General features: G+C 37.2%; 3 protein-coding genes across 3 annotated transcripts; 1 reads left to right on the top strand and 2 right to left on the bottom strand.

The window, feature by feature from the left end:
• Positions 1-346: 346 nt before the first annotated feature.
• LOC126824011 (hornerin) lies at positions 347-23,918 on the bottom strand. The gene is made up of 5 exons (XM_050553107.2): positions 23,789-23,918; positions 7,279-7,593; positions 6,279-6,714; positions 5,630-5,740; positions 347-5,054 (listed from the first exon to the last, which is right to left on the bottom strand). The coding sequence occupies exons 1-5, from the start codon at positions 23,826-23,828 to the stop codon at positions 545-547; spliced, it is 5,412 nt and encodes a 1,803-aa protein (XP_050409064.1). The 5' UTR covers positions 23,829-23,918; the 3' UTR covers positions 347-544.
• A 9,902-nt stretch (positions 23,919-33,820) lies between these two features.
• On the bottom strand, positions 33,821-37,533 carry LOC126824209 (general transcription and DNA repair factor IIH helicase subunit XPB). Its single transcript, XM_050553397.2, has 2 exons — positions 35,124-37,533; positions 33,821-34,815 (listed from the first exon to the last, which is right to left on the bottom strand). Exons 1-2 carry the CDS (start codon positions 37,281-37,283, stop codon positions 34,600-34,602), a joined length of 2,376 nt encoding a protein of 791 aa, XP_050409354.1. The 5' UTR covers positions 37,284-37,533; the 3' UTR covers positions 33,821-34,599.
• A 238-nt stretch (positions 37,534-37,771) lies between these two features.
• Positions 37,772-59,151, top strand: LOC126824637 (F-box only protein 9). The gene is made up of 14 exons (XM_050553915.2): positions 37,772-37,886; positions 40,974-41,159; positions 42,128-42,185; positions 43,380-43,463; positions 44,283-44,313; positions 45,345-45,435; positions 46,173-46,274; positions 46,681-46,742; positions 47,676-47,761; positions 48,323-48,436; positions 49,213-49,331; positions 49,931-50,035; positions 51,167-51,243; positions 52,536-59,151. The coding sequence occupies exons 1-14, from the start codon at positions 37,884-37,886 to the stop codon at positions 52,648-52,650; spliced, it is 1,233 nt and encodes a 410-aa protein (XP_050409872.1). The 5' UTR covers positions 37,772-37,883; the 3' UTR covers positions 52,651-59,151.
• The last annotated feature ends 1,797 nt before the right edge of the window (positions 59,152-60,948 follow it).

The raw sequence follows: 60,948 nt of genomic DNA on the forward strand, positions 1-60,948 counted from the left end.
CCAGTTTGGAAGCTCCTGTTTTTGTTATAATCAAACTAAGACCTAACGGGAATTGTCCTATTGTCAGGGAACCGTGGTGGCAGTGAAGTAGATGAATCTTCATTTTCTCTCCCCCTGCGAACGACCAGACGCTTTCCAGGATTCTGCCCTTGTTGCAAATTAACCTCCACATAATGGGAATTGTCCTGCTGTCTAGGGATCGTTATCATGATGACAGTGATGTATATAGATCTTCGGCCAATACTAGACGCTTTCCAGACAGCGAAGTCCAGGGGGGGGGGTGTTCAGTCAATACCCACTGAGTCACCGATTACAAATCAAACTAAGACATAATGGATATTTGAACATACGTATAATTACAAAACCGTCTCCATTTTAACAAATAGAAGTATATATTAATAATAATAATTATATAAAAATAAAAATTGTCAGGGAAAGAATGATACCCTTCACATAATCATGGGCTTTCATACAAACATACATGTACATGACAACAGTTAAATTAATGGTAAAAAGCTAGTAGAATTAATAACGTCTTTGTCTATCAACCACAACACGATCTGGACCTGGATCCTTGACTGGATCTCGAACAGCAGTTTCCACCGAAGCCAGAACTGGAACAACAGGACATTGTCATAGAAGCCGATGGCGAACAACAGTTGGGTCTGGTGGTCATACCGCCATTGGACGTGGAACAGCAACTCGCAGATAGACCCATCATCCTCGTCGATCCACAACAACTGTCACGCACCCGAGATGATGAAGCACAACAATTTGAATACGAAGAAGACGCGACCGAAGACTGTTGTCCTCCATTTCCATACTGCTGACTTGGATAAGTTTGGGAAGCACCCCCATTTCCATTTCGCGAACTTTGATATCCTCCATTAGAATACCGAGAGCTTTGTTGGCTGCTAGAATACCGAGATTGTTGCGCCCCATTTCTATAGGATGAACTGGAGGACTGGGAACTTTGGTATCCCCCGTTCTGTCCACCGGAATATGGCGAGCTTCGACTTGGATATTGTGAATTTAGGGATGGGTATCCGCCATTCTGTCCTCCGTTCTGATATTGTGAACTGGGGCTTGGATATCCAGCCTTTTCTCCTCCGTTTCGACTGGGACTTGGATATCCAGCCTTTTGACTGGGACTTGGGTATCCAGCCTTTTGTTCCCCGTTTTGATATTCGGAACTTGGACTTGGATATCCAGCTTTTTGTCCCCCGTTTTGACTGGGGCTTGGATACCCAGCTTTTTGTCCTCCGTTTTGATATTCGGAACTTGGACTTGGATATCCAGCTTTTTGTCCCCCGTTTTGACTGGGGCTTGGATACCCAGCTTTTTGTCCTCCGTTTTGATATGGGGAGCTCGGACTTGGATATCCCGCGTTTTGTCCCCCGTTTTGATACTGTGAACTGGGACTTGGGTATCCAGCCCTTTGTCCTCCATTTTGACTGGGGCTTGGGTATCCAGCCTTTTGTCCACCACTTTGACTGGGGCTTGGATATCCAGCCTTTTGTCCTCCATTTTGTCCTCCGTTTGCATATTGTGAACTAGGACTCGGATATCTATTTCCATAAATTGAACTTGAACTTCGCTCTCCATTTGCACCTAAGGAACTGGGTCCCCTGTTTCCATTATCAGATGAGGAACTCGGGTATCCAGCCTGTTGCCCGCCATTGGCATATGGAGAACTGGCACTTGGATATCCAGCCTTTTGTCCCCCGTTTTGATATTGGGAGCTGGGACTTGGATATCCAGCCTTTTGGGCTCCGTTTTGATATTGAGAACCGGAACTTGGATATCCAGTCCTTTGACCTCCATTTGCATACTGTGAACTGACACTAGGATAACCATTTCCATATGAGCTAGAACTTGGATACCCAGACCTTTCTCTCCCGCTTTGTGAACTAGGATAACCATTTCCATACTGGGAACTTGGGTAACCATTTCCAGACTGGGAACTTGGGTAACCATTTCCATACTGGGAACTTGGGTAACCATTACCATACTGAGAACTTGGGTAACCATTGGAACTCGGGTAACCATTTCCAGACTGGGATCTTGGGTAGCCATTTCCTGACTGGGATCTTGGGTAACCATTTCCATACTGGGAACTTGGGTAACCATTTCCATATGAAGAACTAGCACTTGGATATCCAGCCTTTTCTGATGCAGGCTGTGGACTCGGATATCCTGCTTTCTGTTGACTTGGAGCAGGTTGTGGACTTGGATATCCAGCCTTTTCTTCCCTTGGTTGGGGACTTGGATATCCCGCCTTTTCTTGTCTTGGATAAGGTTGGGAGCTTGGATAACCAGCCTTTACTTCCCGTGGAGCAGGTTGTGGACTTGGATAGCCAGCTTTTTCTTGTCTTGGATAAGGTTGGGGACTTGGATATCCAGCCTTTTCTTGTCTTGGATAAGGTTGGGGACTTGGATATCCAGCCTTTTCTTCTTTTTCGTAGGGTTGGGGACTTGGATAACCAGCTTTTTCTTCTCTAGGGTAAGGCTGTGGACTGGGATATCCCGCCTTTTCCTCTCTTGGGTAGGGTTGGGGACTTGGATAACCAACTTTTTCTTCTCTAGGGTAAGGCTGTGGACTGGGATATCCCGCCTTTTCTTCTCTTGGGTAGGGTTGGGGACTTGGATATCCGGCCTTTTCTTGCCTTGGTTGGGGACTTGGGTAGCCAGCCTTTTCTTCTCTTGGAGCAGGCCGTGGGCTTGGATAACCAGCCTTTTCTTCTCTTGGGTAGGGTTGGGGACTTGGATATCCGGCCTTTTCTTGCCTTGGTTGGGGACTTGGGTAGCCAGCCTTTTCTTCTCTTGGAGCAGGCCGTGGGCTTGGATAACCAGCCTTTTCTTCTCTTGGGTAAGGTTGGGGACTTGGATATCCGGCCTTCTCTTCCCTTGGTTGGGGACTTGGGTATCCAGCCTTTTCTTCTCGTGGAGCCGGTTGTGGGCTTGGATAACTAGCCTTTTCTCCTCTTGGGTAAGGTTGGGGACTTGGATAACCCGCCTTTTCTTCTCTTGGTTGGGAGCTTGGATAACCAGCCTTTTCCTGTCTAGGTGACGGTTGGGGACTTGGATATCCCGCTTTCTCTTGTCTTGGGGCGGGTCGAGGGCTTGGATATCCCGCTTTTTCTTGCCTTGGTGCAGGTCGGGGGCTTGGATATCCCGCCTTTTCTTGTCTAGGGGCAGGTCGAGGGCTTGGATATCCTGCCTTTTCTGGTCGGGGGCTTGGGTATCCAGCCTTTTGTTGGCTAGGTGCAGGTTGGGGACTTGGATATCCCGCTTTCTCTTGTCTCGGAGCAGGTCGAGGGCTTGGATAGCCCGCCTTTTCTTGCCTTGGTGCAGGTCGGGGGCTTGGATATCCCGCCTTTTCTTGCCTTGGAGCAGGTCGGGGGCTTGGGTATCCCGCCTTTTCTAGTCTTGGTGCGGGCGTTGGATATCCTGCTTTTTCACCCTTGGAACTTGACTGGGGAATTCCATATCCAGCCTTTTCCTCCTCGGGTGCGTATTGACTTGGATATCCTGCCCTTTGACCATATTGCTCTCTCGGATTTTCTGGATGAGACCTCTCTTTACGTGATCGACTTGGATTATATGCCATGGTGTTTGGGGATCTCCTTCCATTTTGCTGGTAACTTGGTGGCTGATTTATTGAGGGCTCGCCATTTTGTGAAGAACAACAACTTGGTCTAAAGTTAACGGAGAACGAAACGCAACATCCTGATCTACTGGGTGTAGCAGAAGTGCAACATTGTGGGGTTCCACGCTGCGAAGCTTGTCCTGTTGGGTAACGATTTCCATTTGTAGAACCAGATGCAGCGCCGTTCTGACCGTATCCATTTCGTCCACCAGATTCAGCGCTCGGTTGATAACTTGATCTATCGCCGTTTTGACCGTATCCATTTCGTCTATCAGATTCAAAGCCGGGTTGGTAACTGGATCTACCGCCGTTTTGACCGTATCCATTTCGTCTATCAATCTCAGCGCTGGGCTGGTAACTGGATCTATCGCCGTTTTGACCGTATCCATTTCGTCGCCCATAATCTACAGGAGCCCTTTGGTTTGTAACAGTCTCTCTCCCACTTTGTTGTACATTTGAACTGGAACTAGAGCTAGATTTGGTATTGGAGGAGTAGGCGTATTGTGATTCGCGTTTACTTGACTCCCCTGCATCAGCTGTAGGCCGAGAAGCGCCACTGGGTTGTGCCCCGTTTTGTCCAGACAGACTTGATCCGACTTGTTGTCCACCTCTATTATTTTGACTCGCCTGTTTTTCTCGTTCCGATCGCATTTGTCTTAGTCTTTCAAATTCTGCCTCCTCTTGTGCACGTCGCCTCTCATTTTCTTGTTGTTGTCGAATTCTGTCCTGTTCTTCTTGACGTCGTTGTTGGTAGTCCCTTTGACTGTCCATATTGCCTTCTAGCCGTTGCCGCTCCGCCGCTTGTTGTCGTCGCTGTTCTTCTTGACGTCGTCTCTCCATCACCTCATTTTCTCGGCTCTGTCTTTCCAATTCTGCTTGTCGTTCCGATTCTTGCTGCCTGTTTCTTTCAGATTCCTGTCTGTATCTCTCCATTTCAGCCTCAAGTTGCTGTTTTTCTAACCGTTCGCGCTCTTCCCTTTGTCTGCGACTATCTTCCTCTTGCCGGCGTTGGTCAACTTCAGGTTGACGTCTGGAATCCTCCGGTTGGCGCCCGTAGCTTGTCGCATCAGGGCGTCTAGTATCTTCCGGTTGCCGCCCGTAGCCTGTCGAATCAGGGCGTCGAGAATCATCTGGTTGACCTCCATACTGTGTTTGACCAGGTCGTCTATCATCTTCAGGTTGTCGGTCGGTGGCACCAGGTTGTCGGTCGGAGGCACCAGGTTGCCGGTCGGAGGCACCAGCTGGCCTGTCTTCAGGTCGCGGATAGCCATTGGGAGATGGTCGAGAAGATGGCTGGGCTGGTGAACAAGTAAATGAAAAAGAAACTTGTGGGCAGCAGGAAGCACATTGTCGAGATGTCAAAGTAGAGGAACACGTACCGCGTTCAGTGCCGCTTTGTTGTTGCCTGAAAAACATAACAAAGACACAAATGATAACTAAAACGGAGAGAATAATCTTCAGAAACAGATGCATATCTTAATCTATATTTAATTTCTATTACATATAATCATAAACCCAGCAGAGACGACAGACCCGCGGACAAGGCGCGCCACACACGGACACTGCAAGTAATAAACAATAAATGTATTATTAAACCAAGTAAATGGAGGGTCCACTGTGTTGTATAATCCCGAGCCATGTAATACAGTCGTTACTCAAACTGTAAAAATGAACCCGAGAACAAGGGAGGCAATCCACAAACGACCAATAGGAACCATTAGCAAACACTGCATTATTCTTGCGTGTGTCATGATTATCGCAAAATAATTCTACCACAACATACCCAGAACAAGGGAGACAATTTTACCAAACCTAGTATTATGCCAGCGAGTTGTGTATGCCATCGTAATATAAGTTTGGTATCTCAAAAATCTCTGAACAAGGAAGACAACTCACAAATGAAAATGAAAGCATTTACCAAACATTGTATTATTATAGTGTATATCATGATTATCGTAAAATAAGTGTGATATATCTAACCGTTGCTCAGTGCCTGTTTGTAGACAGCGACCATTCTGTGTTCTTAGACAAACAGTTACATCAACCATTACATATCTGGGTTTATCACATGATGTTGATGTTTCTTGTTGGCTGAAATGTAAAAACATGGTATATATTTATCAAATACTGATGAGACACTGTTTCACTAAACAGGACGTTTTCCATCACCGCTCCCGCTATTGACTGATGCAGAACAACGTGTAGTCTTCAGATGGTACAAAATGTCCGTGCATTTGAAGACGACAGGCGGCCACTTCGCTATCCGGGTAACATTACCTACATAGCACACTGCATGGTGCATTCCTGATTTCATTAGCCTTTTCGGTGCAGAAAAGTGAACGTGAACCTACAGCATGATTTTAACCAGATCTTGAGAAAACCCACGAGGTTGGACAGGCGATCCTACTCCTTGTCACGTTCAAACGAGGGATCGAAACTGCGTCCTTTGACTCAATGAAAGACTTTGTGATTTCACGGGCACCTGCGCAAAAGTGTAGATATAATAAAGTGATAACTTAAAAAGACACGAAGTATCAATAATAGCCACACGGATTGTATACAAATTCATATATCCGATTTCAATTACTGGAGGATTGGAGGTCGCCCTTAATTTGAATCGAGAAATTACCTTGATGACCATCGACAGCAACGACACTGTGAGCTGGAGGAGCAAGGTCGTGATGCTGCTACCGGCGAGGGGGTTGCGGCTTGAGGAATTGGAGCATCTCGCCTTGATGGAGAATTGTCGGATTCTGCACTCGGGTACTGGGGCCGTCCGGCTTGACCATTGGCGAGTCTTTGTTGATTATTTGCTGATCCTGCAGATTGGCCGTAGGGACTACTGCCCTGTGCCCCCTTTCCATTAGACTGTTGACTGGTTGACGCTACATCCGGGTACTGAGGTCTTTGTTGAGCATCTTGCTCTAATGGTGACCGTTGGCCTCCATTTCCTTTAGTGGTACCTTGTCTAGGCACTGCCTGTGGTGGTCTTTGATAGCCTGGACGGGGTACCATGCTAGCGGAAGAATCATAACCATTACGTCCATTTCCATTGTCACCTGGCACTGAAAAGTGATTGCATATTTATAAAATGTAGATCATATCCAACAATAGTAAATATTGTAGATCTAATTGTTGTCCATCACTAGTAACTCTTAAAGGGTCTGATGTTTTTACATGTATATTGTTATTTTTAGGACAGTAAATTATATTATATATATATTTGAAGAGTCCAAGGGAAGAACGATCTAAAAGGCAGAACAGACTTTTGGACGAGAATGTTTAACGCGAACAGAACAACAAGTAGGTTTAATTACAACTTCAAAATGATGTTTAATACGAACCATAATTACCAGTACAACTGACTTTAACTTTAAAGGCAAATTATGGTTAGTAAAGGGCACGATGGACTTGTATTTGTCCGGGAGGCCATTTCAGAAGGGCCTTGGTTCGATGTGACTCCGATCATTTTTATCTGAAATAGATTGTACCACAGAAATTTGCTACAATTTGCTACCAGGTGGCGTCATTAACTGGGGTTCATTGAAAAGGTGACTTAGATCGTTCTTCCCCGGAGCTCTTCAATTGCATATGCCAGTTACGCATAATGAAAACATTGACCGACCTACCTTGTGGCTGTCCTGCCGATGCCTTCGATGATGCCGAAGCCGAACTACCGGATGCCGATGCGGAAGCGGAAGCTTCTGCCGAAGCCCTTGCACCATTACTGGAATAAGACGATCGCGCAGAGGCAGTAGCTAATGAGCTATACCTCTGACTAGTTCTGTAATTTGACATGCCTCCATTTTGACTCCCAAAGCTTCCAAAACCACCAAAGCCTGGTTGTCGTCCTTTAGAATTATATCCATACCCAGGGCTCCCTCTTGATGACCAGGAACTGAAGCTGTACTGAGAACGGTAGCCAAAGGATAGTTCAGCTAAACCTGGAAATAAAATAGAAACATTAATGTGAATGCAATGCGTAACTTTAGACTGACATGTAAACACACATTGTATATGAACCACGATGGTTCAGTGGTTAAGGAGCTTGCTCGACAACTGGGGTTCAAGCAGGGTGTTAGTTTTAACGCAGACAAATCATGAGGCATTTATTTAAAAGTAAATACCTCATGATTTTTCTGCGTGGTGTCCATTTGTCAGTGATGTTGGACAGAGGGCCTGCTAAGGAACGGCATCTAATCGTGTGAAAAACGGCGGTTCCGTGTACACGTCCGTGTGCACGTAAAGGAGGGTTTGGCAGTTGGAATTAGTTGAAGTTTTGGGCAAAAGTCCCCTAATGATCGTTCAAAAAAGTAGGATATTAAACCCTATTTCATCTCATTTTCGTTTTAACTTATTTTTGAGTGTGAAAGAAAATGGAGTCTAAAAGCTTATTTTTTTTAATTCTAAGACTTGTGTCTAAAGTTTAAATCCTGTGAACTTTATGGCACCGCGTATTGTAACCTAAATTTACCATATTTACAGACAATGTGAATGATCTAACTCTGCGTCAAATGGTCATCGCGTGCACAAAATTAAAACGATGTCCATATGTCGACCATACTTCAGGCTTCTCCTGGAAGTGAAGGAACTATAAAATAGCACATGATAATGATATTACGTTTATGCAAGTCGTTATGAAATAATCGATGATACAAGCAGTTATATTGAGAGGAAGGGAGAGAGAGAGAGGTAACGTCCACTTGACACAAACTAGTTCATTTCGAGACTAATATATGGTTCGACTTTATTTCAATTATTCGCTTTTGCGTAGGGGTCTTAGCAGTTGGATGAAACCGAAAGACCCGGAGAAAAGCAAAAAGGTTCGGCAGGCGATGCTACTCCTTGCCCCGTACAAGCGGGGAATCGGGGTCTTTAGCAGTTGGATGAAACCGAAAGACATGGAGAAAAGCAAAAAGGTTCGTCAGGCGATGCTACTCCTTGCCCCGTACAAGCGGGGAATCGAAACCACGCCACTTGACTCAATCACAGTCATGTTAAGAAGATCGAATTATTAGTCCAGGATTGGCGCTGGGAAGGGGGTTAACAAAGATGTTCTCCCTCACTTAAAGTAAAAATAAACAGAAAGCTTCTTCTATTTTGGTGGTTGTTATTAAAATATAAAGTAATTATACAATAAGAATGGACCCGGGTTTCGGAAATTAGATTTGAGAAGAACTTTTCATAAATGAATTGAAATGGGGCAACTTTTCTGCACCGAATAACTTTCAGGATTATCCAATGCAGTCGTTCAATACTAATGTCAGCATTGGTTATTTTTGGGATGATATGTATCAATGTACATTAACGATTGAAATTCATGTAAGTGTCTACCCGGGCAAATTCTCTCCCCGCCCTCTTATTGGACACAGAAATTGCATACTATGCGTAAGGGCGACGAATATCTATGGTTTTCAAAAGTGCCAAGAGAAAGAGAAGGGGGGGGGGGGGGTAACGTCCACTCGACACAAACTAGGTCATTTCGGGACTAACATATGGTTCTATTATATTTCCATAATTCGCTTGTGTGCGTAGGAGTCTTTAACAGTGGGAGGAAAGATCCACGAGGTTGGACAGGCGACCCTACTCCTTGTCACGTACAGCTGGGGAATCGAAACCACGCCAGTTGACTCAATGACATATCTTACGATGCAACGCGCACGCGCTAACCATTCGGCCATCCAACCCCACCACAAAATATATAACTTAGATTTTATCACAGATAGCGCAAGCTCTGTCAGTGAATATGATACAAAACGAACACGTGCACATATTGTTGTCATAAAAACCGTTTAAAGCAGGCGTCATTTACTCATTTTGTATATTAGTGAAAAAGGTGGAACACTTAGACACATTACCGCTAACTGTTTCTTGTGCCTGATATCTAACAAATGTTAATAATAAAAAACACATAACAGATGTGACAATGGCTGTCTTTAAAGCTTTTACGGCGTTAAAGCTATCGTATATGTTATTTTATTAAAAATTACCCCAGGCCTACTTACTTTTTATTTTCTAATGACAACACTATATCGCAAATTTTTTTTAATTTTCTACTTTGAAGGTTTTCAGGAATTTGAACATGCTTCCTATTTCATGTTATTTTTGATTAAAATGTGTGTTTCTTTTTTCTAATGACAACATTATATTAAAATTTTATCTATATGTATTCCAGGGTTTTCTGGAACACAAGCATTAATTTTCAAGTTTTTCATAAATTTGAGAATACGTTCTACGTTCTGTTATTTTATTAAACATTGAGCCTACGTTTTACTTATTTAATGAGAACGCTATACCTCAGATATTTTTAAATACATGTTTTTTAAGGTTTTCATGAATATGAAATGAAATGAAATGAAATGGTGTAAAACGTCCTACTTTTCTTCACTTACTGGGATAATGAAGGTGGGCATAGGCCATATAAGGGAAATTTTCCCCGGATAGCCGCGCTATGGTCCTACTCTTTTTTCGAATTCCAACTGTCAAGGGTTCCTTTGCGTGCACGCCAATAAGCACACAGGACCTCGGTTTTCGCCCAACCTAAACGACTAGACACTGTCCTAGCCAGATCCTTTGTCCTACACCAATGTCAAGGAGAAACCCGCCCCGAAAAACCCCGAGGTACTTTCTCGGCCAACAACGGGACCGAGCCCGAGAACTACAGGTCAGTGAGCCGGAGCTTTACTCGCTCAGCCACTGCGGTCTGTTAGCACGCCCTTTCCTCAATATTAGATAATCGTGTCGCTAATCATTCTACCTTCTGGATATTAACTCACGCTATCTGATTAAATCACAGATCCTATTTTGTTTCGTTTTTTATAGTTCAAAATTTCGTTTTACTTTTCTTTACTACGCGAGGATCTGGAAGAGATGTTATGTAACCCGCGTTTTGGTTAAAGTGAGGGATAAGCCAATGAAACGGTCTGTTACGGTGAACCACCAGAAACGCCAACGCTGATTGATTAATCAATGTCTGATGTCATAGGGTCAAAAGATGCTCGTACTAACCCTGGCACGACTTTTGAGTACAACTTGTCAGATCTTTATGTAGTGTAGGCAATCGAAACGAAACGAAACGAAATATAGATCTGTATTTTAATCAGATTGTAATTGGCATGTACCTATCTAAAACAGTGGACACATTAGCCGAATCGTTCGGCCGAATCATTCGGACGAATCAATCGGCGCCGAATTTTATTCGGCCGAATGGGTGGACACACTAGCCGAATGCTTCGCCCGATTCAACCTGCCGATTGCCTCACCTTTCACGTCACATGATTAAACATGGCGGCGTCTATGTCTTCACTGTATCACGTGACTTCTCGATATGAGTGGTGATTGGCTAATGAATTCTATATTCGGCCGAATGCTTCGGCGAAGCGGACACACCAGGCGAATATAATTCGCCCGAATAAATATTCGGCCGAATATATCAAACAGTGGACACACTAGGCGAATTTCGACGCCGATTGATTCGGCCGAATCATTCGGCTAGTGTGTCCACCGCTTAAATTACGATATATCTGGGAGAAGGGTTATTTGTTTAATAAACCTTATATATTTTATAATTAAACAATGTATTTATATTTTTGTTAATTTATGCCCTAGCTTATTTTCAGATCCCATCATTATATGTTATATAAATATTTATTGCATAAATAGTGTTAAATAATCATTAACTACATAAAGATATAAAGAATGACCAGGTTATCAATATCTATAGTGTGTATTATATCTGAAATGAATTGGAGTTCATCTTCCTACTATTCTTACCAAATGGGCTGATGAAGACGGGCATATATATTCAATAATTAGTATCATTAAGGATACATTATGTAAGAGCTCAATATGCCTATTGCAGGTCTTTCTTTAGGCCTTAAATGTTATATAAATTATTAATTAGACATTTATTAACATGACAAGACCCTAATCAACTCTCGATGCCATCGGATGCTCGAGATTTTAACTAGATTAGGAAGGTTCGGCCATTTAATGATTTAGTTTAAAACCAAAGAAGCGAGGCTAAGACTCGAATATACCAGTAACGTGAAGTTACAATAATAAATACGCAATGCACACATCTTATCAAAACTACAAACAGTGATAACTTGGCTAACAAAAAAGTAATTTAAATGAAATTTTCAATATATTCATGTTGCCTTATCTTTTTTGGAACTATTATATCAAGAATGGGCAGCTCTTTATCGAAATCGTACATAATGTATTTTTAAAGGCACATTAATAACTCCTGATTATACTGGTTTTCATAGACATACTGCCGCTTTAAACGGTCATCATTAGCACATACTAAACTTACGCTGTATGTCTGCAAATAGCTCCGCTTGAGAATAGACACTAAGCTAGTTGACCGACATTTTACGTCCTACATAAACGATTTTAGTCGAAACACCAAGTATACCTTTGAGAAGTATTTATTCTGCTTACATTTCAAAAAACAATATACAAACTTTTGAATATGGCGGCCATTCAGAGCAGAGATCTATTCTCTAAGTAAAGTAGATAGTTCTGTATGTGAAGAATGCTTTCATACTTGTGCTGTTTAGTGTGAATCATTCTTGATGACCTCACGGAAGTACGTATGGGTGGCGAAGAATTAAAACAAATATAATTTCATGTTAATTTCTGAGTGCATTGTATGTATAAATAAATTATATTTCTAACATGTCAAATATTTCAAGTGTTTCCCACATTTACGATTAAAAAAACTTAAAAGATATTGCCATGTTCGCCAAAAGATTTAAACAAGAACAGAAGCCGCTGACGGTCATTTAAGGGTTTTGCAAGCTCCGTGCAATATTTTGAAAGTATCAATTCAAAAATGGTTCAGTTCCATGACAATGTTAAAATTTCCCAACATCCGGTATCTCCGACAAATGATATAAACAAGCCAGTACCACCTATAAAGCGTGGGGTTTTTTTTAATAAATTTATAAACAGAGAGAGAGAGAGAGAGAGAGAGAGAGAGAGGCATAGCACACCGAATGACGTATGTCCGTTGTCATTAGCCTAGTCGGAGCAGAACAGTAGGACGTTAAACCCCATTTCATTTCATTTTATTTCATTTATTAGCAACATAAACGAGATATGGGATGGATGAGATCCCTGATCAACACCAACGACAACTTTAAAAAAAATTATTATCCTTATGTTTTAATTTTCGATATTAGCGTTAAAGATGTAATTCGGATGAAATTTGAAATTTTCCTCTGGGATCTAGCATATAATACCCGCTAATTAAATATCCCCCACACCCCCAACAGAACCTAGATTTTCTTTTCAGATTAAAATTTATTCTCAAATATAAGTGATAATATTAAATTTATGCTTATTTATTCGGTACAACTATTAAATATTTCGTTTTATTTTGTTGGGTTTGTTTTCTTCCTGTATCAATCTTAGCCGAGAAAGACTTGTCTTAAAATCAATGTAGCCTCGATTGTCATTCTTACCGCTGTCACGATAATTAACAAAGTCTCGATTTTTAAGTTATTATTAAAATTGTTTGACGTTCTGGCTCATAACGTCAACTGGCAGACTATTGCCATTGAGACGGTCGCATTAGTTCGTTTTGGAAATCATTATTATTTTTTTTTTTTTTTTTTTTTTTTTTCATTTTGAGTGACAATGGACGCTTACGACTGGCCCTGATCCATTCACTTGATTTGATAATTTGTTTATTTGGTGCAATGTCTATTTTCTGTCTTGTCCGCGGGTTTATCTTGTAAATTTGTGTTTTGTGTGTAGTGCGGTCCTCCTGCACTTACTAATAGAATGTCACGCCAACCTTAAAATATGGCATAATTTGTGCGTTATCGTTGATATTTGTCTAAACTCTTGTTAGGGGTATTTACAATTTTCTCTTAATTTCAATAATATCGTATTACAGTTTATATTTAAAGTGTTTTCATTCTATGATAAAAACACCTGTTTATCTTATTTTGTTAAACTGCTGTCGACGTTTGCCAGTTACAAATTGTTAGGATGAAATGGGATTTAACCATACTAAACCATACTAGAATTAGCGCTGTTTGAGAACAGACACTAAGCTAGTTGACCGACATTTTAAGTACTAAATCCATGATTTTAGTCGAAAACACTAAGTATACTTAGAGAATTTTGAGAAAAATTTATCTCTCTTTCATTTAATAAAATTTTTGAGTTTGTGACAGTTGTGAAAAGGAGAGAGAGAGGGAGAAATGGGGTTTAACGTCCACTCGACACAAACTAGGTCATTTCGGGACTAACATATGGTTTAATTTTATTTCAATAATTCGCTGGCGCGTAGGGGTCTTTAGCAGTGGGAGGAAACCGGAATACCCGGAGAAAACCCACAAGGTTGGACAGGCGACCCTACTCCTTGTCACGTACAACCGGGGATTCGAAACCACGCCAGTTTACTTAATGACAGGCTTTATAATAGAGCGCGCAGCGCGCACGTGCTAACCATTCGGCCATCCACCCCCCCCCCCCCCCAATGTGAAAAGGAGTAGAACTGCATTACAAAATAGTATATTAATTATTGGATATGGTGGCCATTCACGGCATTGATCTAGCATCGAAGTAGATAGTTCTCTGTGTGCAGAATGGGAGTTTAACTTCCCATTTTCTTCACCAACTGGGCTAATTAAGGAAGACGAGCATACGTTATGCGTTGTGTTATTGTGAAATTTTGCCCATTATAGGCAACGGTTCTTTTACGTGCATGCAAATGAATACACTAGTGTACCTCGAATTTATATCCCATCCTAACGACTAGACGCATTTCTTGTCAGTCCCCCATCCAGCACCACGGACAACGGGGTACCAGCCTGGGAAATGCCGAGGAACTTTCTCGGCCAAAACCAAAATCTAATCCGAGAACGCCTGATTAGCGAGCAAGCGCCATATTCACTGGGCCACCATGGCTCCTGTTAAAAACGACTTGCCTCCTTTAACATCTTTAGTGTAAAATTACGATTTAAAGTTTACGTCGCCATCTGTATGTGTCTTAAGATAGATAAAGTAGGAGTCAGTCTGTCCTATTTACATTAAAGATGGGTTGGCTGGCCGAATGGTTAGCACGTGCGCGCTGTATCATAAGGTCTGTCATTGAGTCAACTGGCGGGGTTTCGATTCCCCAGTTGTACGTGACAAGGAGTAGGGTCGCCTGTCAAACCTCGTGGGTTTTCTCCGGGCCCTCCGGTTTCCTCCCACTGCTAAAGATCCCTACGCCCAAGCGAATTATTGAAATAAAATTGAACCATGTGTTAGTCTCGAAATGACCTAGTTTGTGTCGAGTGGACGTTAAATTCTCTCTCTCTCTCTCTCTCTCTCTCTCTCTCTCTCTCTCTCTCTCTCTATTTACATTAAATTAAAATAAGAGGTTTTATATAAAAACAGTATTTGTTTAATGACAACACACTTTACATGAAGCGTGTACATATTGTTGAAATATGTGTGCGATCTCACGAGCTCTGTATTTAAAGTCAAAATATTTTAAAACAAGTAATATTATGTTTTGCGTAATTTGATGTGAGCAAATAAATAAATTGTAAAACAGCTTAAACATACATTACGCAAGAGCTAAATCTGCCTATTGCGGTTCTTTAGGCCTGAAATGTTATATAATTTATTACTTATACATTATTAACATGACACGATCATATCCAACTCTCGATGCCATCGGATGACTCTGATTTTAAGTATATTAGAACGGTTCGGCCATTTAATGATTTAATTTAAAAATGGAGAAGCGATGTTAAGACTCAATTACCAGCACCGTGGTTACGATAATAAACAATCAATGCACACATCTTGTCAAAACTACAAATAAGGTAATTTAAATGAAATTTTCAATATATTCATTTTGCATTATCTGTTTTTGGACTATTATAGCAAAAACGGCCGGCTGTTTATCTAAATCTTACATAATGCATCTTTAACTGCAAGTAATGTGGATATCGAATGATAACTAACAGCCGACCTCACATTTTTCGGACAATTATTTAATTTTGTACCTCTGAAATCCACTTAAAGCCACCCAAATGGATTATCTAACTTTTTATGAAGAAAACAAAACCAAAACATCAGCTGTAGATAATTATTTCTTGGCGTGGATTCAGTTGGATTAAAAAGAAGTCCATCAAAAGATTTACCCACCACTTATTGGTGGCACTGGCTTGTTTATATCATCTGTTGAGGATTTTTTAGCAGTGGGAGGAAACTATCTCTGATTGGAAATGGAAATGGAAATGGAATGGGGTTTAACGTCCTACTGGTCTGCTCCTATGCTGGGCTAATGAAGACGGGTATACGCCATACAGTGTGCTATGAGGGAAATTTTGCCCGGGCAGCGGCACTATCGCCTACTCTTATATCGAATTCCAACTGCCAAGGGATCTTTTACGTGCATTCCAATGTATACACGAGACCTCGGTTTTTCGTCTCATCCGAAGGACTAGACATCTGTCCTTGTCAGGCCCTCTGTCCTGCATCACTGACGAGGGGGAACCACGCCGGAAAATCTGGATGAACTTTCTCGGCTTATCCTTAATTGACATTTAGAAGTAGAAGTATAATATTCATAATAACACAACTTTATGGATATTGTTTGGTAAAGATACCTGTAAGAGTACTGAAACGTTGTATGTAATAAACCAAAAAGTAGTAAATCCATAACGTTATGTTATTAAACATACATTATGTAAGAGCTAAATCTGCCAATTGCAGGTCTTTCTTTAGGCCTGAAATGTTATCTAAATTGTTAAAGATACATTATGGGAGATTCGGTAACGAATTGGCAGTTCTCACTATAATAGTTAAAAACTATATAAGGTAGAAGGCAATTTGGTGAAAATTTCATTCAAATTGATCCACTATGAACCGAGAACTAAGCGACTGAAATTCCCATAAGCCTCGGTCATCATTACTAAAGTCAGCACGATAAACAGCATAGTTTCGATTATCCATTTAATCGTTTAATGAGAAGGAAAGTTATGCAGTAAATCGGCTTACAATCCACTAAAGATCGCAGGCTAGCGCAGCCATCTAGAGTTGATTATGGCCTGGATAGGTTAATTAATGTCTAATTAATAATTTAGATAACATTTCAGGCCTAAAGAAAGACCTGAAATAGGCAGATTTAGCTCTTGCATAATGCATGTTTAATTAGACATTAATTAACTTATCCAGACCATAATCAACTCTCGATGTCATCGCTAGTCTGCAATATTTACTGGATTATAATCCGATCTGTTGCTCTACGCTCATTCATGATTAAATAAAAAAAAACTGGATAATCAAGACTATGTTTTTTTATCCTACCGACTTTAGTAATGATGATCGAGGCTAGGCCCAAAATTCAATCGCTAAATTCTCGGTTCAGAGTTGACCAATTTAACTGAAATTTTCAGCAATTTCCCTTTACATGATCTGTTTTTTTAACTATTATAGTGAGAACTGCCAACTCTTAATCTAATCTCCCATAATGTATCTTTAAGAGTTGAAAAAGGGCATTATCTAGACGCGATCTGAAAGCAAGTTGCCCATGGTAATGAAATTTATATATTTGCTCCTACAACCTCTGTTTATAGTCTCCCACATCTTCCATATCAAACATATGTAGACTTTGAAAAGATAAAAATGGTTATTTGAATAAAGGAGATCAAATTGCATTGCATTTACCTACAACGCCCTTCGTTTCCTTCAAGACATATACTGACATTTTTTACACACACTTTTAACTTAGAAATTCTTCACATAATGTACAACATTTTACATGATTAAAGCCATGTTGTGTCGCCCCGGATTGTTTTTAAAATATTCATCTATTTTAAAGGATACATTAAAGTTATCGGTATTTAGTTTAAGAATAAAATGAAATGGGGTTTAACGTTTTACTTTTCTGTGCACAGCGAGCTTATGAGATGTTTATCTATTTTTAAAAGGGGGATGTGTGGGTGGGAGTTCGAATAGTTAACGCGTGCGCGTTGCATCATAAGGTATGTCCTAACTGCCAAGAGTTTTCTTTTACGTATATAGGGGCCTACCATAACGTGTAGATGGGACCTTGGTTTTTCGTAACATCCGAAGGACTAGACACTGTTCATATTGCCAAGCCCTCTGTCCTGTTCTGCATCACCGATAATATGGAGACCACGGTTAGGTCTAAATATTAAGGCCAACTGCAGATTTGGTCAAAGGTCACGGGATGTAAACAGGGCTAGCGCTAACCCTAACCCTCCCCTTAACCTTAACCCACAATCGCGTCAACAATCACGTACCCTAACCCTATTTACATCTCGCAACCTTGACTAAATCTGCAGTTGGCCTTAATATTTAAACCTGGCTGGAAATCAGAGTAACTTTCCGGGCCAACCACGGGATTGAACACTGCATGAAAACACAAGGTTCACAGATGAAGAGTAGGGCAAAAATTACCTCATAGCACACTGCGTGACGTATGCCCGTCTCATTAGCAAGATATATTTGGACATTAAACTCCGTTTTATTTTCTTTGTCATGAGTTAAATTCCACGTTTAGTGTTGTGGCTGAGGTCATGACCCGGAAGTTATGTGGACTGGGGGCGTTTTCCACCCACCACAGTTATAGCTAGTTCCTTTTATAAGAGACCATTAAAGTTAAAACAACATGAACAAACTGTTGTTTCAGAATCCGACCTAGGGTTGATGATTTTCCGTGATCGCGGAAAAAACGCGGAAATCGCGGAATTGTCCACTCAAAACGGAATTTGAAATCTCACACGGAAAAAGACGGAAAAGCCGATATTTGCTGATACTAAACACAAACTCAAAATAATTTTGCAGTTATCCAAGTATTTCATCTTTTTATTCATAAAAATCGGAAATATTGAATGATATCGCGTGGTTTTGTTACTGTCTATTTTAGTATTTCGCTACTTTCATTTCATCATTTAGGAATCATAATTTTAATCGAAACGAAAACCCGTCTTTCATGTAATCCCATTATAAAATTACTCTGTAGTTTAACTTGAATTAAACATTGTAATGTATATATATGTCTTTAAAAAAAACTTCTGTCACTTCATAAAAGTAAAAATCGTTTCATTTACTTCTTATTTTACTGCCGGGCTCGTGACTCGTGTTTATCCCCGCATTAACCACGTGACATCAGAAATATACCGTAGCCTTGTGAATCCAGCCCTTATTCTCGAAGAAACGGTAGTAACTACGAAGATGTCTGGATAAATCGCGACTACACCTAGCAGCTGAGAAAAATGGCTTCGTCTGCTAAAAAGATGAAACGAGCTCACAAGATGTAATTTTCTGTTATTTAATTCGGGAAACAGGTTTAAAGAATAACTAGTCATTGAACATTACAAGTCATTCACAATTCAACATTTGTTATCATTGGTTTAAAATGATCCGTTTTGTAATAAAAGGCATTTTAAGATGTTTTATTCATTTATTCATAAAATAACATTTTATCTCGAAAAAACGGAATATGGTCAGCTCTGAAACGGAAAATAACGGAATTAAAAATACTTAAAACGGAATTTGCTATTTTCTGAAACGGAAAATCATCACCCCTACCGACCTTTTAAGTCTATAGGCAACTTTTGTGTCAGAAATATAATTCCTACCATTTTCAAGATTTCTAAAGTATTTTGTATTATTGTATTGACATTTCAAAATGTAACGATAAATATAAACCAATGGAACTTCGTAAACACAAGTGGGGGTTGGATGGCCGAATGGTTGGCGCGTGCGCGTTGTATCATCAAGTCTGTCATTGAGTCAACTGGTGATTCCCCGGTTGTACGTGACAAGGAGTAGGGTGGCCTGTCCAACCTTGTGGGTTTTTTCCTCTCACTGCCAAAGACCCCAGACGCGCAAGCGAATTCTTGAAAAAAAATTGAACCATGTGTTAGTTCCGAAATGACCGATTTTGTGTCGAGTGGACATTAAACCCCATTTCTCTCTCTCTCGCCTTTTCTCTGGTGAATACAAATACAAAGTAATCCTTGAGTGACATTTAGCGATAGAGCATATTTTAAAAAAACAGCAACGCTTTATACTGACCATAATCATTGGTTTATTAAACATATAGTGCGACATTTCGAACAGTTTCCCCTACTCTTTATCAAGCACATATAGTAAAGGACACGTGGTAAATGAGGAGATTCTGAAATTGCCGGGGTCCACAATGGCCGCTTTATATAAATGAGTATTTTGGGGAATGCTAACCCCAACTCTTTGAAAAGGATTAAAAGATAAACTGGGTCCAATTTCAGTCTTCTAAAAAGGGTTAGGGTTAGTATTCCGTAAAATACTCATTTATCTAAAGTGGTCATTGCGGACTCCGGAAATTTCCGAACCACCCCAACCGGCCCACAATTAGCATATCCCATGGTAAATCCAAATGGTAAAGACCATGATGATATGTCGTAATTATATAAACAGGGGCAGAGCTAATATGATTTACAATTTGTACTGTATCAAACTAGTACAGACAAATGGTAAAAATCACGGTGATACATCGTAAAAACATGAGCAGAATTAATACGATTTACAATTAGTACTGCATCAAACTAGTAAAGACATGGTGAACACCATGGTGATATATCGTAAAATACCAGGGGCAGAGTTACTCTGATTTACAATTTGTACTTTATCAAACTAGTAAAAGACAAATGGTGATATATCGTAAAACAACATGGGCAGAATTAATATGATTTACAATTTGTACTGTATCAAAGTGGTAAGACATGGTGAACACCATGGTGATATGTCGTAGATATATTAACGGTAGTGAGCTGTAGTACAACAAACTGGTAAAGACAAAGGGTAAATATGAGGTAATGTCGTAAATACACTCGACATAAACTAGATCATTTCGGGACTAACATATGGTTTAATTTTATTTCAATAATTCGCTTGTGCGTAGGGGGTCTTCAGCAGTGGGAGGAAATCGGAGGACCCGGAGAAAACCCACGAGGTTGGACAGTTGACCCTACTTCTTGTCACGTACAACCGGGGATTCGAAACCACGCCAGTTGACTTAATGACATACCTTATGATACAGCGCGCACGTGCTAACCATTCGGCCATCCAACCCCCCATGATACGTATTAGTTTTTGTAGAATGACTAACGATAAAAAAATACATTAAAAACTATGTATGGAATGACAATTATTTCTTTATTAACATGAAATGTTAAGAAGATGGCACTCTAATGGTAAAACTGTTTTAAGGGTGTGTTATGTGTTGGGTTTGGGGAGTTTAATTAAGAAATCTATCACAATTATACTTTATTAATTTTTTTTTTTTTTTTTATCTTTTTAAATATTTCTTCTTTTTTTTTTCATGGAAAAATTTGTTTTTATTGGATACTTCATCTGAAAATGTGAATGGTTTACGTTCACAAGTAGAGGTGTAATTTTGTCGATTTACTTACATGGTTAACATTTTGTTCTCAGATTTATTAGTTGTGTATTTTATAGAACTTTTTATATATATATATCTTTTTATTTTATTTTAATTTTCACGTACACCTTTCAAGTTTAAAACGATTTCTTAAAACGGATAGTCTAATTTCTGTTGAGCAAAATTAAAGCATAATCATACAAGAGGCCTTTTATTATGAAATTCTAAACCTATTTTAAAACCAATGTAATAATTTTTCTAAAAAACAATCTCTTTTGACATAATTTTTCGCAATATAGAGCAACATCAAAAAGTTAAAGCATAATCATTCAAGAGCATTTTGTCATAAATTTATTATAAACCTGTTTGAAAACCAATACATTTATTATTTTTTTAAAAGAAATCAGTATCTTTTGACATAATTTGTCATTGTAAAGCAACACCAAAACGTTCCAAATATTCAATGGGACTCAGTGTCTTACTTCGCAGTGCTAACAGGGATAACGAAGACAGGTATACATCATACAGTGTGATATTTTGGACCCAGGAAGGGTTAAACATGTGAGCATATAAAATCCACTTGTTTTGGAGAAAAAAACAAGTGTTAGATGCATTTTGGTATAGGCGAAAATGGCGTCAAAATCTTAATTGTCTGCCCTACCTGAGCTAATGAAGAAGGACATACGTCATGCAGAGTGGTATATCCGACATTTTATCCCTAGCAAAAATCTTGTTTTAGGTACATTTTAGACATTAAATTTCGCCCTATCTATGAATGTTCTTTATAAATATAAGACCAAAATAGTTGATTTTTATTACGGCAAAAGATACTTTTCAAATAAATTCCTATTCCCAGAATGTGTTACATCACTGGGATTCAATATTCTAATTATTATAACAGAGTATTAAAAGAATGCATTCATATTATGGTACATATTAGATTTTGTATTCCTGGTTACATTCTATAAAAGCCATTTGCTCGAATGAGGAATCACTTGTAAACTAAAATATTGTGAAAGTTGAATCTCTAAGAGAGAGAGAGAGAGGGACACAGACAGAGAGAGAGAGAGAGAGAGAGAGAGAGAGAGAGAAAGAGGGGGGGGATAACGTCCACGCGACACAAACTAGGTCAGTTCTTGACTAACATACGATTAAATTTTATTTCAATACTTCGCTTGCACGTACTCAATCAGCGGTTTTAAGTTTTTATAAAAAACGAGATTGAAACCTATAGCTGGTCACCGTGGTTCTCGTTCTGGAAGAACAATACGGTAAATACGTACCACTAGTGCAATAAGGTGGACAAGTTGTTCACCTTATTGCACTAGCATCCTCAATTGGTTATAATTGTGATAAATTTAAAGATACATTATGGGAGATAAGATAAAGAGATGGCAGTTCTCGCTATAATAGTTAAAAACTAGATAGTGTAAAGGTAATTTGCTGAAAATTTCAGTCAAATTGATCCACTATGAGCCGAGAAAGAAGCCGGTGAAATTTTTGCATAGTCTCGGTTATCATTACTAAAATCATTAATATAAACAGCATAGTCTCGATTATCCACTTTTTCTGATTTAATTATCTTTGGCCGTTAGCGGCATATAGGAATCTAATCCAGCCTACATCGAAGGCTAGCCTTGACATCGAGAGTTTATTATGGTCTGGATAAGTTAATTAATGTCTAATTGATAATTTAGATAACATTTCAGGCCTAAAGAAAGACTTGTAATAAGCAGATTTTGCTCTTGCATAATGCACGTTTAAGGAATGAACTCCATTCCCTATTCCAATACTATAGAATATAAGTCAACTAGTATGCAACAAAAGATCGTTAATGACCACCATCTTAAATTGGTTATAATTCTGTTACATTAAAGGAATGTTAATTATTCCAGTACTATAGAATATAAGTTATATGACGAACAGCGGTTAAAGAAAAACGAAATTCTAATACTATAGAATATAAGTTAGATTTATAATGGCAGTATGCAACAAGGGTGGTGAATGGTCACCATCTTAAATTGGTTATAATTGTGATAAATTTAAGGAATTAACTCAGTTCACTGCTATAGAATAAAAGTTTGATTTATAATGGTAAACTAGTGGCTAGTATGATATGAGAGATATTTAATGGCGAACAGCGGTTAAAGAAAAACGAAATTAAAACCTATACATATGTAGTTGCCTATCGTTTCTTTTTCTGGAAGAATAAGGCGGTAAATGCGTACCACCATCTTAAATTGGTTCTAAATGTGATAAATTAAAGGAATGGACTATATTCATTATTCCATTACTATAGAATATAAGTTAGATTTATAATGGCAAACTAGTGCTAGTATGCAAACAAAAATGGTTTATGGCGAACAGCGGTTAAAGAAAAACGAAATTAAAACCTATAGTGTTTCTTTTTCTGGAAGAACAAGACGGTAAAATGCCTACCTAATTGGTTATAATTCTGATAAATTAATGGAACGAAATAAATACCTTATTCCAATAGAGAATAAATTCATAATGTGAATATTAATAATAGCCTATATGCAACGAAATTAAAACCTATACATGTAGTTGCCTATCGTTTCTTTTTCTGGAAGAACAAGGCGGTAAATACGTACCACCATCTTAAATTGGTTATAATTGTGATAAATTAATGGAACGAAATAAATTCCTTATTCCAATAGAGAATAAATTTATAATGTCAATATGCAACACGATAAGTTTAAACTAGTACTTACATGTCAGCAATACGCACACACCAATCGAGACCCCTGTCATTATAGTGCCGGGATCGCAAACTCTGGAGACCGTCTGACAATAATTCCTCGGAGCCTAAATATAAACCCAAATTACACTTAGATGCCATCTTTGACCCCGTGACGTCATTGATCCAATAGCAGACGGCATATATGGGTTAGAGTCTGGATCTACCAGCCTTTGTTAGATCTCTCAATGAAATGCTAACTTGGCCAATTATAAGGCAATCTTTGTGTGATCGGCCTCGCCCCCTTTTGTTTGTGGAAAACACAAATACATCTAGTGCAATATCTGGCCATGAGAGAATTTGCAAATATGTCTTTGAAGCAAATTTATTTTTCAGAGAGGTACGGAGAGGTAGAGGGGGAATGGGGTTTGACGTCCACTCGACACAAACTATCAATAATTCGCTTGTGCGTAGGGGTCTTTAGGAGTGGGGGGGGGGCTGGAGGACCCGGAGAAAACCCACGAGATTAGACAGGCGACACTACTCCTTGTCACGTACAACCGGGGAATCGAAACCACACCACTTCACCCAATGATAGACCTTATGATACAATGCACACGCGCTAATCATTTGGCAGCCAACCCCCAGAGACAGAGAGGTACGGTACTAGGCGAAATGTTTTGTATAAAAGCACCTCTTCCCCACCTTTGTTTTATCTTTGGTGACTTAGTAAGGGCTATTTCACTAAACTGGGGACGTTGGGTTCGATTCAGCTGTTGGCCGAGATAGTTCATAGTTCATGGCATGGAAATGCGTTCAGTCGTTTGGGTTGGATCGAGATCCCGTGAACAAATTGGTAGTGCACCTTAGAGACCCCTTGGATTTTGGAATGCGAAATAAGAGTAGACCGTAGTGACTCTGCCGAGAAAAAATTTCACTCATGGCGTAGGCCCCTATAGGTCTACCTGTATTTATTAGCAAGGTCTGTGCAGGACAGCCGGACGTCAAACCCCATTTCATTGCTTTTATCTTCTGTAATTTTTACTCACATGCAACCAAGTCCCCTATGTGTTATCTGTCTGTTTGAAACGGCTGGGTTGTTTTCTTTTTTGTTGTTTTTATGGGGTTTTTTAGCAGTGTTCTTGGCCTAAGGGTGAAAAGTGGTCAAAAATTAGCTTGGCTTAAAGGTTCCAAATAAATTTGTTGGCTCTTGCCATACAGTTTAACGATAAGGCCCACAGCTTATCCGGTGGTAAATACGCAACCTTAGAGAGAGAGAGAGAGAGAGAGAGAGGGTTAACGTCTACTCAACACAAACTACGTCATTTCGGGACTAATCTATTGTTCAAAATTTATTGGGGGGGGGGCGGTTTTAGCAATGGGAGGAAGTCGGAGGACCCGGGGAAAACCTACGAGGTTGGACACGCAACCCTACTCCTTGTCACGTACAACCGCGGTATCGAAACCACGCCAACTGACTCAAGCAACATTACATAGAAGATATCTGACTGATGTTAGATCCTTATTGGCACGACAGCACCTTTTTCAATTTTTATTTGGGCAGCGGTTTCTCCTATAAGCTGAACATGACAACTCAATCAGAATGTTCCCTGTTGGCGAGTCCCTATCTGAGAGTTCCTTCTAACTTAGCTTGTTGTTGTTGTTGTTGTTGTTTAAACATTTAACGTCCAATACATTCAATATGATATTATGGATATTATGACTTAGCTAGCTCACAGCAAATTTAAGCTTTATGCGAAGCCCCCCTGTCTATATGTCTGGGGGGTTGGATGGCTGAATGGTTAGCGTGCGCGCGCTGTATCATAAAGTCTGTCATTGAGTCGACTGGCGTGGTTTCGAATCCCCGGTTGTACGTGGCAAGGAGTAGGGTCGCCTGTCCAACCTCGTGGGTTTTCTCCGGGTCTTCCGGTTTCCTCCCACTGCTAAAGACCCCTACGCGCAAGCGAATTATTGAAATAAAATTAAACCATATGTTAGTCCCGAAATGACCTAGTTTGTGTCGAGTGGACGTTAAACCCCATTTCTCTCTCTCTCTCTCTCTATACATGTCAGTATATATGCAACACCCATGTTAGAATTAATTTAGGACGACAGTAAACAGATTTAAATCTAATTTATTGCAAGGTATAATTAGAGACGTTGGGTTATCTTCAGTACAACATTGCACTATTTTAACTTTTTTTTTTTTATCTTATTAGTGTTGAGAGACATGGTGCATCTTGCTGCCGTCTTTCAGAACAAGTCTGTGCATATTTAAACAAGTGCACAAAAACAAACAAAAAACTTGTAGGCTTCCTAAATATATGTAGAATCTTGCTGGATTTCTAAATAACACGAGAAATGGTATGTGGTATATTCAAAATTACATCAAATATTACAGGCTTCCTAAATAACACAAGAAGTGGTATGTGGTATATTCAAAATTACACCAAGTATTGTAGGCTTCCTAAATACAACGAGAAGCGATCTCTGGTATTATAAAGGAATACTCTGCATATTTTCAAAATTACACCAAATCTTGCTGGCTTCCTAAATAACACGAGAAATGGTCTCTGATATTCCAGAAAGGGGAATACTCTGCAAATTTTCAAAATTACGCCAAATCTTGTTGGCTTCCTAAATAACATGAGAAATTGTATCTGGTGTGCTAAAAAAGGAATCCGGTGTGAATTTGCAATAATCCGCCAAAATTGTCATATTCCTAAAAAAAACCCACACACTTTAGGAAGTAATATCTGGTTTTCTAAAAGGAATCCAGTGCTAATTTTTAAAATTACAACAAATATCCTAAATATCAGGTGTTCCAGACAGAGTCATTTTGGGGTTCGGTGGCCGAGAGGTCTAACACATGCACTTCAGACCATAAGGGGGACCCGGTGGAAACTTAGAATAGAACACCGAAAATTGTTAGCTTCTTAAAGGCTCAATACCACTCTTGTTGTAACTGAATAATATGTCCCAATCTTTATTCTGGTCAACGAATTGTACTATTTTACAATATTCCAATTAATTGATGATACAAATTTCATCTTAACACACCTAATTTAAAAAATTGGAAAAATTCAACTAAATGATTTGAAAAGCCTGACGTAAAGCTTTTCAAATGTTACTTGGAATTAAAAATATTTTTAAACCCTCTGGACAAGTAAAATAGGATGTAATGGATAATTTACACAACAGGTAGGACACTAACACATCTCGTACTTAGAATAAGGCTATTTTTTTATTTTCTGGAGCTGTCAAGCCAGCAAGAGTGTTATTGTCCCTTTAAATAACATAAGCAATGGTATCTAGGGATTCTGAAAGAGATCGTAATTGGGGGTTATGTGGCCGAGAAGTCTATCTCCTGTTCGCTTCAGATGCTGAGTAAAATGGTGTGGTTTCGATACCACACTTTTACATACAAGGAGTAAGGTCGCCTGTCCAAACTCTTGATTTTTCTCTGCGCCCCCCCCCCCCCCGTCCAGTTTCCTCTCACTGCTTAATATCCCTACATTGCATTTTCTTTTATTTAGAAATTCTTTTGAGATACATTAACGATAATATATTACCAAATTCCAATTGTTATAAATATTTAACAATGGAATTTGATTAACTGGTGACAATAAAAATAGATACATAACGTTTTTAGAATATTTGTTGAAAAGTTGTTCCTATTAATTCCTTTAATTGTATTCCATTAAACACAGTAACTGTATTCCATAAATTTCGGTAATTGTATTCCATTAAACTCAGTAATTGAATTTCCATTAAATTCAGTAATTGAATTTCCATTAAATTCAGTAATTTCCATTAAATTCAGTAATTTCCATTAAATTCAGTAATTTCCATTAAATCCATTAAATTCAGTAATTTCCATTAAATTCAGTAATTTCCATTAAATTCAGTAATTTCCATTAAATTCAATAATTGTATTGCATTAACTTCAGTAATTGTATTTCACTAAAGTCGGTAACTTCCATTAAATTAAGTAACTTTATTTTGTGTTTTATGTATATATATGCCGTGTATGAAATGAAATGAAATGGAGTTTAAGGTCCTACTGTTCTGCACCGACTTAACTAATGAAAACTTCCGATGATCAAATTGGTGGTCTGTAAAAGACACGGGATACAATCTTAGTTAATATCTTGATATATCTTTTCCCTCCTTGGATTATACGACAATACGTGCATTTTAATTTTATATTCTGAATTTCCGGAAATTAATTATATTGTGTCTGAAATTAATCTCATGTTGGAACGGAACGGATTTGTAAGTTTCATAAAATTATTATATGACAATACATGATGTGATTAGAGTTGTTCCGGGATTTTATACACATCATTATTAATTACGACAAAACAGGTAACACTATGCAAAGACGAAAAACAATAAAAACTAATTGAAAATTCTTAATTAAATATTTAGATATTTTAAATTTGGCATCTAACAAAGTAGATATTCTGTTGATGTCTTAAGCACATGCTTTTGCTTATTTTGCTTAATGGTTAATCCAGTCCTGCATGTACACAGAAATATTTAACCCTGTTACACACGTGCGTAATCGTTGAAATGGAAATGAACATTGTTAGTCTCCAAATGACCCCAATGTTGTATTGGCGAGGCTTGGAACCCAGTTCATAGATTAATGACAACATATTCCTTGGTTTTTCATATTGAAAAAATATAATATTAATATTTAACACGGTTTTGAGGGAGTTTATTTTTAATTTTACAATGGCCGCTGTGGCTTAGTGAGTACGGCGTTGACTCGCTAACCTGGAGGTCCCGTGTTCGATCCCAGAGTTGCCCTGAGAAAGTTCATCAATATCAGCCGCGTGTTTCCACCTCGTCAGTGGTGTAGGACTGAGAGTCTGACAAGGGACAACGCATCGTCCTTCGGATGGTACGAAAACACGAGGTCCCGTGTACACATTGGCGTGCACGTAAAAGAACCCATGAGAGTCAGAATTTGAAATAAGAATAGGCCGTAGCGTCGCTGTCTGGGCAAAATTTCCCTTATTGCACACTTTATGGCGTGTGCCCGACTTTATTACCCCAGTCGGGGTAGAAACGTAGGACGTTAAACCTCATTTTATTTCATTTCATTTCACTTTTAATTTTACTGACTTGGCTAGATTTTGAAATGGATAAAAAGAAGAAATAATTTCACGAGACCCGTCGTCCATGAACTTTAAAAACTTCTTAAAAGTTTGTATAAATTAGTCTTTAAATTTCACTAAATAACACTTGCAGAAATATGGCCTTCAAAAGGTTACATTAACCAAACCCATTGTGTAAAAATTCATAAAAAAAAACGTTATTATGGGTGCCTGTAAAAAGCTTTTTTAACTGCTAATCGTTATAATCATATTGTTCGCTTTTTTAAAAGTCTATTTTTTTTTTAATTTCCGAATTTTAACGGCTTCAATATTCGGCGATTCTTTTGTAGATATTGTGCAGGCATCCTCGCTATTCTTAGTAAACAATATAGTACTGGAATACATATCCGTCGACGGGCGTTATGAGATATATGTTAGTTACTATATATATGCATAATTATATCCGTTTATGACACAGTGTCCGGCCTGTTCTTAAACACACTACATATTATAATGGACTCATCTGATACGTCACTTTAAGTATGCAAATGGGGTGATCCATACGTCGGCTCTTTCAGGGGCCAATGTACTAGGATGGGAAACTTCGCATTTTTATGCTGGCGAAGCCAGTTTGATGTTTACAGCCAGGCTAAATATTATGGATACATTAACATTTATACTCCCGTCTATAGCGTCTAGTCGTTCGGGTAGGACAAAAAAACACGTTAGCATGCACGTAAAAGACTGTTGGAATTCGATGAAGTCACACTGAAGATTACAATTAGGCCAAATACTTTGGATATATTTATATTCCAATCTATAACGTCTAGTCGTTTGGCAGGGACAAAAAAAAAACACGTTCTCGTGCGTGTACACGTTAACATGCACGTAAAAGCCAGTTGGAATTCGATGAAGTCACACTGAAGATTACAACCAGGCTAAATCCTTTGGATATATTTATATTTATACTCCTATCTATAGCGTCTAGTCGTTCGGGTGTGACAAAAAAAACCCACGTTCTCGTGGGTGTACACGTTAACATTCACGTAAAAGAATTCTTGGCAGTTGGAAGTCACACTAAAGATTACAACCAGGCTAAATACTTTGGATAAATTTATATTTATACTCCCGCCTATAACGTCTACGTAAAATAATTCTTGACCAGGCTAAATACTTTGGATATATTTACATTTATACCCCCATCTATAACGTCTAGTCGTTCGGATGGGACGAGAACGTAAAAGAACTCTTGACCAGGTTAAATCCTTTGGATATATTTACATTTATACTCCCATCTATAACGTCTACGTGTACACGTTAGCGTGCACGTAAAATAATTCTTGACCAGGCTAAATACTTTAGATATATTTACATTAATTTATACTCCCATCTATAACGTCTAGTAGTTCGGATGGTGTGAGAAGCCACGGTATCGTGTACATGTTGGCATAAACGTAAAAAAACTCTTGACCAGGTTAAATCCTTTGGATATACATGTATTTACATTTATACTCCCATCTATAGCGTCTAGTCGTTCGGCTGGGATGAGAAGCCACGGCCCCGTATACACGTTGTGAAATAACTCTTGATAGTTGAACATGCATTATGCAAGAGCAAAATCTGCTTATTACAAGTCTTTCTTTAGGCCAGAAATGTTATCTAAATTATCAATTAGACATTAATTAACTTATCCAGACCATAATAAACTCTCGATGTCAAGGCTAGCCTTCGATGTTGGCTGGATTAGATTCCTATATGCCGCTAATGGCCACTGATAATTAAATCAGAAAAAGTGGATAATCAAGACTATGCTGTTTATATTAATGATTTTAGTAATGATGACCGAGACTATGCAAACATTTCACCGGCTTCTTTCTCGGCTCATAGTGGATCAATTTGACTGAAATTTTCAGCAAATTACCTTTACACTATCTAGTTTTTAACTATTACAGCGAGAACTGCCATCTCTTTATCTTATCTCCCATAATGTATCTTTAATGTTCAATGAAACCAATTTGATGATTATAGCAAGGCTAAATACTATGGATACAATTATATTTATCCTCCCATCTAAAGCGTCTAGTCGTTCGGATGGTACGGAAAAACCGCGGCCCCGTACACACTTGAAAGAGTAGGCGAGATAATCCCTCCCCGGGCAAAATTGTTCCTATACAAACTGCGTGGCGTTGTGCCCCTCTTCATTATTCCGTATAATGAAGAAAGGTTGGACGCTATACCCCGTTGTATTTTATTTCATTTCTATTGTTCTTTTCTATATGGGCAAGATGTTGGTTCGGTAACCTGGAGGTTTCGCGTTCATCGGAATTTTCCGGTGTGGTTCCTCCTCGTCAGTGGTGTAGGACGAAAGACTTGGCAAGGGACAACGTATATTCGTTAGGATTGGCAGGTTGAATTCTATCTATATAAGAGTAGGCCGTAGTGCCGCTTCTCGGTCAAAATTTTCCAATATTTAGGGGACCCAAATGCGTTGACATTGTAGAAAAAATAAATTATGTTTTGCGTGTAAAATACATTTCACGCTATGGTCAACCAGACGAGAAAGGGGAAATGCCGACTGTCAACAACGCGGTGTAGTGAGATCATATGCGATGAGACAGTTTGCCTGAAAATCGACATTTATGGCAAATAATTTCTGCTTTGTCTGCAGTTTTTGAAGTTGGTCGATTTAAGTCACAGTTAATGATACTTATTATATTTTCACAAAAATTCGCTAATATTAAAGATGCATTATGAGAAAAATAAATCTTTAGGCCCGAAATGTTATATAAAGCCATCGGGTGGCTTCGATTTTTTTTAGTAGATTAGAACAGCGCGGCCATTTAAGAGTTTAATGATAAAATAGATAATCGAAACTTAGTTTCGAATCTCGATTGTCAAGTAGCCTACCGTTGCTACGATGATTAATAATCTACGCTACATAACTTCGTTCAGAACAAATTATTCATTCTTAATTATCTTCTTTTTTTTTTAACTACATGTGTATTAAAGCAAGAGCGGCCAGCTCTTTATCTAAATCTTACATAATGGCAATGCATTCTTTAAAAGGTCTGCCATTGAGTCAAGAGGCCTGGTTTCGATTCCCCGCTTGTACGTGACAAGGAGTAGGGTCGCCTGTCCAACCTTGTGGGTTTTTTTTTCCTCCCACTGCTAAAGACCCCCTACACGCATGCGAATTTTTGAAATAATATTGAAGCATATGTTAGTCCCAAAATGACTTAGTTTGTGTCGAGTGGACGTTTAACCCCATTTGTCTTTCTCCCCCCCCCACCCTCTCCCTCTCTCGCTACGGCCGAAACGCGGACTTAAGGTTTTCGGATATGGAAGCAGTTACCTTATCACAGTAAAAGCAACTATTTAAATAAAATATATTAATAAGATCTCCAAATCCCAAACTAAATACAAATTTATTTACAATGGAGGACAACAATTAAACAAAGAAAAATTAATATACAGACATGCCGGGTCATAGTCCTCTCCGAATTTTGTTAAATAAAGTTCTATATTAATAAAACGTGAATCTATATAAATAAATTCAAAGTGTGTATGTATGTATGTATGTATGTTCACCTATCACGCTTCGTAGCCGCGCTCCAATCCCAGATATCTGGTATCAAATTGACCAGCATAACCCCGGGAATGTTTTAGACCATCGAATATGGGCCCCTGGCCTTTCTTGGCCAACACCAGGAGAGAACCCGAGACCTACGGGTGAGAGAACCAGCTGCTTACTCAATGTTCCACTGTGGTTTTAGCAAAAAGAATAAATAAATATACAAATTTTTAATTCCACAATTTATTACATGTACTGACTGATAGAGGTGTCTGTACCCATGTACATCAAAATAATCGTAGAATTTATACCAAAATATTAACAATTTTATCTGGAAGCACTATCAATGACATATATATAATAACTTATTGAACAGCCTAGTATGGGTTTTTACTAACCCTGTTCCATTCTGCACACAGAGATTCATCTAATTTATACTTCAAGAATAGACCACTTTCCTAAAAGGCTGCCATATCCAAGAATTAGTATACTCTTGTGTAATGTGGTTCTACTCTGTTTCACATCTGTCATACACACAAAGAATAGATCTTTTCTATTTTATTAAACGGAAGCAGAATAAATACTTAGCAAATTTCTCGAAGTATACTTAGTGTTTTTGACCAAAATCATTGATTTATGACTTAAAATGTCCATCAACTAGCTTAGTGTCTGCTCTTAAGCAGAGCTAACTGTAGACAGACAGCCTAAGTTTAGTATGCCCCTGTTCATGATAACAATTATATACCATCTTAGGCCAAATAAAACAAATATTCTGGTTCTCAGAGAGAAATGGGGTTTAACGTCCACTCGACACAAACTAGGTCATTTCGGGACTAACATATGGTTTAATTTTATTTCAATAATTCGCTTGTGCGTAGGGGTCTCTAGCAGTGGGAGGAAACCGGAGGACCTGGAGAAACCCCACAAGGTTGGACAGGCGACCCTACTCCTACGTACAATCGGGGATTCGAAACCACGCCAGTTGACTCAATGACAGGCTTTATGATACAGCACACATGAAACTATTCGGCAATCCAACCCCTAGGTTACTGGAAGTATCTATAAACATTCCTATGTATACAAAAATGTACCATAGACTCAATTATCAAATATGCAATTCTGATAAATTTTATTCACAATCATTAATGATACTGATGATACTGGATAATCATACATTCAACAATGTGATGAAATAAATGTAGACCAGTAGGGATTCTATGACAAAATAAAAACAAGAAAAAAAAATGTAGCCCAGTAGGGATTCATTGACAAAACAAAAACAAGAAAATAAAAAAATATTTTTCTTAAGGATTGTCTGAGAATCGGAATATTTAGTTTGTATGGTCTTAAAATATATTTTTTTTAACCAAAAAAACAGAGGCCTTCAATCTTTAGTGAGTACTGAGAAAAAAATATTTTATTACAAGCACTAAGCAAAACGTATCATAATACAAAATATTCAGTCATTTGAAAGTTTTAATTTAAGTTGTACAATGTAAACACACAAACGTTATCTGTAAACATGGAAACACATCATAAAACTAATGTCCAAATCTTCTGAATAAATCCCTTTATACATATAATACATGTATATTCCCCACTTTTCTCCATAAAGTATCTATACACACTACGAACAAATAATGTCCAAACCTTCTTAATAAGGAGTAGGAACTTCCTATACATGCATTTGTGTGTATGGCAACACTTCATACATGTACAACTATGTCAGAATCTTCTGCATAAGGGGCGAGAACTCCCTATGCACATAATTCTCCCTTTTTTCTCTCCATAAAGTATATATACACATATTAACATGAGTTTGTAAATTTTGTAACACTTCAAGCCACTAGCTCTAAATCTTTTAAATAATGGGTGATAACTCCCATCATTTTCATTTGTCAATAAAGTATACATGGCTATGATATATATATGGAAACAATCCACGCAACTCAATCTTTTAAATAAGGGATGATAACCCCCTTCATCTATTATCGAAATTTTTTAAATAAGGGATAATAACTCCCTTCATTTTATTTCTCCATAAATTATATGTAATTAAAATATACCGGTACGTGTATGGAAACGATTCACACAACTAACATCTAAATAAGGGGTGATAATCCCTTTATCTCCATTTCTCCATAAAGTAAATGGAAACAATTCACCGAACTAGCGTCTAAATCTTTTAAATAAGGGGTGAGAACTCTCTTTACTTCCCTTTTTCTTCCTATACTCCATATAAATAGCATCATCTGCGCCGGACATACTACTCATACTGCCAACTTTACGCGACATGTTGGGTCTCATCTGTGATCCATCACCAACAGTTCTCTCCTCTTCAGCATCAGCATCTGTAGCTTGTAATACTTTCTCTAACAGACGAACCTACAAAATATAACATACTCTATTTAGATCTACATGTAAATAAAACGAAATAAAATGACTAAGCTAATGAAGACGAGCATATGCCAGGCCTTGCCGCTTGAGGCCATGAAGCTAGCGCTCCATGATCTTTTACATGAGTAGGCCATGGTACCGCTGCACGGGAAAAATTTCAATAGCCAAGTAGAGCAGAACAGTGAAACGTTAAACCTCATTTCATTTTCATTTCCTTTGCACTGCGACAATGAAACAATGGGACCTCCTGATCCAACATGGCTCCTTCCATGTACAGTACTATATTTTCTACTTACCTGATCTTCTTTACTGACATACGCCAGATTTTCGTCTTCCATTCCTGCTAACTTTGTAATAACCTTGTAACTGTAACCTTGATTTACCAAAAATCTTTGTCTTTTTAAAGAGTACTGCATCTCCATCGTGTCCTGGGAAACCAATGAATAGAAAAATGCATTATATTCCTCTGCTGCTGCTCCTTTCTTAGCACGGAGAATTCGACCAAGGCGCTGGGCTTCTTGTCTTCTGGAACCACCGTGAGCCGATATTTGAATCAACACATTCGCTTCTGGTAAATCAAAAGATGTGTCGGCTACCTTTGACACAAAGATGGTGTTGACTTTTGGATTATGTTGGAAATTTTGGAGAATTTGAAGCCGTTCTCCCTGACTGGTTGGTCCATATAAATAAGGCTTGTTTAATGTTACTGCATAATGTTTCAGAGCGAACACATTATCGGCAAACACAATGATTTTATCATTACGTCGTTCGTGGTATCGAATCAGAAACTGACAGGCTTGAAATTTATTGGGATTCATGGCGTACAACAAAAGTTTCTTCATCGATTTCATTTGGAGATATTCTCGATAAAACTCAGGGGTCATGGGACACCAGACTTCGGCACACTGAACTTTAGCAATGAAACCATTATTCTGTAGTTCCATCCAATTGGCTTCATACAGTTTGGGTCCGATTAAAAAATTCAGATCAGCAATTTTGTCATCCTCTCGGACCAGAGTGGCTGTCAGACCTAATTTACAATGAGCATTAACAATAGTCAGAACCCGACGGAACATTTTAGCAGGAATTGTTTGTACTTCATCTAATAGCATAATACCCCATTCCTGACCTTGCAGCCATTCCATCATTTTTTCTGCCTCCCATGATCGTTTTGTCGAATGTGCCAACATGGAGTAAGTACTAATACAGATCGCACACCCCATTGGTTTGTCTTTAGCGTCAGACGTAAACCTACAAATCAGACTATCGTCCACCGTCGACCACATTTTAAATTGTGACCTCCATTGTTCAACAGCCACACCAGACGTACACAAGGCTAAACAACGTTTTCTAACAGTACAAGCTGCTGTCACGCCCACAAGAGTTTTCCCAGCCCCACATGGTAACACAATAACCCCAGATCGAGCACGACCATTACCAAACATTTTACGTAAACTCTTCTCCTGATAGGGACGTAAAACAGTTGACGGTTTCAGATCCATATTAACGTCGGCATTAATAGTGTCATTGCGGAAGTCGTATTCCGCTAGAAGTGGGTACTCAAGTTCAATACAACGTTTCTGTATATCTTCGATATTTTCTTGCTTCACTTCAAACGAAACCGTTTTCAGCTGGGCTTCATCCTCATCTTCTTCTTCATTATCAATCTTATCATAAAATGCAGTAATATCATCTGGAACTGGTTGACCGTCTTCAGTGGTAGCTGTTCCTTCACCTGCCGTGCTTGTTTCGGCTTGATTTGGATCTCGCACAGGTTTATTTAAATGTAGAGCTGATTTACCAGACAGTTCTCCAGCAATGAATTGTGGATCTCCATTCTCGTCAACTTCGGCACGTTTTCTCCATTCCTGAATTCCAGGATCTTTCAATAATTTCTGGAGAACTTCGGGATGTTGGCTCTCGACAAAATAGCGATTGTGCTTTAAAACTAGTTTCACTTTGCCATAGCTCAATGTACACAGTTTGATAAATTCTATTATTCCATTTGGTAGCGTCGTTTTACACAACCTACGTAAATACTCAATAATATCATTTGTTTGTAGACCAACCGAAACGGCTGCATACAGAGAATAGGGGGTCAGCTTATATTCATGGATATGTTCAGGTCGACATACAGGTTCCGATATGGCTATCAAGAAATCATGGGCATGCTTATAGACGGGCGAGAATGATTCCAGAAATATATGACCATTAGGGCCAATAAACAGAGGTCGAGAATTGTGGTCTGGTTTCAAGTCGAGAGCTTTTCGGAAATCTTTGGCACCAAATTCATCCTCGGCTGCGTCGTCTTCAACATGTCTTGTGGCGGACTCTGGCACACCATCTTTGACATCAACATTGTCTAGAGTTGTATCTTCTTCATCGTATACAACCTCTTCAGGTTTTAATTTCTTAGATTTTCTCTCCTCCTTATCTTTTCTATCACGTTTCCCCATATTTCCTAAGTCAACTGAACCGGTTTTGTGATACCGGTACAATATTCAGTCAGGATCAGAAATAATTATTTTTATATATTATTATGGAGAGGAATAATTGTTAAAAGAGGGCAGTTTATTTCCTAGCTTATTGCCTGTCACATTATTATAGAAAGAACCATTCTATTGATAGAATGTATTGAAATTATTGTCTATTGAATGTTCAACGTGCTTCCATCACTCAGCCATGTTACAATTTCTTTTGGTGGTGTAACATCACGTGACATATCACGTGGTTGCTCAAAATAAAGTTGAGCAAAGTCAGTTCAAGCAAACGGAAAGACGACACTGACAAAAATTGCTCTATTCATCTAACCTGCTTCTTACTTTCTGTAACATTATAGTTATCTAATATAATATTTGAGATTTATGTACAAAAATTTAACATTTTTTAACAACGAAAACAAGATTATTTATGCCAAGGGCAGATAACTCCAATATTTCCAAGGACATAACACAAAATGGCGGCCGTCAGAAGAGCACAACTTTATTACAATTGTGTTATTTGTTATACCGTACGCGAACTAACCGTTTGAATAATTTGTCGAGTTAATTAACACGATGGTAATTATATTTAATCACTTTTTTAGTAAATTTAATAACTGTCATCAGCAAGTCCGACTTATTAACTACAATATTCCTGGTTGCAAACAACCACGTCATGTCAATGTGACATTTTGTTGTGTTTACCATACTGTGAAATGTCCAATATGGTTATTACTTATTTCAATACTTCAATCTCATACACGCATTACTGCAAGTATTTTTTCTATGTCTTCAAATACTACTGATCTTGCAATTAAATCTAATTTTGTATAATGGCCAGTGAAACCACTTTAGCCTGCATGTAACTTTATTGTAATGTAAGTGTACATCAACATGCACTTAATACTTCAATGCAAGGTTTCATGTTCTGGGTGGATTGTTCACACCTAGACAATTTTATTGAGGAACTTGATTGGGCTCAGTGACAATTTGACAGCCAATGAAAACTGGTAACATGTCTCAATAGATATCTGGGGCCGCTGCAGATGGGCAATTCCACGGTAACGGCCCTACATTTTGAACTCGTCATATTTTGAATACTTCCAATATTATCTAACCATGAATAATTAACTGTTTGGGTTTCATATAGCATTAAAAACATATGTTATAAGTATTAACTGATATATGATTTAATTTGTTCATTAACACCTCAAAGTATAGGTAACGGACGTACAGAAATGAACACTATGATTTGCCTGCATGATGTCCTGTGGAATTCAAAAGTTTTAATCCCTGTAAGAAAGGACACTAATACTAGATGTGTACTGTATGATTGCCTCTCACATATGGGTTCTTGTAACCCAGTAAATTAGAAATTATTGTGGTAACGGACGTACATATTTTCTGGTTACGGACGTACGAGTGCAAATTGCTAACCCATTACATGAGATATGTAACAGGGCCTATTTTAAGGTTTTATTGACGAAGCACGGTTTCCGGAGATGGAAGTGTTTTGACTGGGTTTCCCCCCTATGGTTTACGACAAAATTTCCAAAACATGACTCACGATTTTCCACACAGAACTTGGTAGCTCAATTTAGCTTCTTCCATCACCGTTATTAGCTCTAATGTGTTGGAAAAAACCTTCTGAAATCGTGACCAAATTAGTTGTGACCAAAACAAAGGCTCGTCAGAAGTGAAATAAAAACTTCCTGAATTATCACCACGCTTACACTTTTAAAACAAAACAAGGGGTTGGCATACACGATACGCCGAGATTCTGTAAGATATGGATAGGGAACAGGGAAAATCGATAGGGCTCAACCTCTCATTGTCCCAATGCTACACATCGAATATGAAACTGTAGCCTATATCGCGTTCACAAGTTTTTTGGCAAAGTTTGGTAACTCGATGGGGTTTGTCGTCTCATGACCCCAATGCTTCACATCAAATGTGAAAAAATAAAACAGTGTTAAAACGCAAGTCCCTGTCGCTTCCACAAGGTTTTCCAGGGGGCTTAACTCCAGAACAGAAGGTCACGGAATGCTGATTATCGGTATGATTCTTGCTCCCGTGTTCTCAATTCATCACAATATAAAGCGCACAAACTTTGTTACGCTCTGTGTATGTAAGGTCATAATCCAAGCAGATGCACCAAAATCGAATTCAACCAAGATCTTTTGATCCTCAACATCTAAAACGGTCAAAAATTGAGGCCTAAATTAAGATTTGCATACTATTGACATTTGTATTTATAGCTGCGTATCGGTATCATTGGCAGTCCAAAGAAACACCCAAAAGCAGACGAACCTTTACTGTAACATGCAGCTGACTACTTGCGTCAACAACTGCTTTATTTTTCGACATTTACATACAATCCACGAAATTGAATCGAAACCAAACGCATTGATTGATGATCACAATGATTGTTAATGACACACTTGCTAAATTTCCTCATGCGATCTTTTCAGATTCACAAGGATACATAACATACCATTATACCATCGTTTCAAAGCATGACTTTTAGATTCTCCAAGCGCGGATTTTTCATTTCGAGGCACGTCCGTGTCTGTAGGCACGTTAAAATAGGCCCTGATATGTAAACTTTTAAGTAATGGGACTGATAGATAATAATAATAATTAACTCATTTGAATTAATGGAGCAGTTACTTTCCTGAAAACATTACTCCTTGCATAAAATATTGTGACCTAAAAATTTTGGTAACAAACATACATTTTTACCCTAAAATTTTTGTAACGGACGTGCATACATCTATGAGACCCCAAATGATTCAGAGAATTTGGGCAAATGTTTTCTTTTTACGGTCATAATAACAAGAATGGGTGATATTAGCTTTAAATATGAGTTTTTGAACAGTTCCATAAATAAATATGAATGAGAGAGATAAAAAAATTAAAATGTAAATATTTGGTAACATGAAATACTGTGAAAAGTAACGGACATACATCTATGAAAATCCAAGTTATTCTGAGAATTTTTGCAAATCTTTTCTTTTTATTGTCATTATAATAAGAATGGGTTATTTTAGCTTTAGATATGAAGTTTTAAACAATTCCATACATACATGTAAATATGAATGAGAGAGAAAAAAATGTAAATAATTGGTAACAGACGTACATTCTCATAGTGATATCTTTCAATGTTGGTTACTTTCACAAAAATATTTTATTATCATATTTTAATGTATAAATATCATGTTTATATACATTGTCAGATAACTAATGCCAAATCATTCATTATGATTCAGAATTATCAAACAGAAAGTACGAAAATACAATAAAATTATAAATTCACCATTTACAACGTGAACCTTGACACTAGACCAAATAAAAAAAAATCATAAAAGTTTCTGCCCAATTTTAAGTTTGTCTTCAAAATATAAATTTTGGTTGAAGTGAGGGATACACCAATGAAACAGTCTGTTACGGCAACTTCTAGGCGTGCCAGGCATGGAACTGTGGGTAAACCTCTAGAAACGTCAAAAGCCGATTGTACGACCCCTGGCACAACCTTCAAGTACAACCGGTCAGATCTTCATGTAGTGCAGGCCATCGAAAGTATAAAAAAACGAAACGAAATATCGATCTGTATATTAATCAGATTGTTTATAAACAAGACATTAAACTGTATTAAAATTATTTCAGGCAAATTTGTCACCAGTTATTTTAAGTGATGAGGAGAGTGAGGAGCAGCAAGAAGCTGATCCTCCTAATCTGGAACATCAATTAGATCAGTTCCGTGAGCAATGGCAACAAGAATTGAGTAAGAATAAAGGACAAGTGTCCAATAACCAGTCGTCAAAACCCAAGTTTGTAAGCATTGAGGAAGAGGTAAGATCAAATTATAATAATTACAGAATGGAAATGAAATGAAATGGGTTAATGTCCTACTGTTTTGCTTTGATTGGGCCATTGAAGATGGGCATACACCATACAGTATGCTATGAGGGGAATTTTGCCCGGGCAGTGGTGCTTTGGCCAACTCTTATATCGAATTCCAACTGCCAAGGGATCTTTTACGAGCACGCCAATGTGTACACTGGACCTTGGTTTTCCATACCATCCAAATGACTAGACAGCTCTCCTTGTCAGGCCCTTCATCCTGCACCACTGACAAGGGGAAACCATACAGAACGATTTTAAAGGCAAAATATTTCAGATGAAAATCAATCACTCTATAAACAATAGTGACCAGCCCTCTCCCAAAAAATCCATTCTTTCAGCTTTATTAAATAATCAAATAACACATTTTATAGATAACAATTACTATGGTTTATTTCACTGCCACATTTCAACAAAATGTCTCAAGTCGTTATCAAGCATATAACACAAATAAATAAAATGAAAAGAAATATGGTTATATATATACAAGAGCAGTGCGAATCCTTCAATGGGATGTAAATTCAGCAAACATAGGCAGCTTTCAACATCATTTGATATTGTCTGGCAGGAACAAAGGTTAGGGAGAGAATACTGATATAGGCTCTGTCTTTACTGCCCTTCTGTCTCTCTGTTGTACTGTTCCGGTTTTATTTCCATAGCGTATCTCATGATTCATATTTGTCTTTTCAATATTCATGGAATCAAATTTAACATAGTTTTTGGTATACAATTTTTATTCTGGAGCATATCTCATAAACTGTTCAAGATTTGGTAATGAAACTTTGTCCACAAATACATTTGTATCAAATGTATAGTAAGTCTTTTTGTTATTATAAAAATTTCAACATGATTTATTATTTGTGATTTATGTATTACTATCAAAATAAATAATAGAACAATCAATGGTTTTATTATAGGCAACAAGTTTATTTTTACAAGGAGCTCAGGCTGAACAAAATGGTGAACTATATGTTGGTAAGTATCTAAATCAAGTTACAACATGAGCAGCTAATACGATTTAATCTAGATCCTTCAATAGCTATACAGAGAGAGAGAGAGAGACAGATAGACAGAGAGAGAGACACAGAGAGATTTAATAGGTCATTTCGGGACTAACATATGATTCAATTTTATTTCAATAATTCTCTTGCGCGTAGGGGTCTTTAGCAGTGGGATGAAAGCAAAAGACCAGGGAAAACCCACAAGGTTGGACAGGCGACATACAACCAACATACGACCGGGAATCAAAATCACGCCAATTGACTAATGACAGACCTTATGATACAACCCCCCAATAGCTATACAGTACAAGAGTGTCATTTTTTCACAACTTAAATAAATCAATAAGATTGATGATTTGGTGTTTAACTTAGATCCATAAGTCAACAATGTAAGTGTGGGGTTTGTTCAATACTCGGTGCAGAAAAGTAGGATATTACATTTGTTCAGTACTTAAAGAAATGAAATGGGGTTTAACATCCTACTTTTCTGCACTGAGTATTGAACTGATTTACATTCAGTCGTTTCTGTTTTTACTGTAATATCTAATCAGTTATGTTTGCAAAGAGTGCAAATTGCATGGCAGTCTTGGGCGTCTGGTTATTCCAGATTACACCAGTAGAATTCTCCTGTTCATCGAGTCACTTCATTACAAATGGTGCTCGAAAGCATCGTGTGCCAATATTTAAATTTTCATTTTGTCTTAAATATTGGATATCAGAAACCCATATTTTCACGGTAAAATAACAACATCAATGTTGATTTAAATTGTCTAAAATATTGTTTGCAATGACTAAATCAGTTGTAACATGCTAATCCAATAAGATTATAAACTGATATCTGGTTGTGAACCGATCTAGTTTCTTTATGAATTAATTCAAGATTATAAAGACAATACCTAATTAATTCAATTTTATAGACAATGACTAATTCATTAACAACATGTTAATCCTATAAAGTTATAATCTGTAAACTGAAATTGGTTGTTAATTCATCTAGTAGTTCATTTATGAATTAAGACTGACCCAGTAACTAATGCAAGTGTCATTAGTCCACCAGTCGGTATAGAACAGTAGAACGTTAAACCCTGTTTCATTTTATTTATGAATTACAACTGACCCAGTGCTGTATTTATTTATTGATTTATATTGTGTAATGATATATTTCTAGCCATTGGATTCTATAAGAAAGCTATACAGCTTGTTCCTGATATTGAATCGAGGATAGATTTTAGAAAGATGAGAACACCTAGGGGTAAGTGTTTGTCATTTTTACCCCCCCCCCCCCCCCGCCCAAAATTGATATAGACATATATTGTGCAGGATACATAAAGCTTAATTTTGTTATTATCGTACAAAAAGCTAAGGATGTCTTATTTCATATATTGGGAGCCGTGGTGACTCAGTGCGTAATTAAGATGCTGGCTCAATAACCAGGAGGTCCTGTCTAGTCGTTCAGATGGGACGAAAAACCGAGGTCTCGTGTACACATTGGCGTGCACGTAAAAGATCCCTTGGCAGTTGGAATTCGATATAAGAGTAGGCCGTAGTGCCGCTGTCCGGGCAAAATTTCCCTCATAGCACACTGTATGGCGTATGCCCGTCTTCATTAGCCCAGGTTAGGAGCAGAACAGTAGGACGTTAAACCCCATTTCATTTCATTTCATTTCATTTCACCAGGAGGTCCAGGGTTCGATCACGAGATAAAAACATTTCTGCGGGTTGGTCGAGGAAGTCCATCTGGAATTTCCTGGGTGGTTCCCCCTTGTGCAGGATGGAGGGCCTGGCAAGTGCCAACATATAGTCATTCAGATGGTACCAAAAATCAAGGTTCTGTATAAACATTGGCATGCACATAAAATAACCCTTAATAGTTTGAATCTAATATAAAAGTAGGCTGTGTAGTGCCGCTGTCCGGGCAAAATTTCCCTCATAGTACACTGTATGGCGTATGCCTATCTTCATTAACCCAGTCGGTGCAGAACAGTAGGACATTATACCACATTTTGTTTTATTTCTATTTAATATAGAAAGTTTTAAAGCCAGTAGTAACATTTTGTTTATTTTATTACAGAGAGACAAGACAGTGAATGTTCTGTTGAAAGGTAAGATTATTTGTTTCATGTAAAATTAGGCCACACAAAAAAAAATATTCTGTTTCTCAGATACTGCCATGTCATCAAAAATGGGCTACGTCACACACATCAATTTTTTCATAGGATTTTCTGAGAACCAGACTATTTTTTTGGTGTGGCCTTACTGGAAAGAAACTAATACTAAGATTTAATATATGTGAAAATTAAAGCTGAGGGATTTAGTCTATTACAGACAGTAAAATGAATATCAGTCCAAAAAGCTTCAATTTCATTCAGCATTTACAAAGCTATGATGAATTAAAAAAATTTCAAAATTCCTCTATTCATTTATGTCTATGTGTCTTGTCTAATGGTATATCTATTTTATGAATGGGTTGTTTGGAAGGAAAAAAAAATGGGGTCTGTTTGTGTACAAAAATCCTTGACAGTTGTAACTGAAAGAAGAGTGTGTAGAAACACAGCTGTCTGGGCAAAATTCTCCTCTTGCTCATTGCAAACGTAACCATAGAAATAGATAATAACCATATTATGTTTGTCTCAAGTATTGGCACAATATATCATTGCATCGATGTATCGTGATTCACCATCATCTCACGATTCACGTATTGAATCGCGAGCCTCTGAATCAAATTTTTACAATTCTTTTTTTTTGTCTGTTCAGTAACTAACGATTTGCCCTTGTCTCAAGTATTGGCACAATATATCATTGAATTAATGTATCGTGATTCACCATCATCTCACGATTCACGTATTGAATCACGTGCCTCTGAATCAATTTTTTACAATTCTTTTTTTTTTGTCGCTTCAGTAACTAACCATTTGCCCTTAATTAAATAGCCTTAAATTGTTTTGGTCTTTATTTTGATCTGTATGAATATTGTGATATAAAACAGTTTTATTTCTTCGACCTTGGCAGGACTAAATAAAATTCTCGTCATAAAAATATAAATTATAGACCTGGTTATGAATCGCATCATGTACCATAAAGCCCATATCATTTCATTTGTATTTACAGCAAAAAGTTATGTTTTCTATTCTAGTAAAACTGATGAAGAAGAAGATTTATTGCTACATTTACAGAATCTAAGTGTAGAAAAACATGCTATTTGTGAACCGATGTTGGAACAGAATGTAAGTTATCTTCCCTTGGTTAAAATACACAGATGTCTGGTTAGAATTACTTGTGTATGAATTAAATACTTTAGATATCTACACAAATGAAATGAAATGGGGTTTAATATCCTACTTTTCTGCACCAACTGGTGTAATGAAGACGGACATACACCATACAGTGTATTAAGGGAAGTGTTTCGGTTTTCTCTTTGTTGAATTCTAACTGCTAAGCTTCTTTTATGTGTGTGTTGGGGGGGAGGGGAGGGAGGAGGGCAAATGGTTAACGCGTGCATGTTGGATCAGCAGAAGGTCAGTCATTGAGTCAAGTGGCATGGTTTCGATTCCCCGCTTGCATGTGACCATGTGAGTTTTCTCTGGGTTCTTTGGTTTCCTCCAACAACTAAAGACCTCTATGCGCTAGCGAATTATTGAATTAAAATTGAACCCTGAGATGGTCCTGGAATGACCTAGTTTGTGTTGAGTGGACATTAAACCCCATCTCCCCCTCTTTAACATACAAGCCAATCTGTACATAGGACTCCTTTTTTTGTCCTATCCAAACGACTACATGCTGTTTCTTGCCAGGACATGTGTCCTGCAGGTTATAAAATCCAGAGGAATTTTTCTCCCCTGGCTCTTCCCGAGCTATGCCACTGGATCTCTACATATAATTTTTAAAAATGAGATACTGAAAATAGTTAAAATCATTCATTGTATTTGACATTTTGGATGTCTTTTTGGTTTTTTTACTTCAGTCAACTCACATCTCAGAATTACCAATAGAAGTAATTATGTATATATTAAAATGGGTTGTATCAAGTGAATTAGATACAAGATCACTAGAAATGTTTTCACAGGTAAGTCACATTAAATACTGTTGTATTTGGATCCTCAGGTGTTAAACTAAACTTGTAGGTGAAAGGGAAAAAGAGCCATTCTTCATGTTAGAATTCCAATCTCTATTGTCATTACTCTAAAATGCAGAAGAAAAACAACATAAGGGAGACAACTTGTATCTAGTTAAACATAAGTTTTCAGACCACAATGATATTCAATATACCACTATATGACAATACTCTTAGATACAGATTTTCGAACATGATTTCTCCTTATCAGTGGTGCAGGATGGAGGGCCTGGGAAAGGTCAGTGTATAGTAGTATAGTAGTCAGATGGGATGAAAAATCGAGGGGCTTGAAAAGTAAATGCGGGCTGTATGTTTGCGGCCTGGCAACCTATCTTAATAGATGTGTTTTACGTTTTAGGTTTGTCATGGGTTTTATTTATGTGCTAGAGATGAAGAATTATGGAAGTTAATTTGTCACAAGTGAGTTACTTTTAAATTTATGATGTGTCCGCTTTATGTCGTAAGAACTGTCATCGAGTCAGGTGGTATGATTTCAATCCCAAGCCTGAATGTGACAAGTCACCTGCCCAACCGGATGAGTGTTCTCTGATTACCTCCCACTGCTAAAGACCACAAAAGGACATAGTTCCTGCTCAGTGGATATTTCTCCCTCTCTTCTGTGCGTTATTAACTCTTTTGAAAAGTCTCAAAAGTACATGTATATTTTTGTATGAAGAATTTGGTGCAGTTGAATTATACTAGAATATATACAATATAAATTAGTGTGATTAAACATACATTATGCAAGAGCTAAATCTGCTTATTGCAGATCTTTTTTAGACCTGAAATGGGGTTTAAAGATACATTATGCAAGAGCTAAATCTGCCTATTGCAAATCTTTTTTAGACCTGAAATGGGGTTTAAAGTTACATTATGCAAGAGCTAAATCTGCCTATTGCAGATCTTTTTTAGACCTGAAATGGGGTTTAAACATACATTATGCAAGAGCTAAATCTGCCTATTGCAGATCTTTTTTAGACCTGAAATGTTATATAAATTTTTAATTAGACATTAATTAACTTATCCAGACCTTAATCAACTCTCGACGTCATCGCTAGCCTGCGATATTTACTAGATTAGGATCCGATCTGCTGCTCTACGCTCATTCATGATTAAATCAAGAAATGGATAATCGAGACTATGTATTTTATTGTACCGACTTTAGTAATGATGATAAAGACCAGGCCCAAAATTCAATCGCTAAATTCTCTGTTCAGAGTGGACCAATCTGACTGAAATTTTCAGCCTATTCCCTTTACATTATCTAGTTTTTAACTATTATAGTGAGAACTGTCAGTTCTTTATCTAATCTCCCATAATGATGTTTAAGAGATTGTGTTTTTGTTTGAACAGGATCTGGGGTCAGAATTGTGGTAAATTAAAGAAGTATGGTTGTTGGCGTAAAATGTATATAGACAGACCACATGTACTCTTTAATGGTATGTATACTTTCTATTATATACTGGTATTTATACTTTCTATTATATACTGGTATTTATACTTTCTATTATATACTGGTAACTATATAATGGTATTTATACTTTCTATTATATACTGGTAACTATATAATGGTATTTATACTTAATATTCTATACTGGTATTTATACTTTCTATTATATACTAGTAACTAGCTATGTAATGGTATGTATACTTTCTGTTATATACTGGTAATTATATAATGGTATTTATACTTTCTCTTATATACTGGTAACTATATAATGGTATTTATACTTAATATTCTATACTGTTAACAGGCAATAATCCCTGTTTTTGTAATGTGTCATTCCAGAACTAGAATTTATCATTAAAGTAACAAAATGTGTCATTTACGTTTGTTTTTATTTCCCTAAAATGACACAATGAGACTTAAAGAACTAATAAGGCTATATAAAAATTAAAAAAAAAAAAAAATTAAAAACATTAATTATCGCACATAAATATTTTAGCCCAGCTACAAGAAGTAAATCTATAATTTGATAATTATAATATTTTATTTTCAGGTTGTTATATCAGTAAATCAACCTATTATAGAACAGGAGAGAAGAGTCTGGATGGTTTTTATAGACCGTACCATGTCGTAGAATATTACAGATTTGTTAGAATGTATCCAGATGGTAGGTAAACATTAACTTAAAGGGACAATAACACTCTTGCTGGCTTGAAAGCTCCAGAAAATAAATAATATCTCTATCTAAGTACTAGATGTTTAAGTGTCCTACCTGTTGTGTAAATTATCCATTACATCCTATTTTACTTGTCCAGAGGGTTCGAAAATATTTTTAAATCGAAGTTTCATTTGAAAAGGTTTACGTTAGACGTTTCAAACCATTATGTTGAATTTTCAAAATTTTTAAATAAGGTGTGTTAAGATGAAATTTGTGTCATCAATTAAATGGAATATTGTAAAATAGTACAATTTGTTGACCAGAATAAAGATTGGGACATATTATTCAGTTACAACAAGAGTGGTATTGAGCCTTTAAATAAGTGGAGTGGACGTTAAACCCCATTTCTCTCTGTCTCTCTATTTAAACTTTCGATGAAACACGGTTACCAGTTTCTATTTTATTATTAGAAATGAAATGATATGGGGGTTAACGCCCTACCGTTGTGCGCCACTATGGCCTACACTTACGAATTCGAACTGTCAAGGGCTTTAAACGATTTTTACTAATATTTAAACAAATATTTGCTATGAAATGAATGTGAAAGAAATTAATGCTAGGTACACAAGATTAAATGATACTCGGGTTACAGTGCAAGGAGTAGGATCATCTGTCCTACCTCGTGGGGGTTTTCTGGGACCTCCTGTTTCCTCTCACTGTTGAATACCTCTACAAAATAAATAAAATGCTACAGAAATAATATGGTTTGTATATATATATTGTAGGTGTAATATTAATGATATGTAGTCCAGAAGATCCCCACATTGTTTTACCTAAACTGAGATACAAGTCGAGTAACGGAACTGGTTTATTGAAGGGACATTATAGGTTAACTGGTAATAAGGTATGTCTTACATCTTTTTTTTAAAGCCTAGCTCATAGCCCGCCGCATGTGCTATTACGAGCAGTCTACAGAGGAAATTTGAGTGAACCCGTCCGTGAAACTTATGTGTGTCACTTGCGTGTGTTTGACATCATGGATGGGGGTGGATGGCTGAATGGTTAGCACGTGCGGACTGTATCCTAAGATCTGTCATTGAGTCAACTGGCGTGGTTTCGATTCCCCAGTTGTACATGACAAAGAGTAGGGTCGTCTGTCCAACCTTGTGTGTTTTCTCTATGTTAGTCCCGAAATGACCTAGTGGATGTTAAACCTCTCTCTCTATCTCTCTCTCTCTCTCTCTCTCAGGGTCAACTCATGTAGTATTATTATAGATATTATCAGAGTTAACTGTGTATCTCATGTTTATAATATTATAACAGTTAACTAGTTAACTCATGTATTATAATATTATTGGAATTAACTCATGTGATATAATATTATCAAAGATAACTCATGTATTTTGATATTATTACAGATGTTATCAGAGTTAACTTAAGTATAATGATATTGTTACAGACATTAACCCAGTTAACTCATATTATGTTGTATTATTTTTACAGATAGCAGCTGAGTTGACTCGTACTAAAACCAACGAGACTGGATACTATAAATATAAACGTCGACAAGTTAATAATCACAATCAAATAGATGTCACCTATTTTTTGGTAGGTACAATTATGTTTAAACTTTTATTGTTTTCTATATTTGGTTGGTGAGCTCGAACAAGCACTACTTAATTTACTAAAGTCAAAAATTGTTCTCCAATAAAAGCTGTCACAGTTTGGACAAGGTGAGGTGTTTGGAAAATAAGGAGAGTGATTCCTTTCATTCGTTTTTCCGACTTGGTTTCCCCTTGTCAGTGGTGCAGGACGTAGGGCCTGACAAGGACAACTGCCTGGTCATTCGGATGGTACAAAAAACTGAGGTTCCGTGTATACATTGGCGTGCACGTAAAAGATCCCTTGGACGCTGGAATTCAATATAAGATCAGGCCATAGTGCTGCTGCCCAAGCAAATTTCCCCTCATAGCACGCTGTATGGCGTATGCCCGTCGTTATTTGCTTGGTCAGAGCAGAACAGTAGGATGTTACACCCCATTTCATTTCATTTAATTCGTAAGTCAGGGGTACTTAGAGTTCAAGATTTAGAGTCAATTTAGCCAAGACGTGATTCTAAGTAGCGTGACTGCACAATAACACAGTGACTGTTGATTCACGTCAATGATATAAAAGAAAATATAGAAATTACAGATAGAGATTCATTTCCTTGATGGCCATTATTACCAACTAATCATCTCTCTATATTAATATTTGTGACTGTCGTTTGTTTGTCTGTGGGGGTGGGATGGCCGAATGGTTAGCATGTGCGTGCTGTATCATAAGGTCTGTCATTGAGTCAACTGGCGTGGTTTCAAATCTCTGGTTGTACGCGACAAGGAGTAGAATCGCTTGTCCAACCTCGTGGGTCTTTACTCTGGGTCAAGACCCCAGCCTGCGCGCAAGTGAATTATTGAAATGAAATTGAACCGTGTATTTGTCCCGAAATGACCTAATTTGTGTCGAGTGGATGTTAAGCCCCATTTCTCTCTGTGGCGGCTACTCTAGGACAGTCCAGAGGTTGACATTTAGTGTATATAGGGGTAGCTCAGACCGGGGAGGAACATAGGCTAGGTGGCGTTGGCCTACCGCTTCTGGTTTCGGAGTTACGGGCACAACCGCTAGAGTTTAATATATCTGTTATTTTAAACAAATCTTATGTTTCAAGTCAATACAAAAATTTATTTTTTTTATGTACAGGAATTTGAAGTTAATAGCGGCGGTAAAGGTATTCATAATGTTTTAAACTGGTCCAAATATTCTATTTCAACCATTAGGTAAGATATATAAAAATATCAAATATTGTTTGATATGAAAATATTATATTGAATAAATTAATGCTTAATGTTTAATAATGGTTCCGGGTTCAATCCCGACATTGTTCTAGAGAGACCATTAATTTTCATTCGCGCTCATTGAGGGGTGGTCGTATATTGTTGTCATCTATGTCCATTCGTCAGTTGATCATCCTCAATTCCTTGTGAACTCTCATATTAAATGTATTCACATAGGCATGCACATGAAAGAAACAGTTGGTATTTGATAAAGAGCAAGCCACTGTCCAGGCAAAATTCTCCTCCCAAGAATTAAAAATGTTACCATAGGAACAAAATATAATTGTATGTTAGTTTCAAAATTATTGAAGTATCATGATGATATGACAATAAACTCTGTTCCTTTATTGGCGCTGGGAGGGGGGGGTGGATGGCCAAATGGTTAGCGCCAGCACGCTGTATCATAAGGTCTGGCGTGGTTTCTATTCCCCGGTTGTAGTGTTGTACATGACAAGGAGTAGGGTTGCCTGTCCCACCTCGTGGGTGTTCTCCGGGTTCTCCCGTTCCCTGCTACTGCTAAAGACGCCTATGCACAAGTGAATTGTTGAAATAAAATTGAACCATATGTCAGTCCCGAAATGACCTAGATTGTGTCGAGTGGGCGTTAAACCCTATTTCTCTCTCTCTTTATGGGAGCCACGATGGCTGAGTGAATAAGACGCTGGCTCGCTAACCAGGAGATCTCAGTTCCTATCCTGGTATTGGCTGAGAGAGAGAGAGAGAGAAATGGGGTTTAACGCCCACTCGACACAAACTAGGTCATTTCGGGACTAACATATGGTTTAATTTTATTTACATAATTCACTTGCGCGTAGGGGTCTTTAGCAGTGGGAGGAAACCGGAGGACCCGGAGAAAACCCACGACGCTGGACAGGCGACCCTACTCCTTGTCACGTACAACCGGGGATTCGAAACCACGCCAGTCGACTCAATGACAGACTGGCTGTGAAAGTTCCTCAGGATTTTGCGGCGCAGTTTCCCATTGTCAGTGATGCAGTACGGAGGGCCTAGCATGGATAATGTCTAGTTATTCGGATGGTATGAAAAACTGAGGTCCTGTGTCTACATTAGTGTGCACATACAAGATCCCTTGACAGTTGGAATTCGATAGAAGAGTAGGCTGTAGTACCGCTGTCCGGGCAAAATTTCCCTCATAGCACACAGTAGGACGTTAAACTCCATTTCATTTCATTTCATTTCTGTTCTTTTATAAATAAAATGTTTTTCTCCTACAGATCCGGAAATCAAGAAAATGTGTCCGATGTGGATTTAAACAAACAGTCTTTTCCACCATTGACCTTTTCCCGGGTTAAAAGTTTTTGCAACCAATCAGAACACCTCTTGGTGTAAACAACCACCAACCATACATGTCAACCAGTCCAGAAGTTTACACCTTTTAGACTGAATACATAATCAAATCATAATATGCTATGCTTAAAGATTCACATTTCTTCCTCCATTAATTATCCTGTCAAAAGTCAAAACCTAGTAACTCACTTTTTTTTTATCAAAAACACGACCTAGCAAATTCCTTCATTTGCCTAGTATGCCACAGAAAATCCTAGTAACTCAATAGTCAAATCAATGCATAAGCCGGGGTTTAATATTCATTTATTACATTTTGCTTTGTTTTCTCAAAATAAGAAAAACGTGAGTTACTAGGTGTTGCCTTTTGACGGGAGAATTGTATTTCTTGTACAAGGCTATCACTTGTCAACCAGTCATAACATTTACAGCTTTTAGACTGAATACATAATCAAATCATTTCATTTACTCTGCTTTTAGTTAAAGATTCATATTTATTCCTCCATTATTGTTCTACGAGGCGGAAAAATTATAAAAATTTATGTGAATCATTATTTTATATTTGTCTACTAGGATAAGTGCTTATTTAAGTGGCATAGGTAATAACACAAAATATTTATATGGCAATCGGATTAAAACACAGATCCTATTTCGTTTCGTTTTTTATTGTTCAAAATTTCGCTTTACTTGTCTTTACTACACTAGGATCTAAATGTAATGTTCTGTTTCGGCGAGTTCTTGGCGTGTGGTGCACGGAACTGTAGGTATCCCTTTAGAAACTACAACGCTGATTGGTTAATCAAATGTTTGACGTTGTAGATCAAAAGCCGCTCGTATGACTCCTGACGCAACCTTCCACTATAACCTCTCAGATCTTCATGTAGTGGAAGTCATCGAAAGTATAAAAAACGAAACGAAATATAGACCTGTATTTTAATCAGATTGATTTTTATGGATAACAATTACTGGTGTGTTTATTGGCGACATTTCTATTGTTATCCATATAAAGATGCCATAGTTATGACCCCCAAAAGCTTTTTTTTTTGCATAGGATCACTAATCACATTGAGCGGCTTCTCTATGCAAAATATTAGAACTGTAAGATCGTAACTTCCACACAAATATTGTTTTTAAAGATGTTGATATCCTAACTGCGTTATTAAGATTGGAATAGATTTTTCTCTCATATCTCAGAAACTTAGTCTGACATTTTTGGAGACTTAACACCTCTCAGAACTATGACACATATAAATGTTTTGTGTTATTAGGATTATATTAATGAAGTAATTGATGCTAAAGCACCTGGTATATGTAATTATTGAGTATCCATGTTCCATGAAATAATGAGAGCAAAATGAAAGTAGAACTAGGTGCTATTGATGTGTAGTTAACTCTTTAATACCTGGTACATGTAAATATTGACTATCCTGAGAGAAAAGTGATCTTCTTTACATTTTTGAAACCACTTAAAATTACTGGTCCCTGGATAACCTCAAATAATCCGAGTCACAGAAATATACAGTTAAACTTCCTAAGTGATAGAAACTAGTATACAGTTAAACTTCTCAAGTCACAGAACTAGTATAGTGTCAGACTGCCAGTATACAGTCAAAATGCCCAAGTCACAGAACTTGTATACAGTCAGACTGCCCAAGTCACAGAACTAGTATACAGTCAGACTGCCCAAGTCACAGAACTAGTATACAGTCAAACTGCCCAAGTCACAGAACTAGTATACAGTCAAACGTCCCAAGTCACAGAACTAGTATACAGTCAAACTACCCACGTCAAAGAACTAGTATACAGTCAAACTTCCCAAGTCACAGAACTAGTATACAGTCAGACTGCCCAATTCACAGAACTAGTATACAGTCAAACTACCCAAGTCAAAGAACTAGTATCAGTCAAACTTCCCAAGTCACAGAACTAGTATACAGTCAAACTACCCAAGTCAAAGAATACAGTCAAACTGCCCAAGTCACAGAACTAGTATACCGTCAGACTGCCTAAGTCACAGAACCAGTAAATATTTTTAAATAGTTCACATCTATTCAAATGACTCAAATGATTTGAGTTGCTAGAGAGAGCAGTAGTTTTGAGTGGTTTCTAAAGGGTTAATATCCTATAAACATCCATGGGGATACTGTAATTCATAAATACATTTGTGCTTAGGAAATTTATGAAACTAACAATTACAACATTAATTGCTCATATGGACTAACATTTAGAATTGTTAATCATATGGTCTAACATTTAGAATTGTTAATAAAATGGACTAACATTTAGAATTGTTAATCATATGGACTAACATTTAGAATTGTTAATCATATGGTCTAACATTAAGAATTGTTAATAAAATGGACTAATATTTAGAATTGTTAATCATATGGACTAACATTTAGAATTGTTATTCATATAAATTTTAAGATCTACAAGATTAATTTCTAACATGGACAGACATTTACATTTCGTAATCTTATAAATTAGGGTCATTTACCAGACCTGGCTAAAATCATATGACAGGGAAACTTGACTTAAGCGATCTGTAATTTGACTGAAATCTCAGATTTGTTTTGTTGACATTGATATAGAAAGACAAAACAAGATGACAGATTATTTATGATGGCCGATTTTACTGATGGAGATTTTAGAAAAGCTGAGAAATTTGATATTTTTGGCACTTTGTTATTGTATCTAAATAATGTAGCCTTTTAATTTAGATTTAAATCTGAGGTGGACAATTTATAACTTTTTTTGTGAAAATTTATGAGAATATCTTTATCCTAAATAATTTCTGTGAACTAGTTCCTAGATTCTGATAACTTTTCCAACTCGGAGAACTAGTTCCTAGGCTCTGATATCTTTTCCACCTCTAAGAATTAGTTTCTAGGCTTTGAGAACTTTTCCACCTCTGTGAACTAGCTCCTAGGCTCTGATAAGTTTTCCACCTTTGAGAAATAGCTTCTAGGCTCTGAGAACTTTTCCACCTCTGAAAACTAGGTTATGATAACTTTTCCACCTCTAAAAACTAGTTCCTAGGTTCTGATAACTTTTCCACCTCTGATTTATATTTTGTGATTTTGTAAAATAAATTCTAATTTTGTTAATAATTACGGTACAAAATGATATTTTAAAGTTAAATAAATAGTATGTACATACATGTTATATTTTCTACAGTTAAGTTAAAGGTCGAAGGTCAGATTCTAGTATGATCAGTGGTTTATATTGTCATGTCTGTCAATAGTTTATCAACAAGCTAGAAATAATCATTTTTAACAGAATTTGAGGGAACTTTAGATATGTTTTGTTCCTTTGGTTTCCAAGGCGATGTCCAAAGGCTTATTGATAGCAAAGATGGCTGGAATAGTCGGCATTTGTGACTGTCATTTCTATGTCTGTTTGTTTGGCAGCTCGAGTCGGGGAGTGACATGGACCATGTTGGCACCTGTTGCACGACCACTTCCGGTTTCAGAGTTATTGGCTACAACTTCTGATTCCTGGCTCAACCCATGCAATGCCGCTTGAACTGCTAGTTGTGTTTATAAACAAGACTTGTTTTTTATTAACATGCATCATATATATTTTTTACATATTTTAGAGGGAGGGGACTACTGTGTACTACCATTTCCCATTTGATTCAAAAATAGTTTTTGTAATCCTTTTCTCTCTCAATGCAAACTTGTATCAAGGGAGGAAACTCTCAGTTAATGAACTGTGCTAACCAACACTTTAACACTTATTATATATACAGTGAACCTTTTTTAGGTCATTTTTGGGACTAATACATGATATAATTTTATTTCAATAACCTGCTTGCGTGTATAGGTCTTTTAGCATTGGGAAAAAACCTTACAAGTTGTTACAACCCACAGACACTATGATCTAAAGTGCATGTGTTAGACCCCCCCCCCCCCATTTATGCAGTAGTCCTCCATTGTGCACATTCAGTTAACCTTACCTTATATGGCAGGTCATTATGTTATGTTTATTATTATATATGTATTTATGTTATTTACTAAAGCTGTTATAGTTTTAGAAATTTTTGGGTTTTGTAAATTTCTTAAAAGGCAGTGAAGTTTGATAACAGTCTCATTTACAAGCCAGGAAAAGTGACTCCATTTTGAATACTCGTTATCTAATCTAAACAGACCATTTTAAACTATGCAACAATAGAAACCCAATATTTTGCCAACAACTGTTTGAAACTAAACATTAAATACAATCACTCCCGCTTAAACAGGGGGGGTTGGATGACTGTCTGTCATTGAGTCAACTTGTGGTTTCAACTCCCCGGTTGTACGTGACGAGGAGTAGGGTCGTCTGTCCAACCTCGTGGGTTCTCCGGTTTCCTCCCACTGATAAAGACACCTACCCGCAAACGAATTGTTGAAATAAAATTGAACTGTGTTAGTCCCGAAATGACTTATTTTGTGTCAAGTGGACGTTAAACCCCATTTTTCTCTCTCTCTCTCTCATATACCAAAGGTTGTAGGGTTAGCCAGGAGAAGTTACTCGATTTTGGATTTCATAAAGATCTCTACTGCTATCAACATAATGGGATCAGATTGGTGCCATCCCACTCTTGCTACTGTCGCCATTATTATATATTACATGGTCATAGAGTATTATCAAAATCAGACCTGATCAAATATCGTAGTTTCAAGAGAGGAGAGAGAAATGGGGTTAAACATCCACTCAATACAAACTTGGGTCGTTTTGGGGCTACTATATGGTTTAAATTTATTTCAATAATTCGCTTGTGCGTAGGGGTCTTTATCTGTGGGAGGAAACCTGAGGACCTGGAGAAGACCCATGAGGTTGGACAGCCGACCATGCTCCTTGTCACCTAACGGGCACGCGTTAAACCAGTTGGTCAACCCACCTCCCTCGTAGTTTCGAGTAATAAGTAATGACTGTTGATAACAGTAAATAATTAACACTAAATCAGTTATGTGACTTGACTTCGGCAAAACCTGGGGTGTGTATAGGATTGCATTTATAGAATTGTGTATTGATTTGTTATTGAACTTCTTAAAATCACAGTTTATTCACTTCCCTGAAACTCAATACATCGAAGGCAACTCAACAAACCATTAAACAGCTGTCATAATCAAGCATTTATCTATACATATTCAGTTAATTTGTAGTTTTAAAAAGTTGTATTGTAAAAGATGATATTTAATTTGTAGTTTAAGTTGATAACATCCATGTATAAGATCCATGTAAAAAATATTTACTTCATAGTTTGAAAGTTGATAACCTCCATGTAAAAGTTGATATTTAATTATCAACCTCCATGTAAAAGACTATATTTAATTTGTAGTTTAAAAGTTGATAACCTCCATGTAAAAGACTATATTGAATTTGTAGTTTAAAAGTTGATAACCTCCATGGAAAAGATTATATTAAATTTGTAGTTTAAATGTTGATAACCTTCATGTAAAAGATTATATTAAATTTGTAGTTTAAATGTTGATAACTACCATGTAAAAGATTATATTTAATTTGTAGTCTAAAAGTTGATAAAATACATAATTCTTTTACTCATTGTAATGTAAAATATTATAAAAGCTATTAATTAATAATAGATTGCTTGAATTCTTTAAACTTATTTTTATGTAAATAGATGCTTATTAAATAACTGAAAATTATGCCATTAAATTTTAATTATTTGAACAAATTGATCTTTTTAATAGAATAAAATTGATATATTTATTCAATATATATTCACCTCTATAACTTGTTTTATCTATCTATAATGTGTTCGTAGATTTACATTAAATTTGGCGATCCCAATTGTGTATTTTTTTAACAATATGTAATTTCTCACAGCTTAATACACACTAAAATATCCTCAAATTGATTAATTAACATTTAATTAAACATACATTATGCAAGAGCTAAATCTGTGTATTGCAAGTCTTTCTTTAAGCCTTAAATGTTATATAAATTATTAATTAGACATTTATTAGCATGACCAAGATCATAATCAAGTCTTGATGCCATCGGATATCTCTGATATTAAGTAGATTAGAACGATTCAGCCATATTTTGATTTAATTTAAAAATGGAGAAGCAAGGCTTAGCTTCGAACAACCATCTTGTCAAACCTTCAACGGCTTATATCTTCGCTCGCAATAGAGTAATTTGAATGAAATTTTCAATATATTCATTTTACATTATCAATTTTTGAACTATTATAGCAAGAATGGCGAGCTCTTTATCTGAATCTTACATAATGTATCTTTAATTATGTTTATGACCGAGAAAAATTAGAATGTCACTGAATTTGCATTGAATTGTCAGTCTTTAATGAAATTATTTATAATAAAAATGATTAAGCCAAGGTTATGGCATAATTAAGGAGTAAACCATAAGGATAAAATTTTTATATGGTTGTGCATTTAGATGTTAAGAATTCACAGGATTTTGTTCATGATTATTTGTGTGTTTGGTGTGTGTGCCTTCAGGAAAGTGTACATTTTAAAATTATTGGTGTGAATTGGAATTAAAAAGATAATTTTCAATAAATACATAAATCAATGATGTTCTGTATTTTTTAAATTTGTACAGGAATAAGAAACAATATTCCCTAGACAGGGGCGATTCTAGGAATTTGAAATGGGGAGGGGGGCGCCGCAAAATGAGGGCACTGACCGCGTAGACGAGGCACGCCGCTGAGAGCTGGGTTTCCTTGCATCTGTAGCCATTCCAAGAGCTATTTGGCTGATATTTTCATCTAAGTAAACATTTGGAAATCGTTGAAAAAGAGCCTTAAACCAGACTGGTGTGTTTGAGTCGATGGTTTGAGTCATTTGGGATCCCTGCAACGGGTTGGGAACGGACATATTTGGGTCTGAGAAAAGGCACTTTCAGCAGAAAAAAAGGGCACTGTCGAAAATTAGGGGGGGGGGGCGCCCCTCGCGCCCCCCCCTTGGATCCGCCTCTGCTAGATTATTAGTAGATTTATTTCTGAAATCCAGGGACAATGGTGGCTCAATGAGTATCATGCAGGCTGACTAACCAAGAATTCATGTGTTGGCCCAAACTGTTTCACAGGGTTATTGTGAAAGCCTTCTTATAACTCATGAGGACCTACAAAATTTATACATATTTCACAGTTTACGTTAAAGCAGGGGCTATAGCTCTAGAATGTAAGGTCTGTTTCGTACCAAAGTCGAACTCATCCAAGAACTTTTGATCATTAATACATAGTTTAATTTTCATCTCATGAATCGGAGCGTCTACAAGCTAAATCCGTGATATTTCGTACAATCAGGGGTCATAATCCAGAAAGTTACAGTATTATAAGGTCCATGGTTATACACTAAGATTTCATTGTTAATAAGACTTTAATCTATTAATTTAATGACAGGGGGCTTCCTTGTTTTAATTACATGATTATTTTCTGTGTTGAAAATATACGATAGGGTTTCTCTATACTGACAATTAATTAGTTCATTGTTTTAAAAGGGCCTATATATGGCTCTTAAAGGGGCATTAGTTAAGATTAGATAAAGAACTGTCAGTTCTCGCTATAATATTTAAAAAAATAGATAATGAGAACAGAAAATGCTGAAAATTTCAAATTCCTTCACCCTAGCTGTCGAACAGACATATAAACTATTCAAGTTTAGGCTAGCCTCGATCATCATTACTAATGATGGTGCTGTAATAAACAAAGTCTCAATTATCCACTTTTACGTTAAATTATCCATCACTAAATATCGGATCCATCGGATAGCATCGACCCTTGAATATGGTCTTGGTAAGTTAATTAGTGTCTAATTAATAATTTAGATAATGTTTCAGGACTAAAGAAAGTCCTGCAATGCGCCGAATTAGCTCTTGCATAATGCATGTGTAGCAGGGTTCTATTCACAAAGACGAACAAAACACCAGGTCATGGGTTCAGGATTTTATTGTGGATCATCAATTTAGTATACATATAAAAAAAACTCTGAAAGACATAAAGAAATGTATAAAAATCAAGAATAGTAATAGTTTACACTATATACATATATTTAAAATAGTGGCGGGAAATAATTGATTTGAAACAAAGGAATGGATAAGATATATTTACAATGAGTTTTAACTAATACAATTACATACAAATACATATACATACCCTATAAAATAGGAGTTTATAATAGGGTTGATGTCTTAAATATGGCTACCATACAGACACAGTATGACACAAAGACTGAAATTAAGGTTATGAATAAATTAACACTAAATAGCCGAGAGTAGAATATTCTCAATTACACAAACATACTTATGGAAATACTTACAGAAATATACTAATAACTTAATTATTTCATATATAAATATATTCTAATTACA

The sequence above is a fragment of the Patella vulgata genome, chromosome 1, assembly GCF_932274485.2.
Source record: "Patella vulgata chromosome 1, xgPatVulg1.2, whole genome shotgun sequence".
Classification (NCBI taxonomy): Eukaryota; Metazoa; Mollusca; class Gastropoda; family Patellidae; genus Patella; species Patella vulgata.

Excerpts from the sequence above, each read along its gene's own strand:
- LOC126824011 (XM_050553107.2), bottom strand. The coding sequence starts at position 23,828 with ATGACAGGGGTCTCGATTGGTGTGTGCGTATTGCTGACAT. Across the intron at positions 7,594-23,788 it reads TGTGTGCGTATTGCTGACAT|GTTTAGCTGAACTATCCTTT; the intron begins GTAAGTACTAGT and ends TTTTATTTCCAG. Across the intron at positions 6,715-7,278 it reads ATCGGCAGGACAGCCACAAG|TGCCAGGTGACAATGGAAAT; the intron begins GTAGGTCGGTCA and ends ATCACTTTTCAG.
- LOC126824209 (XM_050553397.2), bottom strand. The coding sequence starts at position 37,283 with ATGGGGAAACGTGATAGAAAAGATAAGGAGGAGAGAAAATCTAAGAAA. Across the intron at positions 34,816-35,123 it reads ATGTCAGTAAAGAAGATCAG|GTTCGTCTGTTAGAGAAAGT; the intron begins GTAAGTAGAAAA and ends TATATTTTGTAG.
- LOC126824637 (XM_050553915.2), top strand. Across the intron at positions 46,743-47,675 it reads TGGAAGTTAATTTGTCACAA|GATCTGGGGTCAGAATTGTG; the intron begins GTGAGTTACTTT and ends TTGTTTGAACAG. Across the intron at positions 47,762-48,322 it reads ACCACATGTACTCTTTAATG|GTTGTTATATCAGTAAATCA; the intron begins GTATGTATACTT and ends TTTTATTTTCAG.